We start from the raw sequence: 71,743 nt of genomic DNA on the forward strand, positions 1-71,743 counted from the left end.
CTCATACTATGACATGTTTAGTACATCATGCCTCAGTAGCATATAGTTTAAATTTAATATATTTTGAGTACAGTTTGTGTAATTCTGGCTTCATATGTAATGCTTTAACAAACATCTATCTATACATTTACTATGTCTGTTTAAGTAACTCGATGTATATTTCTGTTATTTCAATTTTACTCCTTTGCTATATCAACCTGCTCAACAAGAGTCTGCATTAAATCTAGAGCTAGAAAGCTAAGTCCTGACTCTCGTGTTGCTTATTGAGGGGGGGTTTGCTGGCTGTCCTAATTTTGGTTAGAAAACACCATTAAGAGGACAGTACACTGAAAACATCCAGTTCTTGCATGGCCTGCATACTCACCGGACATGTCACCCGTTGAGCATGTTTGGGATGCTCTGGATCGGTGTTTCCGACAGCGTGTTCCAGTTCCTGCCAATATCCAGCAACTTCGCACAGCCATCGACGATGAGTGGACCAACAGACCGCAATCAACAACCTGATCACTCTATGCGAAGATGTGTTGTACTGCGTGAGGCAAATGGTGGTCACACCAGATACTGACTGGTTTTCTGACCCCCCCACATATCTGTGAAATCCATAGTTCAGTGCCTAGTAAATGTCTCTTTTCAAGATAAAACTGCACATTTTAGAGTGGCCTGTTATTGTGACCAGCCTAAGGCACACCTGTGCAATAATCAGCATCTTGACATGCCACACCTGTCAGGTGGATGGATTATCTCGGCAAAGGAGAAGTGCTCACTAACAGATTTAAACAAAGTTGTGAAAAAAATTTGAGAGAAATAGGCCTTTTGTGTACATAGAAAAAGTCTTAGATCTTTGGTTTCAACTCATGAAAAATTGGAGCGAAAACACAAGTGTTGCGTTTATATGTTTGTTCAGTGTAGTTTGGCGAATTTCATGCGCCCAAGGGATAAAGGGGAGGGGTTGGAGGTGGAATTAGACCAATAAATCACATCAAAATAAGGGTCATTATGTAAATTTTAACATTGTAGGGATATACAGCTTGAAAGATTTTCCTTTGTATGTGTGTGTGTGTGCGTGCGCGCGTGCATTTGTGTGTTTATTTGACTGCTGTAGTAGTTAGAAGATGATCCACTTAAGACACAAGTATGCACACAATGGAGGGAGAAGGACTTCTGCAATGACTACCAGGGTATGCAGTACTACGTGCATATTTGAGCGCCTGCATGCTTGTGTGTGAGTGTGTAAGTTGTTCTTAACAAGGCCAGTGCCCAGTTGTAGATGCATGGTGGCTGTGGATGGACTCTGCAATGCACTCCTCCTCTTTCCTCGGTTCAGCGGCGCTGCATCAGTATAAGGTATAGCCCCCCATAGGGAGTCCTCCAGGTGTAGGAGTGGGTTGGACTTTATCAAATCCCATGTTAATTTACGCGGTCATATTATTGTATTTAGAAATCACGTCAGGACACAGCGCTGTCGCTCGACACAACCTCTCCGTGGCATTCTTTATTTAGACTGACACAGCATCAAAGGCAGACCCGATCAAACAACCCAGAGCCCGCAGGCATCACCAATCGATCCCAGCACAATAGAACAGCACCAAATCAAATGCAGCACTGTCGATGTGTGCAGACATAACATTCCCCCCCCCCCCCCGGCAGGATTTCAAACACGAAAGGTTGACACAAAGTCCTCTAGGTGGCCAGGGCGTAAACGTGTGCGAACAGGTCGCGGGGCGGCCTGAGGCTGGGCAGGCCGAGGTGGGGAGGGAGATGGCAGGGGAAGCTGAGGCCCAGGAATGTCTGGGGCCCGTGTAGGAGCTGCATGAAGCCCCGGGGCGTCTCGCCATGCTGAGGGAATGGCTATGGTCGTGTCACCAGCTGTGTGTGGCGGAGCTGACACCTTCCGTAGACGACTGGAGTGCCACCGAGTGCCATCGCTGAGGAGGTAAGTGGCCGGGCCCAGCTGACGGGTGACTAGGAGAGGAGAGGACCAGTATGAAGCCATTTTATTGTCCCTGTGGGGCCTGCGGACCCTGACCCAGTCTGACACATTGATGTCTGGCACCCTGGTTCATTTTGACTGGTCAAACCGTTGCTTCATCCGTGTCTGCTGACGAGTGACTGAGGCTCTAACCCCAGAGGGAGGTGCCTGAGGTGTGGAGGGGTGGAGCCTGTCAAGGGGCATGCACAGTTCCCGGCCTAGCATGAGAGAGGCTGGGGAGACGCCTGTGGTCGAGTGCTGTGTGGCCCGATAGTGCAGCAGAGTGTGACGGATGGCCTGCGTGAAAGAGCACCCTTGGGCCATGTGTGCTCTGAGGCCGTTCTTCAGTGACTGGTGAAAACGTTCAACGCCGCCATTGGCCTGGGGGTGGTAGTACGCAGTGCGTATATGACGGATGCCCTTGCTTTCGAGATAAGCAGTGAACTCAGCAGAGACCAGCTGAGGGCCGTTGTCAGTGGTATTGGTCTTTGGGAGGCCCCAGCGAGAGAAAAGAGAGTCCAGGAAGTCGATGATGATCTGTGAGGTCACAGTGCCGGAAGTGGTGAGTTCAGGCCATTTTGAGTGTAGATCGTAGGCGACCACCATGAAGCGTTGGTGGTGGGGAACTCCATGGATCTCACCACAAATGTCCAACTGCAGGTGTTCCCAGGGCTGAGAGGGCCAGGCGAGAGGTTGCAGGGGTGGGGGAGCCTGGTGGCCAGTCTTGCCACTCACAAGGCAGGCAGAACAGTCCTTCACCAGAGCCTCAATATCTCTGTCTATCTCCGGCCACCACACCAGGTCTCAGCAGCGCTGTTTCAGTTTCACAATGCCCAGGTGGCCTTCATGCGCCGTATTCAAAACACGTGCACGGAGAGCAGCTGGGACCACTGTGCAAAACCCACTTGCCACGCAGGTGTCGTTCCAGCAGGAGAGCTCCTGTCTGACTCGGGCGAACGTGCCAGCGAGTCCATGGTACCGGAGGCTCGCCAGGTAATGCCAGGAAGGGGGCAGGTGGTGGGAGAGAGATATCAGCCATCCTCGTCGCCAATATTGTATTTAGAAATCACGTCAGGACACAGCGCTGTCGCTCGACACAACCTCTCCGTGGCATTCTTTATTTAGACTGACACAGCATCAAAGGCAGACCCGATCAAACAACCCAGAGCCCGCAGGCATCACCAATCGATCCCAGCACAATAGAACAGCACCAAATCAAATGCAGCACTGTCGATGTGTGCAGACATAACACATATGTCTGATCGGGGCTGCCCTAAAATTTCAGAAGCCCAAGGACCGCTTAACTCCTCGCTTGGTCAGATCGAATTATTTCATTCGCACGTGATGTTGGAAGAGTTTTATGTCACACACTACAGAATTAATAAAATTATCTGTCTATCTATCTATCTATCTATCTATCTATCTATCTATCTATCTATCTATCTATCTATCTATCTATCTATCTATCTATCTATCTATCTATCTATTATCAAACACATATAAAGATCAATGAATCGATAATCACAATGATGAAATTAACAGAGATTTCACAATTAATACTAATCTACACAGTACTACTTCTACTACTACTACTTCTACTACTACTACTAATAATAATTTTATTTATATGGCACTTTTCTAAAACAATGTTACAAAGTGTTTCACACAAAAAAAACAAAAAACCAGAAAAGACAAAAGTAAGAGTAAGATCAAATAAGAGTAAAAGTAAAAACAGTATAAAGAAAAACAAATAACAAACATTTGTAAAAGCTTTCATAAAAAGAAACGTTTTAAGAGGAGATTTAAAAGAAGCGAGAGACTTAGTTTGTCTTAGCTCAGCAGGAAGAGTTCCATAGTGTGGGGCTCTAACAGCAAAAGCCCCATCACCCTTTATGACAAGCCGAGACATGGAATAACTACTACTACGACTACTACTATATTACTACTACTACGACTACTACTGTTACTTATACTACTACTACTACTGTTAGTACTATTACCACTACTACTGTTACTTCTACTACTACTACGACTACTACTATACTACTACAACTACTACTGTTACTTATACGACTACTACTACTGTTAGTACTATTACTACTATTACTACTACTGTTACTTCTACTACTACTACGACTACTTCTATACTGCTACTACTACTACTACTACCTACTAATGTTACTTATACTACTACTACTACTGTTAGTACTATTACTACTACTACTGTTACTTCTACTACTACGACTACTACTATACTACTACTACTACTACTACTACTACCTACTACTGTTACTTATACTACTACTACTACTGTTAGTGCTATTACTACTACTACTGTTACTACTACTATACTACTACCTACTACTGTTACTTATACTACTACTACTACTGTTAGTACTATTACTACTACTACTACTGTTACTTCTACTACTACTACTATACTACTACTACTACTACCCACTACTGTTACTTATACTACTACTACTACTACTGTTAGTACTATTACTAGTATTACTACTACAATTGTTACTTCTACTACTGCTGATACTACTACTACCGCTGCAACTATTGCTACTACTTATAACAATGGTAATAAACTTCACATGAATTGAATATATACCCTCAAAGATATATTTGCAAGTTACTTTGATTTGACTTTGTGTACTTTACCAGCCCAAGAGTAGTTGGTGGTTAGCCTACATCAGCTGTAGCAGGCAACCCAACCGTAATGTGGGAGTACTGTTTTATTTCTGCTTGTGTGCAAAATACTGAGTAAAACAGAGAAAATGAAAGGTAAACACAAGGATGTGCCAGACGCTGCATAAATATCCACCTTAAAGGGAAAATTCATCAGTTTTCAATCTTATTTGGAAAGTGCAAGTTTATATTAGACTTGGTCGCATTTGTGCGAGGGTCTGCCGAGGAGGCTTCGCATCCACAGACTAACAGGCAAAACGTTTTTATTAGGTAGATTTTTTTTTTTTAGCTTGGGTGCTGCATATTAAAAACTTTTTTTTCTATTATTTCCTGTTAAATCAGCTTGGGCACTGCGCAACAGTCTTATAATGACAGGAAAAACACTGGTTTTTCTGTCCGTGTGTGCATGTATCTGTCCCCAGCTAATCTCTCATACTACTGAGCCTGTCAGCCTAATAACTTTTGTGCACAGTTATGACTGGATGATCAAGGATCTCTTACGGTTGTGGTGATTCAAAACCTTTGAAAAACTTGTTTTATACCGCAATAGCGTGCTAACTCGGCTGGTTTTTCACCCAAATCCGAGCACCGGATTTGGGGAGATACGCCTGGCAGAGATCTGCACTCTACTGAGCACACTCTTGCAGTTCCAAGTGAAAAGCAGTGAATTGTGTTTTAGGATAGAATATATACACTGCTCAAAAAAATAAGGGAACACCTAAAAACACAATATAGACCTCGATGAATGAATATTTCAGCTGAAAATCTTTATTTATTAGACAGAGGAATGTGTTTAGAGCAAAATAACCTAAGAATGATCAATGGAAATCAAAATCATTAGCCCATTAAGGTCTGGATTCAGAATCATACTCAAAATCAAAGTGGAAAATGAGAACATAGGCTGATCCAACTTCTGTGGAAATTCTTCAAGACGATTCAAAATGAGGCTCAGTAGTGTGTGTGGCCTCCACGTGCCTGTAGGCACTCCCTACAACATCTGGGCATGCTCCTGATGAGACGACGGATGGTCTCCTGAGGGATCTCCTCCCAGACCTGGATCAGGGCATCGGTCAACTCCTGGACAGTCTGTGGTGCGACATCGCGTTGGCGGATGGTACGAGACATGATGTCCCAGAGGTGCTCGATTGGATTCAGGTCTGGGGAACATGCAGGCCAGTCCATAGCATCAATGCCCTCGACATACAGGAACTGCTGACACACTCTGGCCACATGAGGACGAGCATTGTCATGCATGAGCAGGAACCCAGGGCCCACTGCACCAGCATATGGTCTGACAATGGGTCTGAGGATCTCATCCCGGTACCTAATGGCAGTCATGGTACCTCTGGCTAGCACGTAGAGGTCTGTGCGGCCCTCCAAGGATATGCCTCCCCAGACCATCACTGACCCACCGCCAAACCGGTCATGCTGGAGGATGTTGCAGGCAGCAGAACGTTCTCCACAGCGTCTCCAGGCTCTCTCACGTCTGTCACATGTGTTCAGGGTGAATCTGCTCTCATCTGTGAAGAGCACAGGGCGCCAATGGCGAATCTGCCAACCAAGATGTTCTCTGGCAAAGGTCAATCGGGCTGCACAGTGTTAGGCTGTGAGCACAGGCCCCAATTGTGGACGTCAGGCCCTCATACCATCCTCATGCATTCTGTTTCTCACTGTTTGAGCAGAAACCTGGCCATTAGTGGCCTGTTGAAGGTCGTTTTGTAGGGCTCCGGCAGTGCTCCTCCTGTTCCTCCTTGCACAAAGGACCAGATAGCGGTCCTGCTGCAGGGTTGTTGTCCTCCTGCGGCCCCCTTCACGTCTCCTGGTGTACTGGCCTGTCTCCTGGTACCTCCTCCATGCTCTGGACACTGTGCTGGGAGACACATCAAATCTTCTTGCCACAGCACGCATTGATGTGCCATCCTGGATGAGCTGCACTACCTGAGCAACTTCTGTAGGTTGCAGATACCGCCTCATGCCACCTCTAGTGGTGAGGGCACTAGCAAAATGAAAAACTAACCAAAGATCGGCCAGAAAAGATGAGGACAGGCAAATGGTCTGTGGCCACCACCTGCAAATCCATTCCTTTTATAGGGGTTGTCTTGCAAATTGTCTAATTTCCTCCTGGTGGAAATTAGACAATTTACCAACAGGTGAAATTGATTCACAAATCAGTGTTGCTTCCTAACTGGACAGGTTGATATCTCAAAAGTGTGATTGACTTGGAGCTACATTACATTGCTTATGTGTTCCCTTTATTTTTTTGAGCAGTGTAGTAAGCAGCGTCCAAATGTATTTATTACTTTTCAATAATCCAATACCAATTTAATAGTCTCTTACCCAGTTTTTTGCATAATACAATTTCAACAGACAAACAGAAACCTCGGCACAGTGGCGCAGTGGCTAGCGCGGTCGCCTCACAGCAAGAAGGTCCAGGGTTCGAGCCCCGGGGTAATCCAGCCTTGAGGGGTCATCCCGGCTCGTCCTCTGTGTGGAGTTTGCATGTTCTCCCCATGTCTGTGGGGGTTTCCTCTGGATGCTACGGTTTCCTCCCACAGTCCAAAGACATATACACTCACTGGCCACTTTATTAGGTACACCTTGCTAGTACCGGGTTGGACCCCCTTTTGCCTTCAGAACTGCCTTAATCCTTCGTGGCATAGATTCAACAAGGTACTGGAAACATTCCTCAGAGAGTTTGGTCCATATTGACATGATAGCATCACGCAGTTGCTGCAGATTTGTCGGCTGCACATCCATGATGCGAATCTCCCGGTCCACCATATCCCAAAGGTGCTCTATTGGATTGAGATCTGGTGACTGTGGAGGCCATTTGAGTACAGTGAACTCATTGTCATGTTCAAGAAACCAGTCTGAGATGATTCGAGCTTTATGACATGGCGCGTTATCCTGCTGGAAGTAGCCATCAGAAGATGGGAACGCTGTGGTCATAAAGGAATGGACATGGTCAGCAACAATACTCAGGTAGGCTGTGGCGTTGACACGATGCTCAATTGGTACTAAGGGGCCCAAAGTGTGCCAAGAAAATATCCCCCACACCATTACACCACCACCACCAGCCTGAACCGTTGATACAAGGAAGGATGGATCCATGCTTTCATGTTGTTGACACCAAATTCTGACCCTACCATCCGAATGTCGCAGCAGAAATCGAGACTCATCAGACCAGGCAACGTTTTTCCAATCTTCTATTGTCCAATTTTGGTGAGCCTGTGCGAATTGTAGCCTCAGTTTCCTGTTCTTAGCTGACAGGAGTGGCCCCCGGTGTGGTCTTCTGCTGCTGTAGCCCATCTGCCTCAAGGTTCGACGTGTTGTGCGTTCAGAGATGCTCTTCTGCATACCTCGGTTGTAATGAGTGGTTATTTGAGTTACTGTTGCCTTTCTATCAGCTCGAACCAGTCTGGTCATTCTCCTCTGACCTCTGGCATCAACAAGGCATTTTCGCCCACAGAACTGCCGCTCACTGGATATTTTCTCTTTTTCGGACCATTCTCTGTAAACCCTAGAGATGGTTGTGCGTGAAAATCCCAGTAGATCAGCAGTTTCTGAAATACTCAGACCAGCCCGTCTGGCACCAACAACCATGCCACGTTCAAAGTCACTTAAATCACCTTTCCTCCCCATTCTGATGCTCGGTTTGAACTGCAGCAGATCGTCTTGACCATGTCTACATGCCTAAATGCATTGAGTTGCTGCCATGTGATTGGCTGATTAGAAATTTGCGTTAACGAGCAGTTGGACGGGTGTGCCTAATAAAGTGGCCGGTGAGTGTAAGTCAGGTGAATTGGGCATACTAAAATTGTCCCTAGGTGTGTGTGTGTGTGTGTGTGTGTGTGTGTGTGTGTGTGTGTGTGTGTGTGCGTGTGTGTGTGTGTGTGCGTGCGTGCGTGCGTGCGTGCGCCCTGTGATGGACTGGCAGCCTGTCCAGGGTGTCTCCCAGTGTGGTGTATTGGATCGAGCACTCGGTGCTCGATTGTGTTGGACTGTCACCACTACTGAGTTCTGTAATACACTGGTCGAGCCTAGTAGTGTGTGATGTCTCCGTCAGTAAAGATCAGACTTATGCCGCATCCTCGTCTCCGTGTACTTATATATAATAGTGATTAAGTTAGTAACCCACGAATAGTAACGCTACAATAGTGTACATAAGAGAAGTCACAACACCCAGCCTGCCGCCCATTGACTGCTGGGATAGGTGCCAGCATCCCCGCGACCCTGAGAGCAGGATAAGCAGTTTGGATAATGGATGGATGGATGGATGGACGGTTATCTAACTAGGCTAAATGCTACCAGGGTCTGAAAACCCACTGACATAACCAGCGTAGTAAACAAAGTTGCCACGTTTGTCTTGCTTGCTTAAGGAGGTTTTTAAAGACATGAATATTACTCCAGTTACTTGTAGTAACTCCAGATTTATTGCACGTTAGCTAACGCTCACAGAAAGCACAGTAACCTTAGTTACCCTTACTACATTCGGATCACTCAGCAATGTGTCATCTCACCATTTTGCGTGGTCCAATGTTCTCATAGTAAGCACATTTATGCAGCGCTTGTGTAGGTCGGCGGATTTGTTGGATATCTAGCCACTCGCCGCCCTTTCCTCTTCTGTAGCAACTAGCTTGCGGTTGCCATAGGAACGGGCGGATCCTTAAAAGGACCAAAAAGGTTAAAGCTAAAATGCTCAAGCAGCCGACTGAGACACAACTACAACTTTCCCCAGGCATACCAATTTCTTTTATTCGATAATATAATCAGAGGTGCATGTAACAGAAAAAACAAGAGACATTTACGGATAGTTTTGCTGTTAGTAATATGTATGTGATCGAGTCAGCTATTAACCAATATAAGCGTAATAGTTGCATGCTGCATTAACTGTATTATTCCAAAGCATAACAAGAATTCTCACAAATGATATTCAGAATGAAAACATATGCAGCAAGTTAAGTCAGAGAGACAAAACAAGACGAAGGAACAAAAAAAGGAGAGGAACAGAGAGGTTGATGTGGTTTGCAGCGCTGATGGTAGTGGTCATGGTGGTAGGGCTGGCGGTGGTATTTCTTGGAGGGGAAGGAGGAAAGTTTCCCACTGTAGCCTGAAGAAAAGCCTTAAAACTGGAGATTTGTTTGAAGGAAGTAATGTTGCCTTGACCTGCCCTCTCTAAACGTGTTCTGTTAGTGTCTTGGACAGTCAGTACTGCAAGCTGAAGCCAAGAACCATCCTGCTTACACATCAACGGGCCCCCTGTGTCTCCCTGGATGTGGGAGGAAATAAACAAAGTCAGCATGGAAGACATGGAATAGTGCTCTGTATGGTCATGCAAAAATGAACACCTAGCCAGCCCCGATGTTGACGGTTTTCTATTAGTTTTATTAATTTTAATTGTGTTGTTGTATCATGTAGCCGAGTCTTGTCCAGTGTTACAGGCTGTACCTGTTGGAGCTCAATGGCTGTAGTGCAGATACTGTCAAGGGAGGAAGAGTTACCACAATCCACCACAGAGGTCTGAAACTCTTGCAGGACTTGATCAACTAAAAGTGCAACAGAGATGACATCAGAAATTTGAACACAGAGGAACCTAAAAATGGCTTATTCATGTGATCAGAATGCAGTTCAGAAGAGAATGGCTTTTAATTTAAACTCCCCAACTTCACCTAAACTGCCGATGAGCAGTTTGCTATATTTGTTTCCAAATTTGGGAATCTAATAACTAAAGCTAGATGTTGTTGTTTTCGGGTTTATACTACACATACTATTTGCCATTTCACATGCATTTTTTACCCCACATCTCTTACATTACCAAAGCCAAATATTTGTTTAGACATTTGCATGTGACATGAGTACAATGATTTCAGTTATCACCTCAAATAATATCTGTTGCATCAAGGTGTTCTCTATATACATCATTGTGAACAAGATGGAGTACCAGAAACATCTGACAAATACTGTCATGGTCTCCTCTGAGTTAAATTATCTGGTCTATTGAACTCTTCAATGTAAATGTGAGTTATTGTGGGAAATTCAGTTTACCTGGGCTGTGTAAGTGGTTTAATTAAACTATCACCTTAAGCAGATTATCAAGACATGTGCAGGTAAATATACCTATTATTCCGGATCCTTCATGAATATGGACCCAAATAAATGATATGGCCATGTGCAAGGCACAACGGTTTTTATATTGTTTAGAAGTAATATTTACCGCCACCTTGGCCTCCACCCCACCCAGCCACCCAGCACGTAGTCCCTGTGCTGAGAGTTGTGCCTTCTAGATCCACACAGATAGGCTGGATGTAGTCAGTGAGAGTGGGTTTTTTGAAGAGTTGAAGAACTGCCACATTGCTACCAGTTGAGTTACTAATGGTGATATTTGTCACACTCAGCATTACTTCGAAGGGGTTTGATCCATTCTGCTTCAAGCGGCCCAGGATTACACTCCATTCAGTGACAACAACTTGATGGCTATGATAAAAATAAACAAAGAATTTGACTTGATGTTATCCATGAAGACTTTATCAGTAAGTTTATTAAAAAATGACAAAACCCCAGCCACTGGGGATGCACAAGCCAGTGCATTCTTAATGCCGGTCCCAAGCCTGGTTAAATGGGGAGGGTTGCTTCAGGAAGGGCATCCGGCGCAAAAACTTTGCCAAATCAAATACGCAGATCCTAAATCAGATTTCCATACTGGATTGATTGAAGCCCAGGTTACCAACGACCGCTACCTGTACTGTTGGCCAGCAGGGTAGTGGAATGAGGAAGTACAGGAAGGTATATGGAGGAAGAGGTTAGCGAAGAAGAAGTGGGATAGTCAGACAGATGAAGAAAGTAGACTGGACTACAAGGAGATGCAGCATAAAGTGAAGAGAGAGGTGATGAAGGCAAAGGTAAAGACATATGGGGAGTTGTATGACAGGTTAGACACTAAGGAAGGAGAAAAGGACTTGTACTGATTGGCTAGAAAGGGATCGAGCTGGAAACGATGTGCAGCAGGTTAGGGCGATGAAGGATAGGGATGAAAATGGGCTGATAAGTGGGGAGATGTGTTGAGAAGGTGGAAGGTGTACTTTGAGGGGCTGATGAGTGAAAAAAATTAGAGATTATGTGGTGGTAGTGAATCCGGAAGTGTGGTGGATTAGCAAGCAAGGAAGGAAGTGAGGGAAGCTATAAACAGAATGAAGAGTAGAAAGGCAGTTAGTCCAGATGACATACCTCTGGAGGCATGGAGGTGTTTAGGAGAGATGACAGTGGAGTTTTTAATTAGATTGTTTAACACAATCTTGGAAAGTGAGACGATGCCTGAGGGGTGGAGAAGAAGTATAGTGGTACCGATTTTTCAAGAATAAGTGTGATGTGCAGAGCTGTAGCAACTACAGAGGTATAAAGTTGATCAGCCACAGCATGAAGATATGGGAACGAGTAGTGGACGCTAGGTTAAGAGGAGAGGTGACAATTAGCAAGCAGCAGTATGATCTCATGCCAAGAACGAGCACTACAGATGTGATACTTGCTTTGAGAGTGTTGATGGAGGGTATAGAGAAGGTCAGAAGGCGTAACATTGTCTTTGTGGATTCAGAGAAAGTATATCACAAGGTGCCAAGCAAGGAGATGTGGTATTGTATGTGGAAGTTGGGAGTGGCAGAGAAGTATGTAGGAGTGGTGCACAATATGTATGAGGGCAGTGTAACAGATGTGAGGTGCGCAGTTGGAATGACAGATGGGTTCAAGGTGAAGGTGGGATTGCATCAAGGATAGGCTCTGACCCCTTTCTTGTTTGCAGGGGGATGGACAGGTTGACGGACGAGTAGTGAGACAAATATCATGATAAAAGAGTAATAGAAAAAAACCCCGAAGAGCTTATTAAAGCATATAATTCTCAAACAAAGATAAAGTGAAATATTTAATCACAAGTAAAGACAACTTTTAGACTGAACGTGTAGTTTTTCAAAATTATGGAGAAAGAGCTGACATTTAATTTGTCACAGCCTCATATTTACAGTAAACATTACAACTATTTCACCTTGAAAAGCAGTCAGCGTCGGTCACAACAAACTGTTCTGCCACCAGGGTGCCCCCACATACAAAGGTTCCATTTTTATGCAAGCTTGCCATCCAGGGCCACAAGCCTGCTGATGCCACTGAACTTCCTCCATCAAGACGTGGGTTCAAATTTGGCGAGGGGCTTCCACAAACCACAGCTGGGGGAGAAGAGGTTACTCATGAGATTTAAACAGTATGACAAAATATACATGAAAGTGTCTGTCTGGACTACAAGCCAAAATGTAGTCCAGATAGACATTGCTGGGAGAAAATTATTAAAATCAAGTTAAATTATCATAAAGCCTGGCATCGAGTAGCAGACATTAGTTTTGGTAAAATTTAGTTTGCACTGTGCACTAGCTTATGATGATCATTTAATTGAATTCTGGTGTAGACAGATAGGCCAGTGTTATTTGTTTTCGTATAATATGTAAAAACAGCATTTTACTATCTAAAAGCCATCATTAAGCCTTTTCTTGTTTCACCTGATACTGTGGAAATTGGTGCTCACATTTGTTACCAGTAGTCTTGCCTATTGAAAGCCACTTTATTTGAAAGCCACTTTATTTTTTATTTGTATTCTTAAAATGTATTTGTTCTCTGCATTTAACTCATCCTAATGTATAGGAGCAGTGCGCAGCACCCGGGGACCAACTCCTGTTCTTCTTTCCATTGCTTTGTTTAGGGGCACAGACAGGCGTATTAACCCTAACATGCATGTCTTTTTGATGGTGGGAGGAAACCGGAGCACCCAGAGGAAACCCTCGCAGACACGGGGAGAACATGCAACTCCACACAGAAAGGACCTGGGACAGCCTGGGGGTCTAACCCAGGACCTCCTTTCTGTGAGGTGCTATCCACTGGGCCACCATGCCGCCCAATGCAACGCATTTGTTACCAGTAGGCTCAACTATTGCAATGCATTTCTGTCAGGATTTCCCAAGTAAACCATAAGACACTTAGTTACAAGCAGATCAGAACATGGCAGCTAGAGTAGTAACAGGAACAAAAATAAAATGTCACATCCGTCATATCCTGAAAACTCTCTATGGCTACCAACTAGTGCAAACATAGATTTACTTATTTATGTATGTGTGTGTGTGTGTGTGTGTGTGTGTGTGTGTGTGTGTGTGTGTGTGTGTGTGTGTGTGTGTGTGTGTGTGTGTGTGTATGTATATATATATATATATATATATATATATATATACATAGCGAGAGTGTATGTTTGTATGTTCACTTAAAACTCCACAAATACTAATTGTAGAACAAAAAGAAAGGTATATTTACAATCAGCACTTTCCAAGGATTGCACAGTTTGAAAAATATTTCAAAAACCAAGTAAAGAATTTGGTTTATAATTTTGTTGCAAGTGCTAGCTCTTTCTTTCTGGTCATCTAAGCCTCTCTCTTTGTTTAGGCATTAAAGAAAATTATAAATAGCTTCATTACCAGGAATGATATCCCCTCTATTTCTAAATGGGAATTGGTTAAATTTGAATGTAGGAAATTTTCCATTAAATTTGGCAAACAATATTCAAAAACTAAAATGACAATAAATGCTAACATTTTAAAGGAAATAAATAATATTTTAAATATACCACGTCCTAATGATGAAGATAAAATAAAATTGTATTCTTTACAAGAAGAGCTGAATACACTTTATATTGAAAAAGCCAAAGTGGCATTTATCCGAACAAGGTCACAATGGCTGGAATGTTGGGGGGGGGGGGGGAATTCATCGTACTTTTTTAGTTTGGAAAAAAGACTTCGGGAAACTAAAAAGATTTCTTCATTATATGTCAAAAATAGTCTTACTACTTATGAGGAAACAATTTCTACTTTTATTTCTAATTTTTATCAAAAATTATATACTTCTTCTTTTGACCCTCAATTTTGCAGCTCCTTCTTTGATAAAGCTTGTTTATTTATTCCTAAAATAACCCAAGAAAGTATTGAACTTTGTTAAAGTCCTATAACTGATGATGAACTTGGTGCTGTTATCATGAATGTCCCCTCCAATAAAAGCCCTGGACCCAATGGGTTACCATTTGAATTTTACAAAACTTTCTGGGATGACATTCAAGATATGATTTTGGCTGTCTTTGAGGAATGTATTGAGAACAAAGAGCTAGCGGAATCAATGAAACAATGCCTTATTGTTCTAATCCCTAAACCAAACAAAGATAGTTTATATTTAGATAATTGGCGTCCAATATCACTATTAAACTCGGATTATAAATTGATTGCTTCACTGTATGCTAAAAGACTGAAACCCTGTCTGAACGAAATTACGTCACCAACTCAAGCTGGGTTTATGAAGGACAGACACATAAGTAATAATCTTCGCTTAATCCTAGATTTATTAGATTTTTCTGATTTAATTAACGAAGAAGAAGTTATATATATATATATATATATATATTAGATTTTTACAAAGCCTTCGACACTATGGAACACACATTCACAAGTGAAGCTTTACTTCATTTTGGCTTTGGGAAAAATTCCAGAACAATGGTTCACACGCTGTATATAAATACCAATAGCAGTGTCTCTTAAATTAACGGTACTTCACCTCGTTTTGATGTTAAACGAGGTATCAGACAAGGGTGTCCGATATCTCCGTTTTTGTTTTTAATTGCTGCCGAACTTATTAACATATACACTGTACATTGTACAAGTATTGAAGGTATAAAAATAGGAGAACATAACTTAATAATTAGTCAACTAGCTGATGACACCTGTCTCTTTTTAAAGAATGAAGATCAAGTGCCGGTCATATTGGAGGTTTTAAAGTATTTCTCTAAGGCCTCCGGCCTTACTATTAATCAGAGTAAGTGCGAAATTTTAACAGTACATAATTCTGATAAGACGTCAATAAGTGGTATAGATGTAAAAAAAAAATCAGTACAATATCTTGGTATCTTAATAAATAAGTCAACGTCTAATAGAGTATCTGCCAATTTCTCACCAAAGATAGAAAAAGAAAAAAAAAGGTCTGTAACTGTTGGTTGCAAAGAGACCTTACCATACAGGGCCGTGTACTGCTGTCAAAGGCAGAAGGTATCTCAGGAATAATATACCCTGCCATCTCACTTTATGTTGATCCAAAGACATGTGCAGCCATTGATTCTCTCCTATTTAACTTTACATGGAAAAACAAAACTGAGTATGTTAAAAGAAAAACATGCATTAGAAGCTACTTTGAAGGGGGGCTTTAATGCACTAGACTTTCAAACAATCAATCAGATTTTCAAGGTCAATTGGATTAAGCAATGTTTATCTAAAAATAATTGTCAACGGTTTTAGATTTCCAATTTATTTTTTGAATTGTGGTGGCCTAAGATTTCTATTATCTTGTAATTACAAGTGTAATAAATTGCCTCGCAAGCTCGCCAATTTTCCCAAACAAGCTCTTGAATCTTGGATGATTGCTTTCAAGCATAATTTTTCTCCACTTTCATGCATAATTTGGAACAATCAGCATGTATTGTCTAGAAACAAGTCCAGATATATAAAAGAATAGATGGATAAGGGTGTAGTCTTTGTTTTAGATGTACTCACTGAGAGAGGCAACCTCTGTGGATATGAAGATTTTGTTCAGATGAAGGATATGAATATTTCTCGAAAAGAATATAACAATGTTATAAAAAGTATATCACCAAAGTTACTATTTCTCATCAAAAGTGCATTAATATATGGCCCTTTGAGTGGTGAAATTCCCCAAGCTCTTGATTGGTGGGAAAGACCTATCAGATCCTACATGTAATAATCGCCATATCAGAAAAATACTGACCTCAGATCAGAGTTATTTTCCCAAATCGACTCTTTTATGAGAACTAAGTTTTCCAGAAATCATAGCAGAGAAAGTTTGGTCAGACCCCAATAAATTCCTTATTCCAAATAAAATAAAAGAAGTTCACACGAAGGTATTACATAGACCTTTGCAATAAATTATTGTATAGATTTAAAGACGACATTTCTCCAGTATGCTCTTGCTGCAAAACAGAAATTGAATCTATTTCCCATTTATTCTACGAATGTACTTACTCTCAAGAGTTCTGGGTTGAAGTTGCTATGTTGATTTTTCTAAGCTTTAACAGATTGACGCCAATTTTAGAAGACATGGTCTTGTTTCTGAACTGTAATACAGGCTCACAGTCCACCAACAATGCTCTCAAGTTTATCTGTCTTGTCGGCAAATATCACATATGTAAGGCTAAAGAGCTTCAGATCACACCTAATATCCGGCTGTTTTGTGTTGAACTACAACATAAGATAACAACGAACAAAAAAGCTATTAAGACTTCTCAGATAATAGGGAAAATACTTGGTAATAAAAATATATAAATTGCATAATATATACTTGAGCTTGCATCTCCCTCGTATATTCTGATGTTGACAGTATTGTTTTTTGTTTTACTTTTTCTTTCTTTCTTTTAATATCTTTGATGTTAATGTTATGTATAAACACAAGACGTTAAAGTTGACCAGTTCTCTATATTGTAGAGTGCATGGATAAGAAGTCACGCTGGCCGCTGGCTCGCGGGTCTGACCCTTCCGTCGAGCGGTTAACGATGCCTCCTGCGGTGCGGGTGATACAGATTCGCTTCCCGGCCGCGGCAGTTTCTGTGGTTGCGTTGTCCCCCGAATTCGCTACAATATGTTGAGTTGACTGATGTATTTTGTGTTGAAATGTGTATTTCTTTGTATAATGTCTTGAAATGTATCTTTGTATAATGTGCTGAAATGTGCATTTCTCTGTGTAATGTGTTGTATTGTTAAAAAAGAAAAAAAAGCCTCGCTCTTCTTCTCTCTCGATTACCCAGGTGTACTATAACTCACGAACCTCAGCGACACCTACAGGTCGATGGTATATATATCTTTCTTATTTATATTATCTTTCGATATATATGAAGCAAGAGTGAATGTTTGTATGTTCGCTTAAAACTCCAGAAATACTCATTGTAGAAAAAGTCAGTATGTAGCAAGGAAGGCGTGTGCTGGTAAATGTCTTTAAATGTGGCTGTTTGAGCCTCGGCTGGGCAGTTGCACTGCAAGACAACTCAGGCTTTTTTGTGCTTACAATAGTCTTTAAACCTGATACTCTCCTTGTTTCGAAGACCACTTCATTTTGACTGGTTTCTGCCATAACTGACCACCACAGTGGTCAGGCAAAGTTGTGTAGTTTGATCTGATTCTAAAATATCATGTCATGTGCATTGTCATTACCGCCGTCTTGTGGCAAGACGGCAACAATGTTTTGCGGGTGTGTGTGTGTGTGTGCGCGCGCGCTTGTGTGTGTGTGTGTGATTAATTATAAAGCGCTTTGAGTGGCTGTTGCAGCCAGAAAAGCGCTATAAAAATGCAGATTGATTGATTGATTGATCGATCAATCGATAAAACAGATCGATAGAACAAAAACAAATGTATCTTCAGAATCAGCACTTTCCAAGGGTTGCACAGTTCGAAAAATATTTCAAAAACCAAGTACAAAATTTATTTGCGAAATTTAGTTTATTGTGTGGCAAAATGTGACATATTTTTGATATTCGATGCCATACCTTGTTATGTCATATCAATCAAAGGAATTTTTCAGCCCCGATGCCAGGGTTATTAGTGCAGATCGTCATCCTGGATTCGAGGTGGCAAGAGTGAGACTGGTGAGCACTCTTAACTTACTTATCACAAAGCACGAGACAATTTCTTGTTGCCGCAACACACGCAACGTGGTTTACCCAGGGGCGCTTGAGCACTGAGCGATTAATACACACATTGGCAAAGAAGCCTGATGAATGGATTGAAAGTTCTCCATCCATCCATCCATTATCCGAACTGCTTATCCTGCTCTCAGGGTTGCAGGGATGCTGGAGCCTATCCCAGCAGTCATTGGGCAGCAGGCAGGGAGACACCCTGGACAGGCCGCTAGGCCATCACACACACACACAAACACAAATACACACACACAAATACACACACACACACACACACACACACACACACACACACACACACACACACACACACACACACACACACACACACACACACACACACACACACACACACACACACACACATTCATACCTAGGGACAATTTAGTATGGCTGATTCACCTGACCTACATGTCTTTGGACTGTGGGAGGAAACCGGAGCACTTGGAGGAAACCCATGCAGACACGGGCAGAACATACAAACTCCACACAGAAGATGACCCGGGATGACCCCCAAGGTTGGACTTCCCCGGGGCTCGAACCCAGGACCTCCTTGCTGTGAGGCGACCACTGCGCCACCATGCCGCCGACTGAAAATTATGACATTTGATAATTTTCGATAATAAGATTCGTTCATTCGACATTCATTTATCACATTATCATGTCATAAATTACCCTATATTTCATCATTGATTATATCGTAAAGATCAGATCGTGTTGGTTGTTTTGGTGAGAACATTTTCCCCAGGCAGCGCTGGGTACCTCTGCTATGCTTTAACAACCATAGAACACACAAAAAAACAATCCCCTACCCTTCCTATAAACAGAAGATGGGGGGGGGGCATAGAGTGAAATACAGAGACACTGCACTAGCACGGTGTTATATCCTTTAAAGAGGCCTTCTGTCTAACCAGAAATGATCACATCCCAACGATGGCGTCAGTGATGTGCCTATAAGTACTCTAGGTAAGGCTGCCAAAACTTTAGAAAGGTGTTGTATCCGTTGGCGTCCGGATAGCGTTGAGGTCTATTCCGTTGCCTAACAACACGGGGATTGCCGGTTCGAATCCCCATGTCACCTCCGGCTTGGTCGGGCTTCTCTACTGACATAATTGGCCGTGCCTGCGGGTGAGATGCTGGATGTGGGTATGTGTCCTGGTCGCTGCACTCGCACCTCCTCTGGTCAGTCGGGGCGCCTGTTCGGGGGTGAGGGGGAACTGGGGAAATAGCGTGATCCTCCCACGCGCTACGTCCCCCTGGCGAAATTCCTCACTGTCAGGTGAAAAGAAGCGGCTGGTGACTCCACATGTATCAGAGGAGGCATGTGGTAGTCTGCAGCCCTCCCGGATTGGCAGAGAGGGTGGAGCAGTAACCGGGATGGCTTGGAGAGTGGGATAATTGGCCAGGTGCAATTGGGGAGAGAAAAAAAGGGGGGGGGTGTTGTATCCTTTTTTAAGACTGTATGTGATCTTTTCAAGAGGAATATTTGGATAAGCGGCTTGGATAATGGAAAGGGAATGGATGGATTTCCAAACACCATCTATCAATGAGGGGAGGGGAATCAGATTTCCACGTCACTGTTATGCATTTCCTGGTCACATATAAAGCGATTTCCATAAATGTAATTTGGGAATTGGTTGAGGATCTACCGACACTTGTGAAATTCACCAGTAAGCAAAGCTCAGAATCTAATGGGGAGGATAACTCCTGTGATCTTGGTCAAGGTGTCACAGAAGTCGTACCAAAAGGGCCTCACCTTTGTACAAAGGCAGGTACAGTCCAGGAAGGAGCCAACCCCTAGACCACATCTGAAGCACATTTCTGACAATTCAGGTTTGGATTTATGTAGTTTCTGTGGGGTGAGGTACAGTTGATGGAGGAAATTATAGTGAACCAGTCTACCGGACATTAATGATAGCTGACAAACTGCCTTGACATAAATCTGAACCAGAGTTGTTCATCAATTGCTATGCGGAGATCTGATTCCCATCTCGCTCTAAATTTGTGCAGACCTGGCTTTGGACCCTCATTCAGAAATAATGAGTAAATTTTAGAAATACATTTATGTACATTTCCCTCATGAAGCAGTTTCTCCACATCAACGGCACAGGTAAAGTCATTCCAGGACCCAGGTTGGTTCTAAGAAAAGATCTTCACTGAAGACAGCAGAAGAATGTCCAAGTCTCATTTCCTCTTAAATTGTTCAAAGGACATGAGTAGTCCTTTTTCATAGCAGTCTTCCAAATGCTGGATCCCGTTATGATGCCAAGCCTCCAGAATTTTGCTGTTTAGAGTCATGGTTATGAGTTCATTTTGTCTCAGAGGTGTTTTTAGTGACAGTCCCATTTTCCAAGACGTCCATGAGTCTCACACCATATTTTAATCAAATGCTTTAAAACAGGATTGTCTGTCCTGTTGGGTATAATTCTGGAGTTCCACTTATAAATAATCCAGTGGAGCAAGGACTTTAGCATCCTTACTCCACTGGATACCTTTTCTTTCAGAGAGTGCAATCCAATTTGTATCCAGGAGGGGACACTAACGCCCTCATTTGAGCTGCCATATGATCTTTAAAACAGGGTAATTGAAGGCCCCCTAATCTTTAATCCCACGTTAATTTTTGTATAGATACACTGGGCACTTTACAATTCCATATAAATTGTCTAACATGTTTGTTGGGGGTTTTAAAGAATGTTTTTGGTGGTGGAATGGGTAAGGACTGGAAAAGATACTGTAACCTCGGTAAATGTATTAATTTTCACATAGTTAACTCTGCCAATTAGAGTAATGGGCAAAATTCATCCATCTGTGTAGATCATCTTCAATTCTACTGAGCAATAGAAACATTGTCTTCCCCCCCCCATAAAGACAATAGACATCACATATAAGGCCCTACATGGTCTTGCCCCTTTATATATTTCTGAACTTTAGCATCCTTACTCCACCTCTAAACCACTCAGATCTTCCAGTCACGTTCTCATCTATACCCCGCTCCCTCCGCAAAACCAAAGGGTGACTGTGCTTTTGCCATGAGGGCCCCATCCCTCTGGAACAGTCTCCAACCCCCCCCCCCGACCCCCGTTAGATCAGCTGAGTCTGTAAACAGCTTTAAAATTTTCTCAAAACCCATCTCTTCCGACTTGCCTTCCCTGTAATGGGGCTGTAATTCTTACTTTTCTGTATATAACTGTATATGTATGTTGTTTATTTTTTCTGTATCTATCTTGTGCAGCACTTTGTAATTCTGTTTTAAAAAGGTGCTATATATATAGTATATAAACTCGGACTTGCGTGGTTGCCTCCGCCATCAGTGTGTGAATGTGTGTGTGAATGGGTGAATGTGAGGCGTATACCGTAAATTGCTTTGAGTGGTCGGCAGACTAGAAAGGGCTATATAAATGCAGTACATTTACCATTTACTATTTAATATATGCATCACAATACGCAATACCGAAAAATGTGCAAAATCAAAATACTATTGTATCATGACTTAAGTATCATGATAATATCATATTGTGGGGCCCCTGGTGATTCCCATCCCTAATAGTTACTCACGTTTGGGTGCGGTTGTTGTAGGTGGTGGTGGCAGGCCGTCACATGTCGCACTGAGATCTCCATCAGTTCCAGTGGAGGTGAAGGTAACAAAGCCAGGCTGGTTGCTGCTAATGTGGCTGTTGATCCATGACTGATACTGGGACACTCTGGCATAGACCCCTGGGAATTCAGGCCTAGCACAACCAAAACCAAAACTCACAATGCCAGACTGGATCCAACGACCATCTTGTTTGCTTACCATTGGGCCACCTGAATCTCCCTAAAGGGAAGGTTAGAAAGCATCAGTAAGCCTAATGATCAACTAATTCATTCTCATTGAGTAATCTGGCTGTGATATGATGATGAGTCACCTGACAGGAGTCCTTTCCTCCAGCAGCCAACCCAGCACAGATCATGTTGTCTGTGATGGATCCCACTCCATAGTGGCAGTTACACTGCCTGTTCCCCACAACAGGGACCTCCACCTCCTGGAGCGTCATGGGTGGTGGGAGCGGAACTAATGGGAGACATCCAGTCCATTAAATAAGCTGTTAGAAACTGCACATCATTTCCATGGTGCTATTTAAGCACCTGCCATGTGTCATTTATGAAGCACTGGCCATTAATATAGCCCAAAAGTCATGGAAGAAAATCTTAGTTAATTGCAGAGCATGGTCAGTTTGCTTGTATTTCAATACACTGAATGTGACAGAATAGAGGCATATATTTTGCAAATCTAAGTCCGTATTTTAGTCATTCTGTCCTGAAGTGTGCTTTGTATATGGCATAGCTTTGTTCAAACATCCTTTATGCTTGAACAAAAATGAACATAGCTTTTCTCAGTGATCGTTATCATCCTGTTATGTTTACTTTATTAAGGGAATGATGTTTTCCAGGATGACAATGCCCCGGTCAAAAAAGAACGAGTGATCATCCAGGCGTTTAAATGTGTGGTCCATTACAACGTGAAATCAGCTGTGGAGAAATAATAAATTCATTCATCCATTATCGAAGCCGCTTATCCGAATTTGGGTCACAGGATGCTGGAGCCTATCCCAGCAGTCATTGGGCGGCAGGTGGGGATACACCCTGGCCAGGCCGCCAGTCCATCAAAGGGCTGACACATTTACACCTAGGGACAATTTAGTAAGGTCAATTCACCTGACCTACATGTCTCTGGACTGTGGGAGAAATAATACATTTTGAAATATAATTTAAGATTATAGTTTTCCACCAACTCTAATTGAGATTAAGATCCAAGTTAGTCCCTCAAAGTTATGATGTTCAAGGTGTTTGGGTAGCGTAACGGTCTATTCCGTTGCCTACCAACAGGGGGATCACCGGTTCGAGTCCCCGTGTTACCTCTGGCTTGGTCAGGGGTCCCTACAGACACAATTGGCTGTGTCTGCAGGTGGGAAGCTGGATGTGGGTATGTGTCCTGGTCGCTGCACTAGCGTCTCCTCTGGTCGGTTAGAGCACCTGCTCAGGGGAGAGGGGAAACTGGGGGGAAAAATGTGATACTCCCACACACTAAATCCCCCTAGTGAAACTCTTCACTGTCAGGTGAAAAGAAGTAGCTGGCGACTCCACATGTATCACAGGAGGCATGTGGTAGTCTGCAGCCCTCCTCAGATCGGCAGAGGGGGTGGAGCAGCGACTGGGACGGCTCGGAGAGTGGGGTAATTGGCCGGGTGCAATTGGGGAGACAAAGGGGGGAACCCCCCCTAAAAAAAGTTATCATGTTCAAAGTGATTTCTACTGACCCTGTCCTCTGTGAAACAAGTACATAGGTCATACCAACGTGGGAGAGAGGACAACAGCATTCTGCCTGCCCAGGAAAAACCTATGCCTTTATTGCTCATAAAGGTTCTAGCAAAAGCCTGAAGGAGGTCATCAAGATTGTTTCTTCTATATTGTGTCCACATTATCTATGTTTTCTCTCAAAAGGATAGCCTGCTAAATCAACACATTCCACCCACACTGACAACACCCACATCCACATCCACTTACCCCCACTTGCAATGGTGCCCCAGCCGGTAACCCAGGTATCAGTCCCGTTATGAAAGTTGCTGCCTGGTGCTGCCAGGCAGACTGGTTGAATGTAGTTGGTAAAAGTGACTGATGAAGAGAGCTTCAGAAGACATATGTCGTTGTCATTACTGTCAGAGTTGTAGTCAGGATGACAGATGATCTGTGATACTGTCCGGACCACTTCATTGGAGTTGTTACCTTGCTGATTCTGGCGACCCAGATAAACTGATAAACCTGATGTGCTGTTGCTGAAGACAGAAAAAGACATACATTTCTCAATACTTCACCATTTTCCAAAAGTATTTTCTCAAAGTGTAAGACACAGTTTGTTGGCGACTCCTTACCTTGGGAAGCAGTGAGCAGCAGTCATCACCCATAGGTTGTTAATGAGAGACCCTCCACAGAAGTGTCTGATTGTATGCAGACTGACCTGCCAGGGCCAGCTGCCTGCAGGGGCATCCTCTCCTCCAACAATCCTGTTGTTCAGAGGAGGCTGGCCACATACTAACAAAAGCAGAGAAGGAGTGTTTTATTTAAGAATCACAAAGCACATATTTAATTATTTAAAAAATAGGAAAACCAACTCCTAATCGTATATGAAAATAATTATGTATTCATGGCATAATTGCAGAATTGGGCTCTTTGCAGCAGTGATCAAAATTTAACTCAAACTAAAAGCTCTGTAGGTAAATACAATTGTTATCATATGCTTACCATTCAGCTGTGAATGAGATCCTGAAATACAAGACCAAGACAAAAACATTAGTAAAGGACTAAGGGCTGATCAAGCTGCTGCTGCAAATACATAATAGCACAAAGTGAAATTTGATTTTGTGCCATTGAATGTACATCTGTCATTTTTGGCTCCACATTTTCGGGCTAAAAGCATTTTGATGTGAGCAGTTTGCATACCCTCCAGAAGCTCTGTGATAAACCTAGATTAAATCTGACTAATTATTGAATATGATGGACACAGCCAGGCAGACAGATCTATCTATCTATCTATCTATCTATCTATCTATCTATCTATCTATCTATCTATCTATCTATCTATCTATCTATCTATCTATCTATCTATCTATCTATCTATCTATCTATCTATCTATCTATCTATCTATCTATCTATCTATCTATCTATCTATCTATCTATCTATCTATCTATCTACAGTTTTTTATGTTTGTTATACAAACCCAAATTCCAATGAAGTTGGGACGTTGTGTAAAACGTGAATAAAAACACAATACAATGATTTGCAAATCCTTTTCGACCTATATTCAATTGAATACACTACAAAGACAAGATATTTAATGTTCAAACTGATAAACTTTATTGTTTGTTTTTTGAAAATATTCACTGATTTTGAATTTGATGCCTGCAACACGTTCCAAAGAAGCTGGGACAGGGGCAACAAAAGACTGGGAAAGTTGAGGAATGCTCAAAAAACACCTGTTTGGAACATTCCACAGGTGAACAGGTTAATTGGAAACAGGTGAGTGTCATGATTGGGTATAAAAGGAGCATCCCCGAAAGGCTCAGTCGTTCACAAGCAAGGCTGGGGCGAGGTTCACCACTTTGTGAACAACTGCGTGAGCAAATAGTCCAACAGTTTAAGAACAACGTTTCTCAATGTACAGTTGCAAGGAATTTAGGGATTTCATCATCTCCAGTCCATAATATCATCAAAAGATTCAGAGAATCCGGAGAAATCTCTGCATGTAAGCGGAAGGCCAAAAACCAACATTGAATGCCCGTGACCTTCGACCCCTCAGGCGGCACTGCATTAAAAACCGACATCATTCTGTAAAGGATATTACCACGTGGGCTCAGGAACACTCCGCCAAACCATCGTCAGTTAACACAGTTCGTCGCTACATCTACAAGTGCAAGTTAAAACTCTACCATGCAAAGCGAAAGCCATATATCAACAACACCCAGAAACGCCGCCAGCTTCCCTGGGCCCGAGCTCATCTGAGATGGACTGACGCAAAGTGGAAAAGTGTGCTGTGGTCTGACGAGTCCACATTTCACGTTGTTTTTGGAAATCATGGACGTCTTGTCCTCCAGGCTAAAGAGGAAGAGGACCATGCAGATTGTTATCAGTGCAAAGTTCAAAAGCCAGCATCTGTGATGGTATGGGGGTGTGTTAGTGCCCATGGCATCATGGGTAACTTGCACATCTGTGAAGGCACCATTAATGCTGAAAGGTACATACAGGTTTTGGAGCAACATATGCTGCCATCCAAGCGACGTCTTTTTCAGGGACGTCCCTGCTTATTTCAGCAAGACAATGCCAAGCCACATTCTGCACGCGTTACAACAGCGTGGCTTGATAGTAAAAGAGTGCGGGTACTAGACTGGCCTGCCTGCAGTCCAGACCTGTCTCCCATTGAAAATGTGTGGCGTATTATGAAGCGCAAAATACAACAATGGAGACCCCGGACTGTTGAGCAACTGAAGTCGTACATCAAGCAAGAATGGGAAAAAATTCCACCTACAAAGCTTCAACAATTAGTGTCCTCAGTTCCCAAACGCTTATTGAGTGTTGTTAAAAGGAAAGGTGATGTAACACAGTGGTGAACATGCCCCTGTCCCAGCTTTTTTGGAACGTGTTGCAGGCATCAAATTCAAAATGAGTGAATAGTTGCAAAAAAAACAAAGTTTATCAGTTTGAACATTAAATATCTCGTCTTTGTCGTGTATTCAATTGAATATAGGTTGAAAAGGATTTGCAAATCATTGTATTCTGTTTTTATTTACATTTTACACAACGTCCCAACTTCATTGGAATTGGGGTTTGTATTATATATTTCAGTTTTTGAGCGTAACACTGATGCACTCCTACCATTTTTATGATCAATTGTTGCATTATCCACGCGTAGCCCTCCTTTTAAGAATTTATTCATCAATTTCTATTTAGAGCACCAGTAACAAACCAAGTGTTAGCTGTGTGAGGCTCTTCGAGAGTTGGACTGATCATGCAAAGCCCAAATCTGGAACCTAATTTTCTTCTGCAATGAGCAGGACATCTCCAGCTACCAACACTTGTCCAGTTCAAACACCTGTTTGATTTTATATTTGTTTGCTTTTGATGATGGAACCAACACTGTTTAGACAGACACCACAACTTGGAGAGGAAAACAGTGTGTGTGTGTGTGTGCGTGTGTGTGTGTGTGTGTGTGTGTGTGTGTGTGCGTGTGTGTGTTTGTGTGTGTGTGTGAGCACACAGGGCATGTGTGACGCGTCAGTGCAGTAGTACTGGCGTAGTAGTGCTTGTAGTTAGTGCATGCTGCATGCTGCTTCTGCTTGCTACTTTCTGCTTTCAACTACTGCTGCCGGCTAGCCCTCTTGCAGGGGGTGAAAAGAGGAGCCGAGTGCATAAGTCTCCTCCTGCCGGTACATAGCCTCTTCGTCGCCAAAACTCCTGCAGTGCCTCCTCGTGGCCAAACACGGTAACTGGGTACTTTGCGGTCCCAGGCCAAACTGTAGGGGATCTCAGAACAGCAGTGGGCCCCAGAGAGAAGGCATGCAGGCCCACCGGTGTTTGGACACGTCCTGGCATCTCTCAACCACTGTCCCAGCTATGGGCTAATAGCAACTAAGTCCTCAATGGCAGAGTGGGCGCAAGATGGTGGCTGTGAGGAGCACCACAACGGCCTCAAAGGCGGAAGAAGGCTGCAGCAAAGAAGGGACTGTCTGGAGGCTGCTGTGCACCAGCTTCCCCACATTAAAAGATTATACACACAGGCGTCCTCCCAAAAGGGAATCGGACCGTTTAACATCCCGGACAAAGTCCTATGACAATCAGGAAGTGGTGACGGGGGCAGGACCATGAAGTCTGTCAGCTCCTAGCCACAACCTGACACACAGGCTGTGGGTGTCTGATTCAGCCGTTAAACTCTTGGGCTGAGGCAGAAAGAGCTTTTCGGCAGCTGCACCCACGACTGAGCAGTCCTATTTAGGATCCACTCTGCTCACCCCAGTAGGGGAAGGGGCCGGAAAAGGTGCCCTAAACATAGCCTGCCTCGAAAACTTCCGTCTGGGCTACTGCACCCAGAGGGATCGCCACTAAGTGGTCAGAAACATAAATGGAAGCAAACTTACATTGGAACCTGGAACATGCGGACCCTCATGGACAATAAACACAGTGATCGACCCGAAAGGCGAACTGCCATCATTTCCAGGGAGCTAAGGAGTTTCCGGATCGATAGTGCAGCACCCTTCGAAACCCGACTAGCTGATGAAGGGCAGCTGAAGGAGGAAAAAGGCGGATACACTTTCTTCTGGAAAAGAAAACCTGCTGATGAGCCAAGGATCCACGGCGTGGGTTTTGCTATCGTTACTCGGAGAATCACCCGTGCCATGGAATTACTGGGTATCCTCGTTTGAGTGTCTCCTCGCTGCCGGCTTGGACGACGTGTCAGACGGGAGAACGTGTGCACTGTTGCAGCACTGTCTAGGAGCAGAGGGACAGCGCATGTTTGGAACTTTCACAAAATCCACCAAATATGAAGAGATTGTAAATCTACTCAGAGTATTTTGCCACTCCACAGAGCGCTTTTCTCCATCGCGTTATATTCAGGCGCTGCCACCAACGAGCGCGTGAGTCTGTATCCCAGTATGTGGCTGATATACGAGGCCTAGCTAGCGTATGCAAATTTGAGGAGCTACAAGATGAAACGGTACGTGACCAACTCATTTTACACACAAACTGACAGAATTAGGGACAACCTGTTGCTCGAAAATGATGACCTGACACTAGCCCAGGCTCTTAAGATAGCACTGCAGGTCGAGTCTGCATTGGAATGCGCGGCCAGTCTGTCTTCTCCCACCTCGCTGCCCCTGAATAATTCACCCTGTTAGACACTACTGGCACAGAGATTCACACCGTTGCCAACCCCTGGCAGCAACAGTGGCCTGCACTGTTTAACGGGCTGGGCTGCCTTCACCCACTAGCCCGTTAGACCCAACAGTAACGCCTATCGTGCAGCTGCTCCACCGCTCTCCTCTGGCCCTGTGCGATGACATCTCTGAGCTACAGCACATGCTTGATGATAGCATAATTGATCAGGTGAACGCTTCACCTTGGATATCCAATTTGGTTGTGACTAAGAAGAAGAACGGGGGGCTGCGCATCTGTGTGGCCCTGAAAGCGGTAAACAAAGCCATAATACCTGATAGATACCCCTTGCCAACGACAGAGGAGCGCACTGCCTAGTTCCATGGGTCCACCATTTTCTCAAAACTTGACCTCCGCTAGAGCTATCTCCAGGTGCCCCCACACCCTGAAAGCCGCAACCTAACTGCCTTCATTACCCACAAAGGGGTCTTCCGCTACACACATATGGCTTTTGGGTTGAGTTCAGCTCCAAGTTGTTTCCAGAAAATCATGGCCTCCATCTTTGCTGGGATCCCGGGCGTGGCCGTCTACCTTGACAACATCGTTGTCCATGGAGCCACCACCGCAGTGCATGACGAACGCCTCCGCGGCGTACTTGGTGCATTAGCTGAGCACCACCTCACACTAAAAGGTGAAAAGTGCATTTTGGGGGCTTCAGCCATTGAGTATTTGGGGTTCCGCCTCTCCACTGAGGGCATGCGCCCGCTTCACTCGAACATGGAAGCCATCCTATGTGTCCCAGAGCCCACCTCACCTGCCCAGGTTGCTTCCTTCTTGGGCATGACAGCGTATTATCTCTGATTTTTGCCGCAGTACTCTGACACAACGGCGCCGCTGCGCAAACTTTTGAGGACTGATGAGCCCTGGCTCTGGACACCAGCCTGCTCTGACATGATGCACTACTTGAAGTCACAGCTCATCTCACCACCGATCGTGGCGCACTTTGACCCAGCCAGCCCTACCCTGTCACATGTGATGCCTCCGCCATTGCCATAGATGCCGTGATGTCCCAGCTGCATGGGGGAGTGGAAAGGCCAATTGCTTTCGCCTCCTGAGCACTCAGTCCCACAGAACAGAGGTACTCAGTAGCGGAGTGAGAGGCTTTAGCATGCCTCTGAGCCTGTGAACGCTGGCGCGTGTACCTTTATGGACATGAATTCACCTTGAGGACGGACCATCAAGCGCTTACCACCCTCCTGGCCACATCATGCACTGGCCACAAACCACTACGGCTTCACCTTTGGACTGATCACTAACAGCTGTACAACTATCACCTGCAGTTTACGCCAGGCCTGGATAACGTGGTGGCTGACCTGCTATCACGTTCAATCCCCAATGTACCCACACCCCTGGTTCCAGCCTCTGAGCATGACCAGGCAGAGCATGACCTTGTCCAGCTTCTCCACACACCCCTTCAGGAGACGGTGTCACTGAGGGAGCTCCAGGATGCCTCAGCAGCTGACCCTGTCCTCTCCTCAGTTTCAATGTACATCAGGCAGGGCTGGCCCACGAAGGTGTCAGATGAGCTGTCTCCCTACTTCAGAATCCGGGAGGAGCTGACATGCTGGCATGACACTTGTGTTACCAGAGGGCTTTGCACTGTGGTCCCAAGTGCCCTTCGTGCGTGTGTCCTTGCTATGGCACATGAGGGCCACTTGGGCATAGTCAGGCTCAAACAACGATGCCGGAACCTTGTATGCTGGCCAGGGATTGACAGAGACATCGAGACCTTGGTCAAGGACTGCACTGCCTGTCTGTTCAGTGGCAAGACCAGGGCTCCAGCCCCGTCCCCGCCCATGCAGCCCCTGAACTGGCCGTTCCAACCCTGGCAGCATCTACAACTCGACATCTGCGGCGAGCTGCATGGGGTACCATACCACCAGCGGTTTCTTGTTCTGATCTATGACCTCCAATCTAAGTGACCAGAGGTGACACCCATGGGCTCGGTAACAGCCAAGGTGTTAATTGATATTTTAGACTCCCTGTTCTCACGATGGGGTTTGCCCAAGAAAATCACGACCGATAATGGACCCCATATGGTCTCACACAAACTGTCCCCCTACCTGAAAGGGAAAGGGATCCGCCATATTTGCACAGCTTTCTGTAACCCAGCTGCCAGTGGGGGGTGGGGGGTGGAACGACGGAATCAGTCCTTAAAGAACAAAATCAGGGTGCACCTCGCCCAAGGGCGCATATTCAATACCAGCCTCCTCCAGACACTGCTGCACTATCGCGCCACGCCGCCACCCCAAATGCCACCACCCCACATGCCACCACTGGATTCTCCCCAGCCTCCCTCATGCTGGGACGGGAGCTTCAGCAACTTCTGGGTAGGCTCCTCCCTGACCTGGCCCATGCTCCAACTCACCTAGTTCAAACCACAGTCAACACACGTTAGAGCCAGATGAAGAACCAGTTCAACTGGACACGACGAGCCAGGCCTCCTGCCATTGCCGCTTACAACTGGGTCTGGATCTGACGACCTCACTGCGACAATAAGCTACAGTCATTCTGGTCAGATCCTGTCCAGGTCAGCCGACAGCTTGGCCCAGCCACATTCAGGCTCATGGATGGCACTTGCTGGCATGCTAGCTGCCTGTGCAAGGTACAGGCCTGCCTTGGGCCAGGATTGGGTGTGGCCCCTACAGTAGCCCTACCGGCCTCACAGCTTGACACCTTAGCATCCCCAGTCCCTCTGCAGCTCGATACCTCAGCCCCTCCTGTTCAGCTACGAGTCATGGAGCCAAACCTTGAGGCTAGTGCTGCACCTGTGCCCCGCTCAGTCTATGCACGTACCAGGCCTGTGCACTTGCGTGACTTTGTGACCGAGTATCACACTTAGGTTATTGTGAGGGGGGTGGGGGGAGTGTTACGTCTGGCATTGCTGCGACAATGCCGTGTTCCGATCCAGTTAAATGTTTTGACCTGAGTGACGTCAGTGAACTTTGTTAGTTGTGTTGTTGATTAAATGGAGTACGCTCTGACTAGAGCTTTGCCTGTCGTGTCTTTTTCACAACATAACACTTACTATCCATTGTATTAGTTGAACAACTTGAAGTGTAAGAAACATTTGTAATTTGTAGGGAATTATGCACTGACAGTTTTGATTTATGCATTCTTTTTCTGACATGGAGGATGCAAAGTTATGCATATCTTCATTCTTGCTCAGTGACGGCACAGACACCATGCTAGCATTTCCTGGAACCGCTGTGTGCTGTATTTGAACTTCTACTTCCTCGAACATTTGACACCATTCCATTTGTTGGAAGAATGTAGGTGTTGCAAAGAGGTAAATCACTCTACTACTTTAACACAAAGGCTCAAACATTCCACTTGTCATATCTGAATGATCACCATGTGTGTGTGTGTGTTAAATCCTTTTGTTTCCCTATGCACTGTTCCTTGAAAAACATCACACCAGACAACAACATCAAACCTGTTTTCATGACAAAGCAGTTTACCAATGTTCTTTGTCCTGGCCTTCATGTGTTTTTCAATAAAAGAAAACATGTACGGTCTTCGATCAAACTAGTTTGGGTAGAGGCTAAATTTCCTCTGACTGATGATGGAAGTCTTTATTCAAATGTGCGAGAGTTTAGCAATGGAATGCACCAGGCTCTGAGCTGCTGCATCAATTTCAGTTCCATTTAAACCTTCTGTCTATACGTGAGCCAGCCATATCTGTGTATTAACCAATGTCAAGTGCAAGTCGTGCGAGTTTGCAACAGGAAGATTACCAATAATGACATGAGTGATCGAGGATCAAAGTATTAAGTAAGAGCATGATATCTTAGTATGTCATCAGCTCAAAGCATCTAACGACAGTCTCATGCTTGGTGAACAAAGTACATAGTAGCTACAGGGAAATATCATAGGCGTTACGCTATGGTCCTAGTACGTGTTTGGGTCACAGTGAAGTGAGAACGTGGCACCATGGAAGAACATGGTGCACACTGAATCAAGCCATCAAAGAGTACTGGCCACTGACGATTTGTCCAAATGAAAACACAGCTTGACTACATGACACATCATCAAGCAATTACCTCAAACAGCAGGATACTTTTGGAGTGGCAGGGAAACGGTTGATGGCGGTAAGGAATTTTAACTCACTTATATAATTAAAGAAGAACCATCCAACTCTATCGCCTACACTAATGCATACTTACCCCACTGTTGATTTATCCCCACCACATGCTTTGTAATAGTTATGGGTATTTACATACTAGGATGATTCTTAGTATTATACTGGGCAGGAAGTTTGTACTTACTATCCAGTAGTAGGTTTGCATCTACTTTCTGGGTGTTAACTAAGTATTTAGTACAATTTTTATGGGTACTTTCCCTGATGTTTACAATTTATGACAATTAACTTTCCTACTTGGTTGCCATATACTTAGAAGGAAACTATTTACTATCCAGTTTATTGGGGCAATTTCTTGATAGCCACCATTAATTTGTTTAGAACAACTGCTTTGCTATTGAGCAGTAAGCATTATGTACCTATAATGTACCATCATATAACTGTAATATATATATTATATATAATATGTAATATATTATATATTAGTTATTAAATATTATATAATGTAACTACATATATATATATATATCTACATATAATGGTGCTTTGCCATGTAATCTTCCTGATATGTTTTCACGCGCTTACCATATAATAACTTAACACTTTCTTTATATTTCTCATGGGAACTCTCCTAATAACTACATTTCATTACTATTTACTTTGGAGTAATTTTCAGTACTTACCATACAGTGTTAGGGGCACTTATCCGGTAACTATATTTTATTACCATGTTGTTTGCTAGTAAATATATGGCAATTAGTGGACTGAAAAATTAAGGATTACCGATATCTTCACCTTGTTATTCACTCATTTTCCCTTTCCCTTCCCTTTCCATCAAAAGCTCTTTAAATTTTTACAATGGTGTTCGCCATTGTGGCAATAACAATATCAAAAAACGCATGGTTTTGGAGGAACTTGGAAAGATAGATCGATAGATCGATAGATCGATAGATAGATAGAACAAGGTCAGTAGTCATCCAAACGATGTGAATCATAGTCTGTGATTCTTGGCTTATTGAGAGTCAAGATGCAAACAGCTTACCTTTGGGTAGAAGGAGGACTATCAAGGTTAACCTGCCAAGTATGCTGGGGAGCCCCATGATGGATGAATAGTTGTGCAGGTTTGCTCAAAATGATCTCTGGCTTTTATCTGCCAGTCATTTTCTCTGTCGCTAAAGTCACACCCACAATAATGAGCCTTTTATCAGAGGCTCAAATCATCCCTCCTCACCTACCATTCTTCTTTTGTTTACCTGTCCTGTACCCATCAGATCAGACTGAGACGGTCTCCTTCCCCCACCGCGTCATGCACATATTTTCTTGTACACCAAAGCTAACGACAACAATCTGCTTACTATAGCTAGTTCTGGCAGTGGCAATGTATATCACATATCATCTCACCAAATCACAACTGTCTCTCTACCTCGACGTGTAAGCAGGCCTCCCAATTCCTCTATTGCCACCCTTAGACATCTTGCCCAAATCAAAATGAAGTCATCCACTGCTGGCCCCAATCAAAGGCCTATCCCAGCAAACCCTAGTAGTACACAACCCCTGAAACTGGGCTTTATCAATATCAGATCCTGTCTATAAAAGTGACGCTAGTAAATGACTTGCTCTCTCTTTCTCTCTCCCTCTCTCGCTCTCGCGGACAATTGTTCATCCTTTATGGACTGTCTGGTGACCATGGATCATCTCTCTCTCTCTCTCTCTCTCTCTCTCTCTCTCTCTCTCTCTCTCTCTCTCTCTCTCTCTCTCTCTCTCTCTCTCTCTCTCTCTCTCTCTCTCTCTCTCTCTCTCTTTCGAACACCTGACAACTTCGGAGCCTGTTTGTGATGCGTCCTGTTTTCCCTTGGTCACAGTCCCACCCTGCTGGAGATGTATGCCATCGTTTGCGCTGTTCTCGCTTAAAATTGCTTGTACACTATTTGTTTTAGGTATGACAACTTCGGCATCATGCTCATCACTTCTTTGTCTTCATTCTCTCTGTGTGTGAATGCTGTGAAGTCTGCCTCGCCTCTTGTGTGCATGTGAAGGCCGTTCTCTCTGCAGAGCCCCACTGAGCAGAGCTGGTTTGCGGTGCCGCCGGCACCTGACTGCATCTGTGGGCTTCCTGGCGCTGTCTTGGATGGACACAGGTTCACTCAATTTCTCTCTTTACAATTTTATCACAACCACATTTAAATTTGCTACATCTTATGCATTAAATATGTATTCTACGTTAGTACGCGCTGTGTAATCTATAATGTTACATTATAATACGTTATTTTTGTGTATTTTGTGCACATTTGACACATATTGCATGTCTGTCCGTCATGGAAGAGGGATCCCTCCTCAGTTGATCTTCGTGAGTTTTCTTTCCTTCTTTTTTTCTCCCCTGATAAGGTTTTTCTCATGGAGTTTTTCCTCATTCGGGTTTAGGGTCCAAGGATAGAGGGTGTCGTATATTGTATACTGTTGTATATTGTATTGATTGTAAAGGCTTTCAGGATTAGCTTGTGAATTTGGGATGAACAAATAAACTTGACTTGACTACCCTTGCTCAGAGCTAACACAGTATATACGATAACGACCACTGGACGGCGCAGTGGTTACCGCTGTCGCCTCACAGCAAGAAGGTCCTGGGTTCGAACCCCAGCAATTTAAAAAGCTCGGAGGCGTACCAATATCTACACAGCAATAAAGTCGGCCGGGTGCTATTTAAGGATGTTGGAAACTCCACTGCAGGTAAAAGTCCTGCATTCAGAGCCTTAAGTAAGAAAAAAGTATGTATAATCAGAAAAATCTACTTAAAATCCGAAAAGTAGAAGTACACATTGTGCAGTAAAATGTTCCCTGTCAGTGTTTTTAGCATTATATTTTATGTTTTTGTATTGACATTACTGCTGCATCAATGTGTTTGTTGCATTTTACTGCTGTAGATATTTAAAACGGAGCACAGTTGAACTACTTTATACACTGTTTGTTACTTTAATCTACAGCAATGCATCATATTCTATAAGAACATCATATGTTTGTATCATGGCTGTGCTGTGAGAATCGTGTATCTCTAAAAAATCAGAAAAACAGCCTGATTTCAGCTTTGTGACTGATATGGATTTTCCAACTAACCCAAGAGGGTTTTAAATAGCTTATTGAGATTAAGAAGAAGGAGAATTTTCTCAACCCATGAAGGAACACTTTCATCCTTCAGTTTATCACAAACACTCAAATTCAACACGTCTGGTTTTCACTGGACAGGAATGGTATGAACATTTATCTGAAAAGTAACTAGTAACTAAAACTGTCAAACGAATGAAGTGAAGTGAAAACGACAATATTTGCCTCTGAGATGTAGTGGAGTAGAAGTACAAAGTTGCATAACATAGAAATACTCAAGTAAATTACAAGTACCTCAAATTTGTACTTCAGTACAGTACTTAGTTAAATTATGCCACTGGTGGTTAGTCATGTTGACTGTGTTAAGTCATTGTAAGTACGTAACCTTGTAAGCAAGACATAAGAGTGTTGAACTCTAGTAGTGGAATCCCTGTGTAGAGCAGGCAGTCTGCATCATCTTTCAGTGTAACGTCTGCAACAGACAGCGACCTCTCAGGGAATGGTGTTGTTGTCAAGCCACATGTGATGGTTGCTGCTTTGGAGTAGCTGTGGTCCTCCATTGCTGGGTCTGCCCACTGAGTTTGGGCATCATGAAAAGACTTTGAAATAGGGCCTGGCTCCTCAGAAACCTCCATCTCACCAAACTCGTCTGCAGGTAATACATAAAGTGCATATTTAGGTCACAACATTTTTTATTTAACCTTTATTTATACAGGTAATCCCGTTGAGACGACGGGGTCTCATTTTCAAGACAGACCTGTCCTGGAACAAACATAAACAATACAATATAACACTGAGTTACAGACAGACAGGTTGATCAGTACAACAACAAAAAAACATGAGATGTGTTGCTTCAGTAGTTAACAATTCAAGCAGATGGAAAAGTACAAAGATTGACAGAAATTAAATGTACACAAATTTAAAGTACAATGTTCAGATAATATGAATTCATGATTAGTTCATGATATTATTTGTGAAGGATCTGGAAAGGCAAATAATAACACATTATGGCAACTTTAAATAAACAATTTTAAACAGTGCTTAAATTGTCATTATTTTAATAATCTGACAACATAATAGTCTGACAACAATATTATTTTAATAATCTGAAAACAATTTGTAGCTGTTGTCAGATTATTCTGTACTGCAAATAAGCACTCTAAACCAAGTGGTGTTGTATGGGGGACTAGGGTTGGCTAATCAGAATCTAACTTGCACCCAGACGTCAGGGATACATAACCTAGGATCAATATTGTAGCGAATTCGGGGGGACAACGCAACCACAGGAACTGCCACGGCCGGGAAGCGAACCCGTATCGTCAGCACCGCAGGAGACATCGCTAACCGTTAGACTAAAGGGTCAGACTTGCGAGCCGGCGGCCAGCGTGTCTTCTTATCCATGCACGTTACAATATTTTCAAAAAAATAGTCTGTATATGTTGGTTAAAACAGGGAATGAAATTAGCACCTTGCCAAATAAAGGGTAACGTTAAATGTCCGTTCTATAGCCATCCGTGCACGAATGGCTATATAACGCCTCAGGGCATTTAACAAGAAGCATCCATGTATTCAATGATTTCCGCGTGAATAGCTTGGATGCTCAGACAAGCAGAGGGTAACCCTCTGAACCCTCAAGGTATTCAGTAAATACCCAAGAAAAAATATTGAAAGAATTTTTGTACACCTAATAAATATTTTTGAAATTATCTTTATTCACTCAAATAAAAGTAATAATTTCTAGATCATCGTTATAAACTTGGACTAATATGTCTGGACAAACTGGTGTAATGTTTACGGATATGTACAACGTGACAGTGATTAATATTTACGACAGTGACGTATTGCCGTCATGTGCAGTCATACATTACGTGAGGCAGAACGTGCGAAATCAGTTAGACTAGTTCACAGTACGGCTGTGTGCACTGAACCTGAGCTTCTCCAGTAAAGTTCCGCGTTTGTTTAATAAGTTGTCTGTCTATTTGTATTACACACGAGAACATCACATTGGCGACGAGGACCAAAGGACGACAAAACGACGACGAATGACACACTGCACGCAAGTAAAGAAAAAGACTAAACCGAATAAAAAAAACGAAGTGCTAAGCTAACCAACGGACGACGAGTGGCTAAGAGACTGAATGAGTGGCTAGCAAAAGACTAAATTCAAAATGTCACTCGCAAAGACCGTCGTTTTGACAGCTTTCGACACAGAAACGGATCCAAGCTCAGTGGGACCACGCTGGACCAAATGGGTGCAGAGGTTTGAAAATGATGATACCGCCATGAACATTACAGGCGGCCCAAGGCAGAAAGCATTGCTGCTACACTCAGCAGGAGAGCACGTGCATGACATTTATACGCCACGCTAGCAGCAGAGGCGGACACGTTTGCTGAGGGAAAGCAGAAGCTAGGAAAGCAGAAGCTAGGAAAGCACTTTGCGCCTAAAAGGAATGTGTAATACCAAGTGTACATGTTTAGAAAGGCAGCGTAACAGCCAGGGGAAAATTTAGACACATACAGTACAAGACTACGTATGGTAGCGAAGAATTGTGAATTTAACGACGTCGACAAGGAGCCTAAAGCACAACTGATTCAAAGCTGTTCTTCAACGAGGCTACGCGGACGAGCGCTCAGGGAGCCTGATTAGCAGCCCAGATGAACTCCTAGAGCACGGCAGATCGCTGGAATTGTCCGAGCAGCAAGCAGCAGGCATGGAGCAGAGTGTAGCTGCGTCAGTGAACGCAGTGCATCAGAGGGGGCGACCAGCTACCAGCCGACAGCCAAGCCCAACAACCAGTGCCGGAATTGTGGTGGAAAATACCCTCACGACGGAGAATGCCCAGCAAAAGGGAAAGACTGTAAAGCATGCGGCAAGCTGAATCACTTCGCGAAGCAGCGCAGGTCAAAGCAATAACACCTTGGAAAAGACTTTGACATGAAACCCAGAGACAGTAAGCAATTCAAAACACACTTCAAAGCAATTCAAAATGCAAGTGTATAACATTAACAGCGTAACAACACATAGTGTTAACACACAAGATTCATCTAGCAGTGATGAGGCATGTTTGCAGCCACAGACATACATTAGACTGAATGATGTTAGGTTTTCAGCACTGATAGACTCAGGGGATGCAGTGAACATTATTAGTGAAAAGATGTTCAGTACACTGAGACCTCGCCCACAACTCACCCCAGCTGACATCAGGATAGTCCCTTACAGCTACACTAAACCACTGCCCATAGCCAGTGCATTCATATGCAACACAGAAGCAGGAGATAAAAAGACTAAAGCCAAATTCTATGTGATGACTGGTGACAGCTGCTCTCTGCTAGGCTACAAAACAGCTGAGGAGGTAGGCCTTGGCAAAGTCGTGAACAGTGTGACCTCCCCAAGCAGCCGAACAGTAGCAGATGAATTGGTAGACAGCTACCCAGAGCTGTTTCAAGGCATTGACAAGTTAAAAGACTTTCAAGTTAAGCTGCACATCAACACCGACATTCAGCTGATCTGTCAGCCACACAGGTGAGTGCTGTTTCACATCTGACAGAAAGTCGAAGAGGAATTGAAAAGCTAGAAGATGATGATGTCATTGAAACAGTCACAGGCCTTACGCCATGGGTCTCACCCATCGTCACACCACCCAAGCCAAAAGATCCAGACAAGGTGAGAGTATGTGTTGACATGAGACAACCCAACACCACCATCCAGCGCGAACGTCACACCACCCATATCATCGACGCCGTGATCCATAAGCTGAACAGAGCGACAGTCTTCTCCAAGCTTGACCTGACAGTTGGATACCATCAGCTTGAACTCCACCTGGGCAGCAGGTACATCATGATGTTCACAACACACCTAGGCTTGAGACACTACAAGCACCTGAACTTTGGGATATCTTCAGCAGCGGAGGTGTTTCAGAATGCAATCTGCCAGACACTACAAGGAATCAAAGGGGTGAGGAACCTGAGTGGTGACATCATCGTCTATGGGAAAATGCAGACTGACCATGACGACACCCTCAGAGTGGTGTTCCAGAGACTGAAAGAGAGAGGGCTCACGATGAACGGGAAAAAGTGTGAGTTTAACAAGTCCAAGCTCGAGTTTTTCGGGTTCATCTTCTCAGCCTGGGAATCTCAGCTGACCCCAAAAAGGTGGTGGCTGTTCAGCAAGCCAGCAACTCACGAGACCGGATTGAAGTCAGGAGCCTACTAGGTATGGCCAACTATTGCTCACGCTTGCTTCAATTTCAGCACCACTACGCAAGCTGACCAGAAAAGACACACAGTGGCACTGGGGCCCAGAGCAAGACAAAGCACTACAGACCATCAAAGAACGCCTGACCAGCAACATGGTAATATCATATTTTGACCCTAGCAAAGACCCTAGCAAAGTGTCGCACCATTCTCTACCAAAAGGAAGAAGGGGAGAGACGCACCATAGCCTACGTCAGCCATGCCCTCAGTGATGTGGAAAGACGCTACTCGCAAACAGAAAGAGAAGCACTGGCCATTGTTTGGAGTTGTGAACACTTCCACCTGCACCTGTATGGCAACCCTTTCACCCTTGTCACAGACCACAAGGCACTCGAGGTGATCTGGAATAACCCCCGATCGAAACCACCCGCCAGGATTGAAAGATAGGGACTGAGACTACAGCCCTACAACTTCAGGGTAAAATACAGAAAAGGAGCGGAGAACCCTGCAGACTACATATCCCGTCACCCTGTTTCAGTGCAGACAAGTGGAAACACGAGCAGAGAAGGTGGCGGAGGACTATGTGAACTTTGTGGCACAACACGCCACACCCAAAGCAATGACTCTCACAGAGATAAAAGATGAAACACTTAAAGACCCAGTCCTGCAGAAGGTCAGTACCCACATCAGAGACGATACGTGGTACAAAGTTGCAGGTGACACACAGCATGCGGAAACACCAAGAAGTACAAACAAGGAGACATAGGAGAACCCTGCAGACTACATATCCCATCACCCTGTTTCAGTGCAGACAAGTGGAAACACAAGAGCAGAGAAGGTGGCGGAGGACTATGTGAACTTTGTGGCACAACATGCCACACCCAAGCAATGACTCTCACAGAGATAAAAGATGAAACACTTAAAGACCCAGTCCTGCAGAAGGTCAGTACCCACATCAGAGACAATACGTGGTACAAAGTTGCAGGTGACACACAGCATGCTGAAACACCAAGAAGTACAAACAAGGAGACATAGGAGAACCCTGCAGACTACATATCCTGTCACCCTGTTTCAGTGCAGACAAGTGGAAACACAAGAGCAGAGAAGGTGGCGGAGGACTATGTGAACTTTGTGGCACAACATGCCACACCCAAAGCAACGACTCTCACAGTGATAAAAGATGAAACACTTAAAGACCCAGTCCTGCAGAAGGTCAGTACCCACATCAGAGACAATACATGGTACAAAGTTGCAGGTGACACAGCATGCTGAAACACCAAGAAGTACAAACAAATCAGTAGTGAGCTCACTGTGTCACACACTGATGACATCATCCTGTGAGGCACAAAGATTGTCATCCCTGCATCTTTTGAACACAGAGTGCGACAGCTAGCTCATGAAGGACACCAGGGCATTGTAAAGCAAAGACACTCCTCGGATCAAAGGTATGGTTTCCTAACATTGACCTGAAAGCAGAACTCACTGTTAAGAACTGTCTAGCATGCCAGGCCAATACACCCATAGCACAGTCGGAACCTTTGAAGATGTCCAAACTACCAGTAGCCCCCTGGCATAATGTCAGTGCAGATTGTTATGGCCTACTCCCTACCGGAGAATACCTGTTAGCTATCATAGAAGAATACACATGCTACCCAGTAGTTGAAATTGTGAGATCCACTTCAGCCAACACAGCAATCCCAGCCATAAAGTGTTCTCCATGTTTGCAATTCCGAGAAACCTAAAAACAGACAATGGCCCTCCTTTCAATAGTAAACAGTTCTCAAAGTTTGCTGGCCATCTAGGTTTCCACCACCAGAATATAACGCCCCTCTGGCCTCAAGGAAATGCAACAGCAGAACGCGTCATGCACACGCTTGCAAAAGCCATCCGCGTGGCAGAAACTCAGAGCACCCCATGGAAACATAACTCAACACGTTTCTCCATGAGTACCGCTCCACACCACACAGCACCACTGAAGCATCACCTGCAGAACTGATGTTCCAACGCAAAATCCACACCAAGATCCCGATGATCACCATGACCATTGAAAGTGACATTGACCACAAAATCACAGAAACAGACAAGACTGCTAAAGCAAAGATGAAGTCTGACTCAGATGCACGCCGTCATGCCAAGTCAAGCGCACTCATCCCTGGTGATACTGTGCTTCACCAACAACCCAAGCACAACAAGCTCACCCCTCTGTACAACAGTGAGCCTTACACAGTGTCAAAGGTCAAAGGCTCAATGATCACAGCAACCAAAGATGGACCTTCCATAACTAGAAACTCTTCTTTCTTTAAAAAGACCAATGCTGAGATACAGGACACTCAAACAGATCCTGACAAGGATGATAGTGACACTGTTACTGTTGCAACACCGAGGTATCCTTTCAGAAGCAATCACCAGCGCCTGTTATACCTCAATGACTATGATTAAGATGGTTACCTGTAAGCCATCAATGTGGCCAAATGAATGAGTTTAACAATATATATGAAAACTGTTATGTGTTTCAGACTGTTTACATTCAAGGCATTAATAGATTCATCTGAATGACTCTAAATGACTGTTCTGTCTTTAAAACCATTTACACTGGGTACACTATGAATGTATTTTAATGATTGTGAATGAGTGTTATATCTTTGATACTGTTTGCACTAAGCACACCAATGAGTTTATTTGAACTTGAACTAAGACAATGTAGCATTTGAATTTTAAAATTGTATGTTGAGTTGTGATTGAGAATTAATATTGCTATTGCAGATAGTAAGTGAATCAGTTATGTCTAAGATCTTATACCCTGTTTGTGAAGACGATGGTGTTAATCGTTTAAAAAAAGGGGGTGATGTAATGTTTACAGATATGTACAACAGTGATTAATATTTACGACAGTGACGTATTGCCGTCATGTGCAGTCATACATTACATGAGGAAGAACCCGCGAAATCCGTTAGTCAGTAGTTCACACTATGGCTGTATGCATGGACCCTGAGCTTCTCCTGTAAAGTTCCGCGTTTGTATAATAAGTTGTCTGCCTAATTGTATTACACACGAGAACATCACAAGTGGGTTAATATAATGAACGGGAAATGGACCAATCACAATTTTTCTTCCGATGGCATCTTGGTGAAACGGACCATCATCTCATCTCATCTTCAGCCGCTTTTCCGGGGTCGGGTCGCGGTGGCAGCAAGCTAAGTAGGGCACTGCAATGGACCAATCACAATTTTTGAAATGGACCACTCGCAATTTTTCTTCCAATGGTATGTGGGTGAATCGGCTGCTCCCCCGTGCCAGGACCTTCGGTAGCTGTAACCGAATGCATGTGTATTTCAAGTCAATGTGGGCATGAATTTGATTTTGACAGTTGTCTTAGCCAATCATATTTTGTTGAGTTGTGGGCGGGACAATATCCCGACATCTTCCGGGTATTCGCGAATTTGATAAGCGGCCAGCGAAGGCAGTCAGTGAGTGAGCAAGGGGATAAAGAGACGACAGAACGACAACGAAGGATTTAGAGAGCAGTGAAATGGCGAGTTGGTGAAGAAGAAGACCATGTGGCTGAATTAATTAAAAACTCAATTTTCTAGATTGCCTTTTCAGGAAAAAGTAGAAATAACGCAGAAAGGTCGACCATCACCCACCTTGCCAGGACTGGTGGAAGCTACCATGGGCTACCAAAGGCATTTTCAAATTTAGCAGCTACAATCGCTATCCGTGGCTAACGGGCCGCCTGCGCACCAACATCCTGTACTACTGGGACTGCTTGCTTTTCAATCCTGACAAGGAACCCTGGACCAGCACGGGATTTAATAATTTGAGTTGCTTAACTAAAACACCTCTAAAACATCACTCCACCCCGGGACACCTGCGTGCCACTGTTTCTCTGAAAACGTTTGGAAACACACGTATTGACCTGCAGCTGAGTGAGCAACAGCGGAGAGAGACCATTGCACACAACCAGAAGGTGAGTATGTGCAGAATGTCACCAGACTAACTTTTCCAGTTTGTCGCACCAGCTTATGATTTGACAATCAGACCAAACTGTTACAATTAGACAGCGAACAAGAAGAAAAACTTCTAAACGCCCATTAATTGTGTAATCGCACCGGTGCTCCCTGGGGGGGGGGGGGGATCACTCGCACTGTGGGAGTGCAGGAATGAGGAAACGGAGAGATCGAGTCGAGTCAATTCCGTTTACTCGCCACACAAAACGACACCGATACAGCACAATCCCTCGTGGCAACCAGCTAACCAACCGCTAGGCTGCTGCAAAAATGGCTCCACGGAAACCCCAAGCAGTGCCAACGTCAGCACTCTAAAATGTCTGCCTTAAAGGAGCAGCAGCCCCTGGTGAATCTACCCTTAAATGTGTATCGCCACAGCACCTTGAAAAAAAAAGGTCGTAAAATGTCTGGAGTCAGCCTTGATCCTCATCCTCACTGACAGTTCAACTCTATTTTCAGTGAGGATCAAATAGTTTCAGAGCAAGTGAATTCATTTTCATAATATTACATTCAGTTTCAAGTTTATTGGAATTCAGTTCCAAACTAATAAATTCCACTTCAAATTATGCTATTCAGATTCAGTTTTTCAATGCGATTATTCAAGTTGAACAATACAATTCCACTTTATGTGATTCAAATTCAGTTTTTTAATATAATTATTCAAGTTGAGCATTTAAATTTCAAATAGAAATGATTCAAATTCAGGTTCTAGTGACACATTACTCTGCCCATAGATAAGACAGAACAGGGAGATTTTGAAACGGCTCATCCACACTGTGGTGTTTTTGGGGAAGCAGGAACTACCATTTAGAGGACATGATGAGAGCAGAAAATCGGCGAACAAGGTAAATTATTTGGAGTTGTTGGACTACTTAGCTGAATATGACAGTGACCTGAGATGCCACCTGGAAACATCTAAGGTGTTTGCTGGCACGTCAAGCAAAATCCAGAATCACCTGATCAATGCCACTGCCAAGGTGTTATGGGATGCAATGAAAGATAAGGTGAGGAACACGCCATTTGTAGTGGTCATGGTTGATGACACAACTGACGTGAGTAACCTCAGTACAGATGTCACTTGTGTTATGTTACTTCACTGACAGTGGTGTGAAGAAGAGATTTTTCAGATTTGAGGATGTCACTGCGGATAAGCGGGCGGAGGCTGTTGCAGCTCGCATTCTTGCCTTTCTTAACGAGATCGGATGCACTTAAAAAGTAGTTGCTCAGTGTTATGGTGGAGCTGCGGTGATGGCCTGTGGTCTACATGGAGTTCAGGCCAGGGTAAAGGAAGTAAACCCACTGGCATTGTTTGTTCACTGCTATGCACACACACTGAATTTGGTCATGTCTCAAGGTGCTGCAAAGATCATGGAATGTAAAATCTTTTTTACCTATCTCAGTGGCAGCGTTTTTCTCAAGAGCACCTAAACGCACAAAATTATTGGATGACATATGCCTGCACCGACTACCCAGAGTTGCCCCAACATTGTGGACGTATTCATCTCGCTTGGTCAACACAGTGTATGAGAGGAGAGAAGAGCTACAAGAGGTGTTTTGAGCACATTGTAGCAGATCACGAGGACTTTGATGCTGACAGCGTTTTCTGTGCAGATGATTATGTCAACCTTATGTCCAGCTTCGAATTCCATTTCCTTTTTTTTTTACATTTTCCTTATCTTTTCCATAGTACAGAAAACAGAAGCCCATTAAAAAAAAATCGAAACAAAGGACAAAAAAAAGGGCGTATTCCAGGAAAATAATGAATTACACTGCTGCATCACTAGCACAGCACGTTTTAGCAAAAGCACTCAATGAGAGAGGTGGATGGCACACTATTTTGAGAGGGAAGAGCTCAAGATTGAACGAACAGTTTAGGGAGATCAGACAGGTAAGATGGTGCAAGCCCATTTAGAATTTTATAAGTCAGCAGAAGCACCTTGAAATCTGATCTAACATGGATAGGAAGCCAATGAAGGGAGGCAAGAATTGGTGAAATATGGTCAAATTTTCTAGTTTTAGTTAGGATTCTAGCTGCAGCATTCTGAACCATCTGAAGACTTTTAGTACTAGCATGTGGCAGACCTGAAAACAGAACGTTACAATAATCAAGTCTGGATGAAACAAATGCATGTATTAGAGTCTCTGCATCAGCCATTGACAGGAAAGACCGAATTCTAGCTATGTTACGTAAGTGGAAAAAAGGTGATTTATTTAATGTGCTTATCAAAGGAAAGGCTGGGATCAAGCGTAACACCCAAGATTTTTGGCTGCCACACTTTGTGTAATCACAGAGTTGTCGACTGTTATTGTAACTTGATCAAATTGGTGTCTGTGTCTAGCAGGGCCAACGACCAGCATCTCAGTTTTATCCGAATTTAAAAGCAGGAAATTTAGTAACATCCAATTTTTCACAGCAGCCAAACAAGCCTCTAAATTAGTCATTTGAGTACAATCATCAGCCCTTATAGGCACATGCAGCTGATTGTCTGTTATCAGCATAGCAATGGAAATTTATTCCATGACTGCGTATAATTTGGCCAAGAGGTGAAATATAAAGAGAGAAAAGTAGAGGGCCAAGAACTGGGCCCTGTGGTACGCCTAATTTAACATCAGATAATTTTGATGTAATATTATTATAGCAGACACAATGTGTTCTTCTAGATAAGTATGAGTCCAGAGTAAAACCTCCGCCCTGATGAATGACTATCAATGACATGCAGATAGGTAGTGGTTAAGGATAGGGCTAAGATTTGGTATGGTTCCCTGTAATAGCACAACACTTTGTCTAAGCCGGTCAAATTCATCATCCTGTAACATCTAATTAGCTTCCCTTTGTACACCAGTTATAGGCCCTGAAATTTGTTTGTAATAGCTAGATTCATTCGTAGGGCCCGGTTTGATTTTGCAACAGACATTATGTACATGTAGGCCTACTGTATGCATTGAGCTGCAGAGGTTGCATGTACATTTAACGTTACTGTATGCATTGAGCTGCAGAGGTTGCACCATGCAGAGCCAGTTAAATAATATTGGGGTGACCAGTTTCACTGTGACTAAAACATTAGAAGGGAGACGGAAGTTTGACGTTGAAAAATGTTTGCTCCTGTTTGTAGTCGCATTGGTGACTTAATAGCAGAAGAAGATGAAGAGGAACATGAAGAGGAACATGAGGGAGATAGGTGAGTTGTTACTGTCAGTACAATACAATTTTTCAAACATGTAGATTACTGCATTGTATAATATGTATATATATAGTATATACGTATATACACTACCGTTCAAAAGTTTGGGATCACCCAAACAATTTTGTGTTTTCCATGAAAAGTCACACTTATTCACCACCATATGTTGTGAAATGAATAGAAAATAGAGTCAAGACATTGACAAGGTTAGAAATAATGATTTGTATTTGAAATAAGATTTTTTTTACATCAAACTTTGCTTTCGTCAAAGAATCCTCCATTTGCAGCAATTACAGCATTGCAGACCTTTGGCATTCTAGCTGTTAATTTGTTGAGGTAATCTGGAGAAACTGCACCCCACGCTTCCAGAAGCAGCTCCCACAAGTTGGATTGGTTGGATGGGCACTTCTTTGAGCAGATTGAGTTTCTGGAGCATCACATTTGTGGGGTCAATTAAACGCTCAAAATGGCCAGAAAAAGAGAACTTTCATCTGAAACTCGACAGTCTATTCTTGTTCTTAGAAATGAAGGCTATTCCATGCGAGAAATTGCTAAGAAATTGAAGATTTCCTACACCGGTGTGTACTACTCCCTTCAGAGGACAGCACAAACAGGCTCTAACCAGAGTAGAAAAAGAAGTGGGAGGCCGCGTTGCACAACTGAGCAAGAAGATAAGTACATTAGAGTCTCTAGTTTGAGAAACAGACGCCTCACAGGTCCCCAACTGGCATCTTCATTAAATAGTACCTGTTAGAGCCTGTTTGTGCTGTCCTCTGAAGGGAGTAGTACACACCGGTGTAGGAAATCTTCAATTTCTTAGCAATTTCTCGCATGGAATAGCCTTCATTTCTAAGAACAAGAATAGACTGTCGAGTTTCAGATGAAAGTTCTCTTTTTCTGGCCATTTTGAGCGTTTAATTGACCCCACAAATGTGATGCTCCAGAAACTCAATCTGCTCAAAGAAGTGCCCATCCAACCAATCCAACTTGTGGGAGCTGCTTCTGGAAGCGTGGGGTGCAATTTCTCCAGATTACCTCAACAAATTAACAGCTAGAATGCCAAAGGTCTGCAATGCTGTAATTGCTGCAAATGGAGGATTCTTTGACGAAAGCAAAGTTTGATGTAAAAAAAATCTTATTTCAAATACAAATCATTATTTCTAACCTTGTCAATGTCTTGACTCTATTTTCTATTCATTTCACAACATATGGTGGTGAATAAGTGTGACTTTTCATGGAAAACACGAAATTGTTTGGGTGATCCCAAACTTTTGAACGGTAGTGTATATACTTTTTTCCCTGATGAACTTGGCTGAGCATATGCAGTAGGTTACTTTTCAGATAATTGTCTTTATGCATGCTGAATGCTGAATAATCTGGGTAAAAAAAAAAAATCACAGAAAGTTGAATTAGTTCATCTGGACACAATGTTTAATGAGCGAGAACATTTCATCACTCATCTAAGTGACCTCTTCGGTCTCAGCTGACTCCAGGTATCACCACCCTCATAAACAATTCAACTTTCTGTAATTTCAGATAATTACTGGGCTGCATTATGAATTTTACAACCCGATGACACCAGTGGCAGTTTTTTGAGATTGGGAAGATAAGATGTTCCTGTACACTTCAAAGTTCATTCTACTCCTGCCATTAATGTGCTGCATTATCATTTATGACCCTGTTCTAGAGGCAATCATGGATGACTTGTAATTTCCTTGTAAATTAAAAGTTGTTACAAGAACTTAGAAGACTTGCAAAAACACTTGTAATTTCCAAAGAAATTACAAGTCATCCATCACAACTAAAAAGGTAAAGGTTGATTTTTGAGGTTCCTACAGAAATCCACTATACTTAAAAAGTAATGTCTATCCAGAGAGTTTTTTTTTAGACTTCCTTTCACCTCGTTTTATTGCTGGACGCCATGTGTTGCCTACATTACATGGGTTTTGACATCTTTGATACCTCCATATTAAATGGAGAATTCAGAAGGAGTTGATCATAATATGCCTTTCACCTAGGACATATTACATAGGGAATTCGGAAGGCGTTGATCGTAATGTGCCTTTCACCTAGGACATATTACTTAGGGAATTCAGAAGGCGTTGATTGTAATATGCCGTTCACCTAGATATAAGAAAAAAAAGAAAAGGAAAAAAAGAAGCGTTGATTTTCTCCCCTAAAGTGGTTGTGTAATGTGGTCTCCTTTTTTAGTTGCACGTATGACACAGGAAAAAAAAGCTTTTGGCTGCTTCTTCTTTACAATTATATTTTATAATTCCTGTTATAGGCCCTCTGTGTTAACTGCCCTGTTCACTTAATCACCCTGGCAGTGTTTCAAGTATTTGGAGGAACTTGTATTTCCGCATTCACCTGTTGTATTAGGACAGTTTTAAAGGTGTTAAACTCTCTGACATTTACCAGCCATGTGCACCAGTGGCGGCTGGTTATTCAAAAGACTGGGGAGGATAGTAGGAAAACCAACCCATGGCATTATGTTTGTTTTGTTTTGTTTTTTGCTTTTTTTACAGTTGGCTATTTATCTTTCCTCTCTTATGCTCTACGAAAAATTAAGCAGTAAACAATGATTTACAAGATTTCTTAAAACAACATGTTATCCCTTCTTACCTGGTGTTATAATGCACACAGGAGTCACACTCTTATATTAAATAAAAAAAAAAAACAGGATCCTAGGTTCTCAGAAGTCGATGGTGAAATGGCGGAAATTCCTGTCTACCCCTGAATGTCACTAGGCTAGAGTTATTATTAAAATAGGTAACTATTACATGTGACTGCAAAGTATAACAAGAAAAACTTGAATTGAAATATAACACTTTAAGTTGCATGGTGCCTCCACTGTGGAAATACTATACCCACAATTAAGCTAGTATTTTATGTATTTCCCCAGAATTTAAGTTAGAAATATTCTAACACTGGTAATGGATGCCTATTATCTTATAGGTGTGTGCGCAATTGCTGATCAAGCCTGTGACGCATATAATAAAAGGTGTAATGTAACCAGTGGTGTTCTATATTACTGAGCACACTGACCCAGCACTTACCCAATTAAAATGAGCAGCCAATACACCCAAGATACAATTAAATAGAAGATTATTTATTAATTGATAATAGTTATAGATAATAAAATAAAACAAATAAATATTTTGATGTAGCATATTAGATATATAATTAAACAATGATATATACACTGCATCCGGAAAGTATTCACACCCCTTCACTTTCCCCACATTTTGTTGTTACAGCCTTATTCCAAAATGGATTAAATTGCTTTTTTTCCCCTCATCAATCTACATACAATACTCCATAATGACGAAGTGAAAAAGGTTTCGTAGAAATTTTTGCAAATTTATTAAAAATAAAAAACTGAAATATTGCATGTACAGTGCATCCGGAAAGTATTCACACCCCTTCACTTTCCCAACATTTTGTTATGTTACAGCCTTATTCAAAAATGGATTAAATTCCTTTTTTTTCTCATCAATCTACATACAATACACCATAATGACAAAGTGAAAAAGGTTTTGTAGAAATTTCTGCAAATGTATTAAAAATAAAGAACTGAAATATTGCATGTATGTAAGTATTCACACCATTTGCTATGACACTCAAAATTGAGCTCAGGTTCATCCTGTTTCCACTGATCATCCTTGAGATGTTTCTATATCTTGATTGGAGTCCACCTGTAGTAAATTCAATTGATTGGACATGATTTGGAAAGGCACACACCTGTCTATATAAGGTCCCACTGTTGACAGTGCATGTCAGAGCAGAAACCAAGCCATGAAGTCAAAGGAATTGTCTGTGGACCTCCAAGACAGGATTGTATCGAGGCAAAGATCTGGGGAAGGGTACGAAAAAAATTCTACAGCTTTGAAGGTCCCAAAGAGCACAGTGGACTCCATCATTCGTAAATGGAAGAAGTTTGGATCCACCAGGACTCTTCCTAGAGCTGGCCGCCCAGCCAAACTGAGCAATTGGGGGAGAAGGGCCTTGGTCAGGGAGGAGACCAAGAACCTGATGGTCACTCTGACAGAGCTCCAGCATTCTTCTGTGGAGATGGGAGAACCTTCGAGAAGGACAACCATCTCTGCAGCACTCCACCAATCAGGCCTTTATGGTAGAGTGGCCAGACAGAAGCCTCTGCTCAGTAAAAGGCACATGACAGCCCGCTTGGAGTTTGCCAGAAAGCACCTAAAGGACTCTCAGACCATGAGAAACAAGATTCTCTGGTCTGATGAAACCAAGATTGAACTCTTTAGCCTGAATGCCAAACATCACGTCTGGAGGAAACCAGGCACCTCTCATCACCTTGCTAATACCATCCCTACAGTGAAGCATGGTGGTGACAGCATCATGCTGTGGGGATGTTCTTCAGCAGCAGGAACTGGGAGAGTAGTTAGGATCGAGGGTAAGATGAATGGAGCAAAGTACAGAGAGATCCTTGATGAAAACCTGCTCCAGAGCACTCAGGACCTCATACTGGGGCGAAGGTTTACCTTTCAACACGACAACAACCCTAAGCACACAGCCAAGACAACGAAGGAGTGGCTTCAGGACAAGTCTGTGAATGTCCTTGAGTGGCCCAGCCAGAACCCAGACTTGAACCCCATTGAACATCTCTGGAAAGACCTGAAAATAGCTGTGCAGCGGCACTCCCCATCTAACCTTACAGAGCTCGAGAGGATCTGCAGAGAAAAATGGGAGAAATACCCCAAATATAGGTGTGCCAGGCTTGTAGCTTCATACCCAAGAAGACTTGAGGCTGTAATTGCTGCCAAGGGTGCCTCAACTAAGTACTGAGTAAAGGGTGTGAATACTTATGTACATGCAATATTTCAGTATTTTATTTTTAATAAATTTGCAAAAATTTCTACAAAACCTTTTTCACTTCGTCATTATGGGGTATTGTGTGTAGATTGATGAGAAAAAAAGGAATTTAATTCATTTTGGAATAAGGCTGTAACATAACAAAATGTGGGGGAAAGTGAAGGGGTGTGAATACTTTCCGGATGCACTTCACACCCCTTCACTTTCCCCACATTTTGTTATGTTACAGCCTTATTCCAAAATGGATTAAATTCCTTTTTTTCTCATCAATTTACATACAATACCCCATAATGACAAAGTGAAAAAGGTTTTGTAGAAATTTTTGCAAATTTATTAAAAATAAAGAACTGAAATATTGCATGTACATAAGTATTCAAACCCTATACTCAGTACTTAGTTGAGGCACCCTTGGCAGCGATTACAGCCTCAAGTCTTCTTGGGTATGAGGCTACAAGCTTGGCACACCTATATTTGGGGTCGGACAGTACTGCTGACGTTGTCTGTGGCTGCCGCATCTCCCTCTTGTAACCCCCCTTCCCATCCACCCCTGTATGTCTGTGTTATGTTCATCTGTCGTCTTGTTTCACTCCATTTATTGTAAAGCGACTTTGAGTACTTGAAAAGCGCTATATAAGATTGATTTATTATTATTTCTCTGCAGATCGTCTCGAGCTCTGTAAGGTTAGATGGGGAGCATCGCTGCACAGCTATTTTCAGGTCTTTCCAGAGATATTCAATGGGGTTCAAGTCTGGGCTTTGGCTGGGCCACTCAAGGACATTCACAGACTTGTCCCGAAGCCACTCCTTCGTTGTCTTGGCTGTGTGCTTAGGGTTGTTGTCGTGTTGAAAGGTAAACCTTCGCCCCAGTATGAGGTCCTGAGCGCTCTGGAGAAGGTTTTCATCAAGGATTTCTCTGTACTTTACTCCATTCATCTTTCCCTCAATCCTGACTAGTCTCCCAGTTCCTGCCACTGAAAAACATCCCTACAGCATGATGCTGCCACCACCATGCTTCACTGTAGGGATGGTATTAGCAAGGTGATGAGAGGTGCCTGGTTTCCTCCAGACGTGATGTTTGGCATTCAGGCCAAAGAGTAAATCTTGGTTTCACCAGACCAGAGAATCTTGTTTCTCATGGTCTGAGAGTTCTTTAGGTGCTTTCTGGCACACTCCAAGTGGGCTGTCATGTGCATTTTACTGAGCAGAGGCTTCCGTCTGGCCACTCTACCATAAAGGCCTGATTGGTGGAGTGCTGCAGAGATGGTTGTCCTTCTCGAAGGTTCTGCCATCTCCACAGAGGAACGCTGGAGCTCTGTCAGAGTGACCATCGGGTTCTTGGTCACCTCCCTTACCAAGGCCCTTCTCCCCCGATTGCTCAGTTTGGCTGGGCGGCCAGCTCTAGGAAGAGTCCTGGTGGATCCAAACTTCTTCCATTTACGAATGATGGAGACCACTGTGCTCTTCGGGACCTTCAAAGCTGTAGACATTTTTTTGTACCCTTCCCCAGATCTGTGCCTCGATACAATCCTGTCTCGGAGGTCCACAGACAATTCTTTTGACTTCATGGCTTGGTTTCTGCTCTGACATGCACTGTCAACAGTGGGACCTTATATAGACAGGTGTGTGCCTTTCCAAATCATGTGCAATTAATTGAATTTACTAGAGGTAGACTCCCATCAAGATGTAGAAACGTCTCAAGGATGATCAGTGGAAACAGGATGAACCTGAGCTCAATTTTGAGTGTCATAGCAAAGGGTGTGAATACTTGTGTATGTGCAATATTTCAGTTTTTTATTTTTAATAAATTTGCAAAAATTTCTACAAAAGCTTTTTCACTTTGTCATTATGGGTATTGTGTGTAGATTGGTGAGGAAAACAAAGGAATTTAATCCATTTTGGAATAAGGCTGTAACATAACAAAATGTGGGGAAAGTGAAGGGGTGTGAATACTTTCCGGATGCACTATATATGTATATATATGAAAATTCTCGCCTGACTTAGACTTTGAGACACTGACTAATTACCTGAAAGACAAACTTTGCCGTGATGTAACATGTCAAAAGCTAGACACTGCTCAAAGTCGGTTCAGCTCCTTTAAAATATCTGCTGAGTGCAATGATGTGGGAGAAATGTATGAACCATAGCTTTGGCCAGAAGGGATTTTTGTGCGGTATTTCTATGAGGTGCGCAAACCCAGGTCTACTGCAGGGCCAGGGGATGTAAAAACGCTTATTGCCGCAAGGAATATGCATGTACCTGAGGCTGAGGCATCTGATGCAATGTAGATTTAGTTTGTGATTCATGAGAGTTGTGTCATTTAACTCGCATGTCCAAAGGAGTTGAATCAAGTGCAACTGGACTTGGTATATATCCGTGAAGACGTTTCGCCTCTCATCCAAGAGGCTTCCTCAGTTCGTGCCTTTCTGACTAGACCAAGCTAGTCTGACTGGCTGGTGATGAGACTCAGAATTTATCCTCTTTGGAGTCGTTGTCAGAGCTATAGATGTCCATGGCTCTTTGTGTTCCGATGTTTACCAACGCCCGTCGCTAACAGAGCCATAGATATGAGTGGCTCTTTTGTGTACCGATGTTTGGCCGTGCCCGTCGTTATCGGAGCTATTGATATGCGTGGCTCTCCTTTGCTCCGATGTCCAGCCGTGCCCGTCGCCATCGAAGCTAAACATCGGAACACAAAGAGCCATGGACATCTATAGCTCTGACAACGACTCCAAAGAGGATAAATTCTGAATCTCATCACCAGCCAGTCAGACTAGCTTGGTCTAGTCAGAAAGGCACGAACTGAGGAAGCCTCTTGGATGAGAGGCGAAACGTCTTCACGGATATATACCAAGTCCAGTTGCACTTGATTCAACTCCTTTGGATAACCATGACCTGGATGAATGAGAACATTCACAGACATAACTCGCATGGCTTGCGCCTTGGTCAGAGCGCAGGGGACAAAGCGCAACGTATTGTTATAGACAAGCTCCTGGAGAATGCTGATATCTTGTGTATACAAGAGACTTTATTAGCTAAACAAGATTTAGACGAACTTAATTCTGTTAGTAATGATTTCCATGGGGCAGGGGAGTCCACAATACGCCCATTTCACGCCGCGGCCATCTTGGATTTTTAAAAAACCAAGTGGTGGGAATTTAGCCACGCCCCCTTCTTACTCAATCGGAAATCAATGCAGCCGGGGCCAGCAGCAAACATGGTTTGGACTACCAACCTCGAGCACCTACCGTAATTTACCACAATATGAAAACTAAGCTGGATCTTTTCGTTTTCGAGTACTTTCTGCATCTCCTGTGCCAGTGAGGAGAGACACACACACAGGGCTGTATTCAAAGAAGCTGTTTAATCACAATAAAATAAAAAATAAGATACGTTTCATTTTTATACTGTACATTCAATATTTATACATTAGATTGTCCCATCTACAATATTTTCATTCTTTGTCCTTTAACTTTAACAAAACTGTTGGTTCATTTTAAACTAAAATATGTTCGGTCAACTGTCATTCTGTTGTAGCAATAAACTGGAACTCGCTACCAACTCAAATCATCAATTGTTTACTAAACTAAGATAGTGATTGCTCATCTCAAGGTGTGGGCTAAAAAATGGGACTGTACTGAAATGAAGTTAGATATGTTTCAATCTATCTAAGGTTTGTGTGCACTATTTTCTTGTCAGCTGAATTTAACAAAGGTTTAAAACAGTGGTCCCTGAAAATTTGTTAGGAGAGCACACAGTCCACAATTGGTTGACTGTTCCACTTAGTGAAAGGGGTATGACTCCATCAAAAATGTGGTACTCCTTTATGCATCTTATTGACCATTCGACGTGTATTCTCAAGCCAGCAATACTCTGTGTGTCTGTGAGCTCATCACAGCTAAACTGTCCACTTGGGCCTAAAAATGCAGGGATGACAAGTTTTACATCTATTTCATCGAGCAGGTCTTTGATAAGGAAGCCCTTATCGGCCATGACCTCATCACCTCACTCTAAGAGGTCCAGAACACCTGACCTCTTAGTTATCTCCTTATCAGAAATACATCCTGTGTATAGATTACTTACCAGGCTAACTGACCCTGAGGGAGTGATCCCAATTAGGGATTTCAGTGTAGTGTTACTTTTATAATGGGAGTATGTCATGGTGTTCAAAACCTTCGAACTAGCTGTCTCAATGCGGATCTCTGTGCAGTCTAGTATCACTCTTGTGTTTGGGTAGAATTCCCTGAATACTGGTGGCATTAGCTCGTCTACTGCTGCTCTACTAGGCCATATTGGGAGGGTCCCTAACATAAAGAGCAAATAGTTGGCCCACGTCGTACAGTTCCTGCTGACTGTGGCCGATGACACATTGAATCGTACAGATAAATCCAGAGCAAAAAAGCCCTGCCTCACACGGCACAAGAACAGGAAAAACTGATCAATCAGCGATAAATGCTCTGCATGGAAGCCAGACACAGAAATGTGTTCTAGGTTATGGCTGTTCCTTTGCATCTGAGTCCATCGCACCTGGACTCTGCAGTAAGCTGTAAAGCTAGGACGAGTGCTTTGAGGATGTCGTAATCCTTAAAACCAGTGTAAAACCTGATCAGGTTGGGCGCACACTGGAAGCGTTCTAGACCAAAACGCTCACTTTTCAGCTTTTATTTTCATCCTCCAGGAAAGCGATGCGTTTCTTTACTGCGTCAAGCTGGTCTTCCACAGAAAGGGGCTTCACGTCGTAGTCATGATCAGGTAGAGTCGCCCAAACCTCACCGGACACATGAGGATATGTCATACATGTGGGAAGCAATATAAATCCACACATTTTCCTGTTATCAAGATGATGTGTCAGAACAGAGCTATCCACTATTGAAAGATTAGTGAATATATATATATATATATACACTACCGTTCAAAAGTTTGGGATCACATTGAAATGTCCATATTTTTGAAGGAAAAGCACTGTACTGTTCAATGAAGATAACTTTAAACTAGTCTTAACTTTAAAGAAATACACTCTATACATTGCTAATGTTGTAAATGACTATTCTAGCTGCAAATGTCTGGTTTTTGGTGCAATATCTACATAGGTGTATAGAGGCCCATTTCAAGCAACTATCACTCCAGTGTTCTAATGGTACAATGTGTTTGCTCATTGGCTCAGAAGGCTAATTGATGATTAGAAAACCCTTGTGCAATCATGTTCACACATCTGAAAACAGTTTAGCTCGTAACAGAAGCTACAAAACTGACCTTCCTTTGAGCAGATTGAGTTTCTGGAGCATCACATTTGTGGGGTCAATTAAACGCTCAAAATGGCCAGAAAAAGAGAACTTTCATCTGAAACTCGACAGTCTATTCTTGTTCTTAGAAATGAAGGCTATTCCATGCGAGAAATTGCTAAGAAATTGAAGATTTCCTACACCGGTGTGTACTACTCCCTTCAGAGGACAGCACAAACAGGCTCTAACCAGAGTAGAAAAAGAAGTGGGAGGCCGCGTTGCACAACTGAGCAAGAAGATAAGTACATTAGAGTCTCTAGTTTGAGAAACAGACACCTCACAGGTCCCCAACTGGCATCTTCATTAAATAGTACCCGCAAAACACCAGTGTCAACATCTACAGTGAAGAGGCGGCTGCGGGATTCTGGGCTTCAGGGCAGAGTGGCAAAGAAAAAGCCATATCTGAGACTGACCAATAAAAGAAAAAGATTAAGATGGGCAAAAGAACACAGACATTGGACAGAGGAAGACTGGAAAAAAGTGTTGTGGACGGATGAATCCAAGTTTGAGGTGTTTGGATCACAAAGAAGAACGTTTGTGAGACGCAGAACAAATGAAAAGATGCTGGAAGAATGCCTGACGCCATCTGTTAAGCATGGTGGAGGTAATGTGATGGTCTGGGGTTGCTTTGGTGCTGGTAAGGTGGGAGATTTGTACAGGGTAAAAGGGATTCTGAATAAGGAAGGCTATCACTCCATTTTGTAACGCCATGCCATACCCAGTGGACAGCGCTTGATTGGAGCCAATTTCATCCTACAACAGGACAATGACCCTAAACACACCTCCAAATTGTGCAAGAACTATTTAGAGCAGAAGCAGGCAGCTGGTATTCTATCGGTAATGGAGTGGCCAGCGCAGTCACCAGATCTGAACCCCATTGAGCTGTTGTGGGAGCAGCTTGACCGTATGGTACGCAAGAAGTGCCCATCCAACCAATCCAACTTGTGGGAGCTGCTTCTGGAAGCGTGGGGTGCAATTTCTCCAGATTACCTCAACAAATTAACAGCTAGAATGCCAAAGGTCTGCAATGCTGTAATTGCTGCAAATGGAGGATTCTTTGACGAAAGCAAAGTTTGATGTAAAAAAAATCTTATTTCAAATACAAATCATTATTTCTAACCTTGTCAATGTCTTGACTCTATTTTCTATTCATTTCACAACATATGGTGGTGAATAAGTGTGACTTTTCATGGAAAACACAAAATTGTTTGGGTGATCCCAAACTTTTGAACGGTAGTGTATATATATATATAGCGCGTTTTTTTCCCTAAACCGTCAACTAATGAGGAGCAGAATATCAACACAGATACAGGGGGAAAAAAAGTTTACATATGTCTGCATGTGTGTGTGTGTGTGTATATATATATATATATATATGTGTGTATATATATATATATATATATACACATTGCATCTGGAAAGTATTCACACCCCTTCACTTTCCCCACATTTTGTTATTGTAACCTGCACGACAGGGGAATGGGCCTATGCTTGCGCAGGGACAGTTTACAGTCTAATATCTAAGTTCAGTGGAGATTGGTGTAGGTTTTTTTCTAGACCGGATTCTAGTACTCACCCCAAAGACAACACACACACTCGTGGGTATAGGTTACAATAAAAAAAAACAATTTATTTCAGCAGTTCAAAGTCAAGTTATTTCAATATCAATACTAAATGAGATGTGTTATATTATATATCTATATATTTTACTCTATTATACTTTTTAAAAGTTCTTCCTAATATTCTATTTATTGTCTATACCTATCTACACTGCTCAAAAAAATAAAGGGAACACATAAGCAATACAATGTAGCTCCAAGTCAATCACACTTTTGAGATATCAACCTGTCCAGTTAGGAAGCAACACTGATTTGTGAATCAATTTCACCTGTTGGTAAATTGTCTAATTTCCACCAGGTGGAAATTAGACAATTTGCAAGACAACCCCTATAAAAGGAATGGATTTGCAGGCGGTGGCCACAGACCATTTGCCTATCCTCATCTTTTCTGGCCGATCTTTGGTTAGTTTTTCATTTTGCTAGTGCCCTCACCACTAGAGGTGGCATGAGGCGGTATCTGCAACCTACAGAAGTTGCTCAGGTAGTGCAGCTCATCCAGGATGGCACATCGATGCGTGCTGTGGCAAGAAGATTTGATGTGTCTCCCAGCACAGTGTCCAGAGCATGGAGGAGGTACCAGGAGACAGGCCACTACACCAGGAGACGTGGAGGGGGCCGCAGGAGGACAACAACCCCGCAGCAGGACCGCTATCTGGTCCTTTGTGCAAGGAGGAACAGGAGGAGCACTGCCGGAGCCCTACAAAACGACCTTCAACAGGCCACTAATGTGCAGGTTTCTGCTCAAACAGTGAGAAACAGAATGCATGAGGATTGTATGAGGGCCCGACGTCCACAATTGGGGCCTGTGCTCACAGCCCAACACCGTGCAGCCCGATTGACCTTTGCCAGAGAACATCTTGGTTGGCAGATTCGCCATTGGCGCCCTGTGCTCTTCACAGATGAGAGCAGGTTCACACTGAACACATGTGACAGACGTGAGAGAGTCTGGAGACGCTGTGGAGAACGTTCTGCTGCCTGCAACATCCTCCAGCATGACCGGTTTGGCGGTGGGTCAGTGATGGTCTGGGGAGGCATATCCTTGGAGGGCCGCACAGACCTCTACGTGCTAGCCAGAGGTACCATGACTGCCATTAGGTACCGGGATGAGATCCTCAGACCCATTGTCAGACCATATGCTGGTGCAGTGGGCCCTGGGTTCCTGCTCATGCATGACAATGCTCGTCCTCATGTGGCCAGAGTGTGTCAGCAGTTCCTGTATGTCGAGGGCATTGATGCTATGGACTGGCCTGCACGTTCCCCAGACCTGAATCCAATCGAGCACCTCTGGGACATCATGTCTCGTACCATCCGCCAACGCGATGTCGCACCACAGACTGTCCAGGAGTTGACCGATGCCCTGATCCAGGTCTGGGAGGAGATCCCTCAGGAGACCATCCGTCGTCTCATCAGGAGCATGCCCAGACGTTGTAGGGAGTGCATACAGGCACGTGGAGGCCACACACACTACTGAGCCTCATTTTGAATCGTCTTGAAGAATTTCCACAGAAGTTGGATCAGCCTATGTTCTCATTTTCCACTTTGATTTTGAGTATGATTCTGAATCCAGACCTTAATGGGCTAATGATTTTGATTTCCATTGATCATTCTTAGGTTATTTTGCTCTAAACACATTCTTCTGTCTAATAAATAAAGATTTTCAGCTGAAATATTCATTCATTGAGGTCTATATTGTGTTTTTAGGTGTTCCCTTTATTTTTTTGAGCAGTATATATTCTATTTTATACCCTTCTAATATATTACTTATGCAGCCATATTCTACACTAACAATTTAAACAAAATAATCCAAAATAAAGTATGAGTGCACTCAAAGAAAATAATAAAGAAAAGAAAAGGGGGAATGATTCAGTCTTCCAATCTGTGCAAGGTGCAATGTCCAGATCCTACCACAATCACAGGGGCAAGTTAATGTAGAGGGCGATGATGATGAATCCAAATCCAGGGCGATGATGGGGGCAATCCAAAGGGGGTATCCAAGGGTTCCAAAAGGTGTAGCAAGGGGGGGTTGTTCAGGGTACTAAAAAACCAGTCTGCACAAAATTGCACAGATTCTTCATTAATTGCAATCTCTATCAAACAATTACAAACAAAATAAAAATACCCAAATCTAGAGTCAATTCTCAGAATTAAATCATTTCCTACATATAACTAATATGCGGCTGAATGACAACAGCCTATTGCTGTAAGAACAGTTAAAAACAATGTGAAACAATGTCATCGCAGCCAGGCTGCATGACGGTCAGACGGCACTATAAACATGAATTCACGTCTAGCTGGCTGCTATGGGTTCCATGGATGCCATGTAGCCCGAGTTGGCTCGGTGGCTAGTGGCAACTGGAGCTTACAGTTTTTTTTTAACAACAAGCATATTATTATATTAAAATGTCTAACATTCCTACATCAAATAAACCCTATGGATCGGGTGTCCTGACTGGTTTTAAAGCTCTGAATCATATGGGAAACTGCTAAGGATCATAGATATACGTTTTAGCTGGGTTAGCTTAGCTTAGCAACCAATCGAAAATTGTCAGTCTTTAGATTTCAAGATTTTAAACTCTTATCTCACCAGGATTCCAGCAGCGTACAAAACACAAGAGAGACAAGAGTCTTCCTTCTTCCTTCAACAGGAGATCATCTGTCTTTGGATAAAATCAAGATATCCTACGTAAGTGGCTATGATTACATGGAACACAGAAAGCTGTTTACTTTTAGCTTTGGCTAGCGGCTCACCAAGGAAGCTTCGAGGGAGGGATCTTTTTGTCGTAGTTCAAATGTCCTGTAGTTCAAATATCCGTAGTTCAAATATCAATAATTCAAGTATCCATAGTCAAAGTTGTCCGTATTTCTAAATATCCGTATTTCTCTTCTCTTCCAGTCTTTCTCTCGTCAGATTCATTCTCTCTTCTCGATTGTTGATGGTTGTTTTTTATGGTTTAAACTCTGTAGCTCGTGTGCCTCCTAGAGGCTACTAGTGGAACTTACATACGTCACAGGGTACATGTAATCATGTGGGTTACATTCTCCCCCTCTAAACCGCATCATCTCTGCATGCGTCTAAACACTGTATGGTCTTGCAGAGGACACTCTAGAAGAATCAGGGACATTTCTGCCCAAACTTTCGAAAAATGAGGCCATGGTTCTAAAGGCCTTCCTAGTTCACCATAACAGAGTCTCTAAGGGGGGATGTCTTTCTCTGATAGATCTTCTGATCGGTTCGCTCTCAGACGGGTTTCCGTCAGACAGGTCAGCCTGGCCTGTCACACCACTGGGTGGTGCACTCTCGGGTTCAAGTGGGTTGTTTTCAGGTGAACGTCCTTCAATGGGTCCAAATTGAGGTACAACAGCAGTAGATGATGCGGGGTCTCCCTCAGGTAAGTGTCTTCGAACGGGTTCAGAGAATTCCTCTGTGACTACTTCTGTCTCACGCCCAATTGGTTTCTTTTCAAGTAACTGATTGTGAACAGACTCAGGGGTATGGGGTACTTCACTAATGAGTGGACTATCAGATTGGGAGAACTCCGACGGACTTGGATTCAACCCGACTGGGTTCAACAGTTCCGTGGCACGTGCTAGAGGGGTGGCCTGTGTGGTTGTCCGAATGCTTTGGGGAAACCTTGTGGAGATCTGTGGATAGCATTCCTCATCCTCGTCACTGCTGGGTATATCTGGGTCAACAATATTGTCGTGCCTGGTCTGCTGCGAGACTGCTTCCCTGCGTCTCAGCCTCCTTGTTGGTAAGTTTGTTTCAGGTTCTGAGACTTTATCTGTAACAGGTAGAAAGCCGCAGGGCAGAAGAAGGTCTCTGTGAAGGGTACAGTGTGGACCTTCACCCTGTTCTTGCTTGACGACATACACTGGGCCATCTCCCATCCTCTTCACCACAGTATGGACTTCCTTTTCCCATCTGTCCGCAAGTTTATGTTTTCCTCTTAAATTGACCTTCTTCACCAGGACTCTATCTCCGGGAACAAGTTCTGCGGCTCTGATCTTTTTATCAAACCTGGCTTTATTCTTCTCTCCCATCTTCTTAGAGCTTTCAGAAGCAAGTGCATAGCTGTCTTGGAGGCGCTGTCGAAGATGTTTAACATACTCCGAATGCGACTTGAATCCAATTTTGTCTGGTGTAAGGCCTAGAACCAGATCAATGGGTAGTCTTGGCTGTCTACCAAACAACAATTCATATGGAGAGTAGCCTGTGGTGTCATTTTTCGTGCAATTGTATGCATGGACTAGCGGTTTGACAAAGTCCCTCCAATGATATTTATCCTTGTCTTCTAGTGTCCCAAGCATGCTGAGAAGGGTCCTGTTAAATCTCTCGACAGGGTTTCCACGTGGATGGTATGGCGTGGTTCTGATCTTTTCGATTCCAATCAGAGAGCACAACTCCTTGATGGTGTGGGATTCAAAATCTCTCCCCTGGTCACTGAGAACGCGACTTGGAAAACCATACTGTACAATGAAGTTTTCCCACAGTGTTTTGGCAACCGTATTCGCCTTTTGGTCTTTCGTGGGGATGGCAACGGCAAACTTGGTGAAGTGATCCGTGATGACGAGGATGTTTCTAGTGTCCTTGCTATCAGGCTCAATACAGAGGTAATCCATACACACCAGTTCAAGGGGATAACTGGTCTATATATTCTCCATATGAGCAGCATGCTGGGAATTGGCTTTCCGCCTCATGCATCTTTCACAAGTCCTACACTTCTGTTCAACAGACTGAAACATCTTTGGCCAGAAAAATCTGGAACGAACAAGATGAAGGACACGCTCAGCGCCAAGATGACCGACTTCATCATGAAGGCCTTGCAATGCTCTTTCTCTGTGGCTACTAGGCAGCACCAGCTGATAGATCTGATTCCCACGATCGAGACATTTCATGAACAGTACTCCATCTATAAGCTCTAGTCTATTCCATTCTCTAAGGAGCAGCTTGACTTCTGACAGTTCAGAGGACATCTCTTGAAAAGTGGGTTTTCGGTTTCCTTGAATGAAACTGATCACACGTCTGATAGATGGATCCTGTCTTTGAGACTGATACCAGTCATTGTGAGTCATTCCAGGGAGGGTGCCTTGTCCAGAGAACACAAAGTCATCAGGGATGGCAGAAGCATCTAAAGCTAAGGATTCAGTGAGAATGGGGAGTTCTGGGTGCAAATAGCCAGCCAAAGTGGTCACAGAGTGGCGTTGACATAAAGCAGACAGCATGTCACCAGAAACAGTTTTGCTTTCTCCATCCAAAACCCTTTGCTTCAGCTCTTCTATCCTCACTTTCTCCTGCTTGAACTCCTCATCTTCTTCTGACAGACTCTGAGGTCTTCTGGACAACCCATCGGCATTTTGATTGCTGATCCCAGCCCTATACTTTATGGTGAATCTGTAGGTTGACAGAGCGGCTAACCAGCGATGTCCTGCTGCATCAAGCTTTGCTGTGGTCAACACATAAGTTAGGGGGTTATTGTCTGTTAAAACCTGAAATTCTGTTCCATAGAGGTAATCATGGAATTTCTCACAGATGGCCCATTTCAAGGCGAGGTACTCTTGCTTGTGGGCAGGATAGTTTTGTTCACTTCTGGATAGCCCTCTGCTGGCATAAGCTACAACCCTCAGCTTCCCATCGTGTTCCTGATAGAGCGCAGCACCGAGACCATCGCGGCTGGCATCAGTATGCAGGACGTAAGGAAGATTGGGATTGGCGAAGGCAAGAACAGGGGCCAAAGTCAGTTTATCTATGAGAGTTCTAAAAGCAATGTCACACTCTTCAGTCCACTCATTTCCAAAAGGTAAGGTGGGATTGATGGAAGTCTTGATCCTGTCCTTCTTGTAAATCTTCCCTCTTTTCCTTGGAGCAACATAGCCAGCAGTTAGAGCATTCAATGGCTTTGCTATTTTAGAGTACCCTTCCACAAAACGTCGGTAATATCCAGCAAATCCTAGGAAGCATTTGAGCTCTTTTCTGTTGGTGAGTTGAGGCCATTCTCTCAAAGCAGAGACTTTGCTTGGATCTGTGTGGACTCCATTGGCATCTACAACATGGCCAAGGTATTTAACAGAAGTCTGGAAAAAATGGCATTTTTCAGGGGACAACTTTAGGCCATAGTCTTTGAGCCGGTTCAACACTTTCATCAATCTGGCCTCGTGCTCTTCTAGTGTGTCAGAGAAGACAATCAGGTCATCCAGAAATACTAGTACTTCATTGAGATGCAGGTCTCCAACACATTTCTCCATCAGTCTCTGAAAGGTGCTTGGTGCATTTGTCACACCTTGGGGCATACGATTCAACTCATAGAAGCCTAGAGGGCAGACAAAAGCGGTCTTGTGCTTATCTTCCTCTGCAACTTCTACTTGATAGTAGCCTGACTTCAGATCCATGACAGAAAACCATTTAGCTCCACTAAGAGCAGAGAAGGTGTCTTCGATGTTGGGGAGAGCATAGGCGTCTTTGATCGTTCTCATGTTCAGCTTCCTGAAATCTATGCAGAGTCTTATTGCACCATTCTTCTTCTTGACAACTACAATGGGGGAAGCAAATGGAGACTCTGACTCGCGAATAATTCCAGCGTCTAGCAGCTCTCTTAGGTGTTGTTTGACAGCTTCTCTGTCAGAGGGATGAATGGGTCTGGGTTGCTCTCTAAAAGGGGCCTCATCCTGGAGTCGGATGCGATGTTTTACTGCAGTCGTATGACCATGAGACCAGTCATCAACAGCAAACACCTCTGGCATGCTGTTCAGCTGCTGTGTGATCCGTTTTTTTCCACTCTTCTGGAATGTGGGATCTTCCAAATCAAAGTTGGTGGTGTTACTCTGAGACTGAGGGATGTCAGGCACAGTCATATTTTGGGATTCAGATGGCATCACATACTGTGCTACCATCATTTCAGCTATCACCTGCCTTGGATGCAGTGTGACACTATGATCAGTCACATTTCTGAGAATGACAGGAATCTTGTTTAAAGATCGAAGTGGAGTTTCTATCAAGGAATTTTCAACGAACACTCCACCAGGTAAGGAAACGGTTTCAGGGGAGTCGACCACGAAAAGGGAACGTGGGGAATGTTTCTTCACTCTGACATCTCCAAAGACAGAGACTTTTCTTCCTGGTGGAATGGTGACAGGATGGCATCCATGCAACTTAACATGATTGGCTGAAATCTCTTCCTGATGACTTAGGGCAACATACTGGAACAGCAAGATACAGTCACTATTGATATTGGGCCTTTGTAAGAATTCCCTTCCATGCTTTTCTATGCCACCTTCATATAATCTGTCAAGGACATTGCTTCCAATCAATAGGGGAATCTGAGTGTTAAAATGGCAATTTGGCACAATGAGAATTAATGAAGAGACCTGTTCAGCTACGCCAGTGATGCTACTGGGGAAGGAGATGAGGGCTTGGATATAACCCTGGTAAGGAACATGTTGGCCACCTGCACCTTCTATCTGGAAAAGAGTCTGAATGGGCTGGATGGGGAGGAACGATAAGTGGTTCAAGTAGAATGTCTCTGAAATGGTTGTTACTTGGGAACCGGTGTCAAGGATTGATTCACATTCTATTCCTTCAATGGAGACAGATGCAGTGCAGCATGGCCCTACAAGTTCACAGGGAAGGGATTGGCTATTTTGGTATCTTTGTCTGTATCTATTTTTTCTTGTCTGGGTTCTATTCATAATATCATTAATGGGTTTGGGACTCTTATGCTGGTACTTAGCTCCTGAACGTCCCGAAACAGGAGCTGCTACTAGTTTAAAGGCATGGAGGTGACGGTATGCGTATTCCTGTGAGCTTCACGTTTTTGTCTCAGCTCGGTGTTCTTTTGATGGACAAGAACGGGGGTGGGGGCACTCACACAGTGGGCAGCAATGTGACCATCTCCACCACATTTAGAGCAGAACCATGGCTTGGGAAAACGAGGCGTGTAAATTCGAGGTGTGGAGGCATTCGTGACCATGCAGCTGGTTTCAATCTGAGTTCTGTTTGGCTGTGGTTCTTCCTTGATGGACAGGGTTGCAATTTGTTTCTTTAACTCAGCTACCTCATCGCGGAGTTTCTGTGTGTCTTCAGTTTTGTTTTCAGCTGGGGCTTCGATTCCATAAACATTGTGGGCATGCACTGAAGCTTTTGAGCTCCCTAGATGTTTCTTCATCCTATCTAGTTTAGCTGAATGACGGCCTTCTTCTGTCCTAAGCTGATGAAGCAATTCAGGAAATGAGGGTGGGCTATTTTTTTTCTGTTCAAGCTGAAGACCTAAAATCAACGAGTGGTCCCATCATCCTCTGCAGAACTGTCTTATTAAGTGTTTTTCTGAATCTACAAGTGAAGCTCCCCCTCTAGAGATGACTTTAGTGAGGAGGGTCTGAAGTCTGAACAAATAATCAGATGGCTTCTCTCCAGAATTCTGGTTTGCACTCAAGAATGCACCAAAAAGCTCTTCTCTATCTTCTACGACTCCAAAGGCTGATTCGATGTGGTTTACGTACGCAACAGGGTTTGCATTGACACCAAGTGGTTTCACCATGTCAGAAGCTGGACCAACCAAACTCTCTAGAACCTTTCTGATTTTTTGTGAATCGGTGACATAGGTGTCCCTTAGAAGCAGCTCAACTTGAGTTCTCCACGCTTCATAATCTACTTCCCCATTTGGCTTTGGAAGCCTACCTGAGAAGGTTCGAATTTTACTTGGGCTACCGTATGGTTGTGCTGACTCATTCTTAATAACATGTTCTACTACTACGCTCTGGATGCTCGGGGGATTAATGATGTCTTCTTTAAGGCTCACTGAATTACGCACGGATGAGTGTGTGGTTGGAGCACGGTGAATGTCAGATATAGATGGCCGTCTGTTACATTCTTGGGTCATGCTAGGCGTGTGCTCAACATCAATGCTAGGCTGAGTGTCCTGCTTAGGGCTGTGTTCCAGTAAAGACGTGTTGTCAGTTTTCTGTTATGCTGTAGACCGAATGCGTCTCAGTTCATTTTCTAAGATGGAGGCATAGCCTGACATGGCACTACCACCAATAGCGCTGAGTTCTTCGAGATATTGCTGGGCTAAGTCTTTGCCTATTTCCTCTTGACATATTTGTCTAATTGTTCTGACATTCCATAGAGTAGTTGGATCAACAGGGCTAGGTATAAGGCCAAGGGTATCTGGGGTTATCCTGGTGATTGACTTTTCACACTCAAATTCTATTAATACCGTACCATTAGGTTGGTTGGGCTCATCCGCAACTCTGATGCAGGATGAGACCTTCCCATGTTGTTCGAAGAAGCTTATTATCGTTTTGTCAGAGCTCATTTCATTGACACCTTCAACTAATAAGCAGTTTTGTCCATGGACTTTATACTGATTGCAAAGATCCATATTGACTGTGCTATTTTCAAAATAAAAAAATATATAATCAAGTATTTTATAGAGAGGTGTGGTCAGTGGGGTAGTATATGACCTGAAACGCTAATTAACCAATCTCCTGGCTGACTCGCCAACTTTCTGTAACCTGCACGACAGGGGAATGGGCCTATGCTTGCGCAGGGACAGTTTACAGTCTAATGTCTAAGTTCAGTGGAGATTGGTGTAGGTTTTTTTCTAGACCAGATTCTAGTACTCACCCCAAAGACAACACACACACTCGTGGGTATAGGTTACAATAAAAAAAAACAATTTATTTCAACAGTTCAAAGTCAAGTTATTTCAATATCAATACTAAATGAGATGTGTTATATTATATATATATATATTTGTTTTACTCTATTATACTTTTTAAAAGTTCTTCCTAATATTCTATTTATTGTCTATATCTATCTATATTCTATGTTATACCCTTCTAATATAGTACTTATGCAGCCATATTCTACACTAACAATTTAACCAAAATAATCCAAAATAAAGTATGAGTGCACTCAAAGAAAATAATAAAGAAAAGAAAAGGGGGAATGATTCAGTCTTCCAATCTGTGCAAGGTGCAATGTCCAGATCCTACCACAATCACAGGGGCAAGTTAATGTAGAGGGCGATGATGATGAATCCAAATCCAGGGCGATTATGGGGGCAATCCAAAGGGGGTATCCAAGGGTTCCAAAAGGTGTAGCAAGGGGGGGTTGTTCAGGGTACTAAAAAACCAGTCTGCACAAAATTGCACAGATTCTTCATTAATTGCAATCTCTATCAAACAATTACAAACAAAATAAAAATACCCAAATCTAGAGTCAATTCTCAGAATTAAATCATTTCCTACATATAACTAATATGCGGCTGAATGACAACAGCCTATTGCTGTAAGAACAGTTAAAAACAATGTGAAACAATGTCATCGCAGCCAGGCTGCATGACGGTCAGACGGCACTATCAACGTGAATTCACGTCTAGCTGGCTGCTATGGGTTCCATGGATGCCATGTAGCCCGAGTTGGCTCGGTGGCTAGTGGCAACTGGAGCTTACAGTTTTTTTTAACAACAAGCATATTATTATATTAAAATGTCTAACATTCCTACATCAAATAAACCCTATGGATCGGGTGTCCTGACTGGTTTTAAAGCTCTGAATCATATGGGAAACTGCTAAGGATCATAGATATACGTTTTAGCTGGGTTAGCTTAGCTTAGCAACCAATCGAAAATTGTCAGTCTTTAGATTTCAAGATTTTAAACTCTTATCTCACCAGGATTCCAGCAGCGTACAAAACACAAGAGACAAGAGTCTTCCTTCTTCCTTCAACAGGAGATCATCTATCTTTGGATAAAATCAAGATATCCTACGTAAGTGGCTATGATTACATGGAACACAGAAAGCTGTTTACTTTTAGCTTTGGCTAGCGGCTCACCAAGGAAGCTTCGTGGGAGGGATCTTTTTGTCGTAGTTCAAATGTCCTGTAGTTCAAATATCCGTAGTTCAAATATCAATAATTCAAGTATCCATAGTCAAAGTTGTCCGTATTTCTAAATATCCGTATTTCTCTTCTCTTCCAGTCTTTCTCTCGTCAGATTCATTCTCTCTTCTCTATTGTTGACGGTTGATTTTAATGGTTTAAACTCTGTAGCTCGTGTGCCTCCTAGAGGCTACTAGTGGAACTTACATACGTCACAAGGTACATGTAATCATGTGGGTTACATTATGTTACAGCCTTATTCCAAAATGGATTAAATTCATTTTTTCCCCTCATCAATCTACATACAATACCCCATAATGACAAAGCAAAAAAGGTTTTGTAGAAATTTTTGCAAATTTATTAAAACTAAAAAACTGAAATATTGCATGTACATAAGTATTCACACCCTCTACTCAGTACTTGGTTGAGGCACCCTTGGCAGCGATTACAGCCTCAAGTCTTCTTGGGTATGAAGCTACAAGGTTGGCACACCTATATTTGGGGTATTTCTCCCATTCTTCTCTGCAGATCCTCTCGAGCTCTGTAAGATTAGATGGGGAGCGTCGCTGCACAGCTATTTTCAGGTCTTTCCAGAGATGTTCAATGGGGTTCAAGTCTGGGCTCTGGCTGGACTACTCAAGGACATTCACAGACTTGTCCCAAAGCCACTCCTTCGTGGTCTTGGCTGTGTGCTTAGGGTCGTTGTTGTGTTGAAAGGTAAACCTTCGCCCCAGTCTGAGGTCCTGAGTGCTCTGGAGCAGGTTTTCATCAAGGATCTCTCTGTACTTTACTCCATTCATCTTTCCCTTGATCCTGACTACTCTCCCAGTTCCTGCCGCTGAAGAACATCCCCACAGCATGATGCTGTCACCACCATGCTTCACTGTAGGGATGGTATTAGCAAGGTGATGAGAGGTGCCTGGTTTCTTCCAGACGTGACATTTGGCATTCAGGCCAAAGAGTTCAATCTTGGTTTCACCAGACCAGAGAATCTTGTTTCTCATGGTCTGAAAGTCCTTTAGGTGCTTTCTGACAAACTCCAAGTGGGCTGTCATGTGCCTTTTACTGAGCAGAGGCTTCCATCTGGCCACTCTACCATAAAGGCCTGATTGGTGGAGTGCTGCAGAGATGGTTGTCCTTCTGGAAGGTTCTCCCATCTCCACAGAGGAACACTGGAGGTCTGTCAGAGTAACCATCGGGTTCTTGGTCTCCTCCCTGACCAAGGTCCTTCTCCCCCAATTGCTCAGTTTGGCTGGGCAGCCAGCTCTAGGAAGAGTCCTGGTGGATCCAAACTTCTTCCATTTACGAATGATGGAGACCACTGTGCTCTTCGGGACCTTCAAAACTGTAGAAATTTTTTGTACCCTTCCCCAGATCTGTGCCTCGATACAATCCTGTCTCGGATGTCCACAAACAATTCCTTTGACTTCATGGCTTGGTTTCTGCTCTGACATGCACTGTCAACAGTGGGACCTTATATTCTTCTTCTTTCAGCGCGTCCTTTCAAATTCAATGGATCAGTATTTTTATTTCGGAACTCCAACTCTGTAACTTTATAAATGCATGTGTCTTTGAAACCCTTAGGGGCATTATGTCTCTTGCTGGGATGTAACGACTGTATGAAAAATAACAAACACTTTAAACAGAAAATTTAATTTATTTAAGTCTAGA

The 71,743-nt window shown here is 43.3% G+C and overlaps 1 protein-coding gene across 2 annotated transcripts; it reads right to left on the minus strand.

The window, feature by feature from the left end:
- Positions 1-9,115: 9,115 nt before the first annotated feature.
- On the minus strand, positions 9,116-34,110 carry LOC130120154 (prostasin-like). 2 transcript variants are annotated; one of them, XM_056288823.1, is made up of 10 exons: positions 34,015-34,110; positions 24,708-24,728; positions 24,338-24,497; positions 23,973-24,241; positions 22,334-22,479; positions 21,984-22,242; positions 12,699-12,876; positions 10,887-11,140; positions 10,115-10,212; positions 9,116-9,935 (listed from the first exon to the last, which is right to left on the minus strand). In XM_056288823.1, exons 1-10 carry the CDS (start codon positions 34,070-34,072, stop codon positions 9,630-9,632), a joined length of 1,749 nt encoding a protein of 582 aa, XP_056144798.1. In that variant the 5' UTR covers positions 34,073-34,110; the 3' UTR covers positions 9,116-9,629. The 2 variants fall into 2 exon arrangements, with proteins under 2 accessions (XP_056144798.1, XP_056144797.1); XM_056288822.1 differs by having other exon boundaries at positions 9,118-9,935; positions 10,881-11,140.
- Between the last annotated feature and the right edge of the window lie 37,633 nt (positions 34,111-71,743).

The sequence above is a fragment of the Lampris incognitus genome, chromosome 10 (genome assembly GCF_029633865.1).
Source record: "Lampris incognitus isolate fLamInc1 chromosome 10, fLamInc1.hap2, whole genome shotgun sequence".
Lineage (NCBI taxonomy): Eukaryota > Metazoa > Chordata > Actinopteri > Lampriformes > Lampridae > Lampris > Lampris incognitus.

Bases quoted from the DNA above. Each gene is read 5' to 3' on its own strand.
- LOC130120154 (XM_056288822.1), bottom strand. From the start codon at position 34,072: ATGGGGCTCCCCAGCATACTTGGCAGGTTAACCTTGATAGTCCTCCTT. The intron at 11,141-12,698 runs GTGAAATAGTTG...TTTTTATCATAG, and splicing joins GACGCTGACTGCTTTTCAAG to CCATCAAGTTGTTGTCACTG. The intron at 9,936-10,114 runs GTACAGCCTGTA...TCCCACATCCAG, and splicing joins CAGCCATTGAGCTCCAACAG to GGAGACACAGGGGGCCCGTT.